Below are 72,089 nucleotides of genomic sequence, written 5' to 3'. Positions count from 1 at the left end.
TAGGCACTAGAAAACGACCCCGAGAGCGCAGTCAGGCAGCCAGCCAAGTAGGAGTTAAGAGAGTGCTCGGCCCCAAAATGCCAACGGGGCTACATTCCATCACGACCTGACCGCGGCGCGCAGTTCGAACTGAAACAAACCGCGATGGACTTAACTCTCCGAACGGACGGACGAAACAAACTGAACCGGACCCTCCTCGGTTGATGATGCAGAGAAAGAGCACCTCGCCATCGACGACGGACGTCGGATCAATGAATGAATTTGCTCTGGCTGGCTGTGTTGTTTGTTGTGGATGAATGGAGCAGCAGCAGAGCGCGGCCCCGAGGCGGGGGATTCCGTTGGGGTTTCTAGAAACTACAAATTCCAGGCCTATACCTGCTTGCCTGCCACCGACGCGACGACCGCGCGCTCTCATTAGTATGCCATCGGGTACCATCGATGAAATTTTTCGACTGTTATTCGTTTGAACCTTAGCTGCTAGCTTAGCTTAGCTTAGTGGTTCGCTTTTGTAGGTTCAGAGTTTTCGGGGAACTTTTCATTTCGGAGCATACAATTTCATCTGGCCAGGCCCAGAGGACGGCAACCTGCGACTCTTTTTATGTAAAGTTTAACATTTTTAGCTCATGTCGTTTTGAGCTTAAGTTTAAGCTTGATTTTATTTAAGGCCTCGGCCATAGTGGTTTTAAATGTCTGTCGTGCATTTACATAAGTGTAATAACACAATTTATCCCTCAAACCTCTGACCCAGAAATTTTTACCCGTTACAGTCCCTGGCATGTCAAACCAATAAATCTCTCTTGTTTCCAAACCGATTTTTACAAAATATATAGTATTGGAAACCTTTTGATGTAACTCGAATAATTTTCTAAGATAATATTCAGCTACAACAGCTGTTTTAGAAGAATCGCAAATTTATATCTTGACACAACTAATTGTATAATACCTCAAATATCACTACTTCGACGATCTATGGACAGGGAATGTAATTTTAAAAGACCTGATGTAGACGAAAGAATCAAAACATGTGTGAAAGTAGGATCAGAAAGAAACAAAATAGTTCCAACCTTCAAGGAATTCATAACGGCAAAATACGATGGTTACAATTGAAGAATCGTCGTTCCAGACATCCGTGGATTAGGATTGTTCGATCTTTTATATTCGATTCCCTAAATCGATTCACCTTAAAAAATCGAAGCAAAAGGATCGATCTTTGCAAGATCGATATTTTAAATGCTTGTAAGGAGTGCTGCATGAGGGCTGCTTTAGGCTGAAGTAAATAGCGAAAAACGATAGGAAAGCTCAAACATTTCAACAGCAAATGTATGAACAATAAAATAAATATGTTTTCGAAATAAACATCAGAATGTTTAACTTTTCGTGACTTTTGAGCTTGCAGGATTGCCCGGATATTTCATTAAAAAAATCAGGTAAACTCTGGTCCAGCCCGGTTGCCTGATTTCATTGAAAAAGCTCGGATTTATTCACTATATTTGCCAAATAAAAAAAACATTTTTTGGAAAATTTTTTTTTATTTATGCGACTAAGACGAATTTTTTTTCAGCAAGTTTTATAAAAATATTCATGAAAGGTTTTTTTGGAAATCTAAGACGCGATTTGAAATCTGCTGTTAAGTTTTGATGAACCAAATTGTTTTTTTTAAGTTCTTTTTCTTGATATTTGTTGAGTTATTCCTGGCCCTGGGATTTGACCAGATTTGCCCGGGTATTGCCAGGATTTTTGATTGACAATTTTGAAATCAAACCCTTGGAATTTTCCAGGTTTTTAGCTAAAATATCCCGGATTTGTCTAGCCCGGATACGAGCTGAAAAAGTTCTGCAACCTTAGTGTAAATATATGACAAAAACAGAATAAATATTCGTATTTTTCCTTACAACATACTTTCAAGTTGAAATTGTTAGCAAGTTAGATAGGAATAAGTCTTAATATCGTAATTTTAATGATTAAAGCAATTCAACCATTTTAAGTTAGTTCACTTGGTGATATATTTTGAAAAGGCTACGGATTTTGATTAACGCTGGTGTTTTTAATACCATCAATTCTGCAACAGGTCATGGCACAAAGGTAATGTGTTCATCATTCATCTGGAAGGCTTCTTCAAGCATTCAATTTTTTTCTAGAATAATTATCATTATGAGTAGAAGCAAGAAATTATAATTTTAGAAATGTAATAATTCAAATAAAAATATAAAATGAATGCTTACTTTTTCTAGAAATACCTTTTTAATTGGGCCCTCATGAAAATGCTGAAGAGCCTTCTACCAAGTTTCGACTATGAGACAAGGTTGTCGACATTTTTTTTGTGTTATTTACAAATGAAAAAGTAGATTTAACCTCAAAATTCTGTGACTGTTCTCTGTGATGCTGTTGTCATGATTTTTTTAGAAAAGTCAAGTCAAATATTCACAAATTTAATCGTATTTTTAAAATTCCATTGGAAAAAGTAAATTTACATAACAAATACAATAATATTTCATGAATTAGATCAAAAACATGAGGTTAGTAGTGATAAAATTTTTAATTTGCAAAGTATTTACAAAATGCAGAAATTCTATTTGTTCTGTGAAAATTTTCAATATTCTGTGATCTCTGATACAAATTCTGTGACGAAAATTTACAAAAATTCTGTGAAATTGTACATTATTCTAGCTATGAGACTTGAAAGTATCGATGAGAAGTTAAATCTTGAGCATTTTACTCAGCTCAAGATTATTGAAGCTTCATTTGAGGCTGAATTAGCTTTCAAGTTACCTTGCTATGGAACTTTCAATTACTTGAGTATTTGATAAAAGTTCAAGTTTTCCTCAAGAATATAGAGGTAAAACGCTACCCGTTAGGTCGGTCACGATTTAATTGGCATGGAAGCACCAATAATGAAAAACAGTCTTTAGTATGGTACAGGAATCAAAATTCTGCACGAAACTGAATTTCAAAATCTCAGGAATAGAAAGAAAAAAACTTCAAAGGATCGAAAGATCGGATCGAAACCAAACGGAATCGGATTCGATTTAATCGAATTTTCCAAGGCTAAAGAATCGATTCAAAAAATCGGAAATTTGAGTTCCAAAGATCGATTTCACAAAGATCGATCCAAGATCGACCAATCCTACCGTGGATCCAAGAAATCGAAAATTTTATTTTAACTCGAAATGTGACGTTTGTATGGATACCGGGGCATTCAGGAATATTTGGAAACGATAAGACCGACTTTCATGCAAATGAATCTCGTATAACTACTCCACTAGATATTCCAATACCAGTTCAAGATGCAGCCAATGAGGTGAAGCGACACATTTGGGAGAAGTTTTGACCAGACTGCGCATTGGACATACCATGGACTTACTCATTCATACCTGTTTGAACGTAACAACCCGTCAACATGCTTTTATTGTGGTGTCTCTTTGAATGTTCAAAATATTCTCATCGACTGTAAAGGTTACCAGGAAATTCGAGGAAAAAAATCAACTTAACAGGATCTATTTACGAAGTTTTGATCAACGATACGGAGAAAGAAAAAAATGTGATAAAATTTGTAAAAGAGGCAAAATTGTTTAAACTTTTTTAGGTTGTAAGTACCTACATCTTTGTTAACCAATTTTAAAAGACACGAATATCCCAGGAGTGGTATTGTGTTTCTAATAAACTAAGTAATAATAATTCAGCTACAACGAGTTTTTAATAATTCAAAGTCTAAAAAAAAAAACCGAAAAAACATGCTTCGGAAAAAAGACTGCAGATAAACTACGGAGTGCTGTGTCGAAGAACGCGTAAGTTAGAAGCTATATTTTGCATAGTTTTTTGTTTTGAAATTTTTTAAGATCATGACCACAAAAAATGAAAAAAAACGGTGTAAAAGCCGTACTTTTCAATCAATGAACCGTCAACATTGTTTATGTCACAACAGATAAATTTTGAAAATAGGATTGGAAAGATGACGTAATTTGAAACATTTTTGAATTTTGAGTATACAAAACATATTATTTGAGTTTCATTACGAGGTTTCCAAAACTTTTTTTTGTAAAAAACTTGGTTGAGAAATAAAAGAGATATAGCGATATTAAGCGAGGAGTGTCAAATTAACACTCAAGGTCTAATTAGGGTGTTTTTTTTCCTGGGCTTTCAGGGTGCGTTCATAAAAAAGTAATGATGCAACATTAAAGATTACAAGAATTAATTGAGGGTCCCGAAGATTTTTTTTCGTTTCGATGCATCCCAATAAAGTAACAAGCCACCAAACTCCCAATAGTGTCATATCGACACTTAAGAGCGGATAAGGGTTAAAAAATGGAATAATATATTGCCTAGATAGTTGTTCTTATTTCAGAGATACAATAATGTAAAAAGTTTAATTCTACAGATTTAAAAAAATTTGAAACGATATCATTACAAGTATCCCTGACATAACTAAATATAACATTTGAGAAAGGTTTTTTCTCCGTTAACACCTTTGTTGTTGCCACAATTTTTGAAGTTCGTTAAAATTCTCGTATTTTACAGAAAGAGGAATAGTAAACAAAAATAAACCTTCTATAACTTTTTTCGCAAAAAATCATAATAACTTGGGTGAAGTTTGCAATTGGTTTGAAACCCTTTTGAATGTGGACTCGAATATTTCGAATAAGTTAAGCAGATTGCCCGGTATTACTCGGACTTGTCCGGATATTTGAAAAAAATCAGGAAAAGGTTTGGTCCGGCCCGGTTGCCTGGATTTCGCCTGGATGTATTCCCTTGATTTTCAAAATCATACGAAAAAAAAAACCAGATTAAGTCATTATATTTGAAAACATTGGCGACCAAAAAAAGTTTTATTAAAATAAACTTTTTTGCTTCATGGTAATTTAAAACACGAATGAAAAATAATGTTTGAAGTGTTTTTAGTCTTGATTTTAGTCGAATAATTCCTGTATTTGACTAAGTTTGCTCAGATATTGTCAGGATTTTTGGTTGACATAAGTTTATATACGACTGCGCCTTTTCGAAAACCTCAAAATTTGATTTGTAACTTTTGAACGGCCTAATGTATGGCACTGTTTCAAGTCAATTTTCAACGTATTTATTTGGATGTCAGCATTTGAAATTTTACACACTTTTTTGAAGATTTTTGTTCGAGCTTGTACGTCTGTTCTTTGTGCTTTTTCTGCACTTCAAGCTAGTAAGCTAATCATATTTATCAGAACACATTCAAAGGTACGCGTGAAAAAAAGACTGCAACCTTGAAAAACTATTCAACAATGCCTTAGGGGCCAAGATCGGGTAAATTTACCCTATACGACAAAAACCTTTATCAAGTCGATTGTGTTGAATGTTGGGCGACTTTTTAATAAAAAGCCGTGAGCATTTTTTTTTCGTTTTCATCGGAAATAACAAAAATCACTGAATAGTTGAAAAACCTCAGAAAACTGATCGCTCTCAATGTACTCGTAACCCTATGTTATTTTTGTAAAAGCTAAAAAATTTTATTAAAATCTATTGTTCTGAACATTATAGACTATCGTTTATTTTCTTTTTATTATCTTATCAAAAGCACTCCATCATCGCAAATTCAAAACGAAACTGAGACTCAGGACTCACACAGTAAACGAAAAACCGAAATCCTAACATGTGTAAATCGTTAAACTGTTCGGTAATTTTTTACCGAAAAAATTCCCGAACAGTTTAACGATTTACACAAGTTAGGATTTCGGTAAAAAAATTACCGAACTCGGTAATTTTCGTTTACTGTGCAGTTCACGTCAAAATATTCTATGCTGCGTTTGAGGGGTCCGCTACAATTTTTTCTGGAGGCCCGGAAATTTTTCATTGATTCTCTTTCCAAAGTTTAAATTTTATCATAGGTTTTTTGTCAGCCCGATGTTTTCCTGTAAATCAGATTTCGAAAACTGAATCGAAATCTGATTTTAAAATTGTATACTGAGATCCGAAAACTGGATCGAAATGAATATCAAAACATCAAATGGAAATTGACTTACGTTTTACCTTTGTGAGTAGAACCAAACTATTGATTTTTAAAATTTCAATGTTGATTCCAGAACTTCAATAAATGAATCATTATTTATATTCAAAATTCAAATTAAGCCAAGAATTGGAATCAGAATTGACATCCACAGAAACTTTGAAAGATTCAACAGCTCGAAGAGTAGTGACTTGAAATCAGAACGAAAAGTTTGAAGATTATCATAATCAAAACTCGGAATTAAAAACGCAGGGTAATTTCAGATCGATCAACTAATGTGTACGAAAGTTATTCAATCTTGTATTCAAATAGCATTTTTTTATGATAGTGGGATTATTGTAATCCATATAACTTCTGTAGCATTTCATTTAACGTTCACATCACATGAATTGTTTCCCAAAAACATTTTTTATGACAAACTCATATTAACAAAGTTTTGACTGTTCTTCCTGGATAATAGGGCTTAGCAAAACTTCATGTTTCTGGTCAAATCTGCCGACAGCGTTTTATTTCCTGAGAAAATTTCACGTAAGATCAATATTATTTCAGATCCACAACCATGTGGCTTCGATTTTTATGGAGCTATGGTCCCAAATTTTCATACTATGCGATAGATTGTATGTGTTTCTTGCACTAACTACTATTTGTAGTCATGACAAAATAAAGTGTGGCTCTTTCAAATTTAGAAATTTGTAATTTTTGGCTCTTCTAAACTCAAATGCTTGCCGACCCCTGGACCGGGCCGTACAAATAGCTGCACATTCGCACAAGTTATGTCTTGTGGATTTTTTTTTCGTTTTATGACGGCATGCGCTGCGCTATGCATATTTGGACATGTTATTACCGTACAAAACAATCATCTTTGAAGTCACACGCGACGAACGCGAGGGAATATCTCAGGTGGATTTCGTTCCCAGGCATGGTCTTTTTGCGGTCTCGCTGATCACTAAATTCGAACCCGGTTGCTCATGCGATCGAAAATAAATCTTGGTTTATTCATTGTCCGGTTATTCCGGATCGGCTGCTGGTCGGGTCGCCTCTAGAATACCTAATTGCGCCGGTGTGCATACCTATTAGTGCGAAGGAAATATTAACACTACAACTTGATTGATGAATTTGACATCAATCGTCGTCGTTGTCGGTGACTCATGGCTTGGGAATCTGTGCCATACTAAGACTTGATCTTATCAATCGGGAGGGTTGCTCCAGAAGCACTTATCTCCATAGCATCGGATAACTACTTTCACCGCAAACACTCAACAAGTCCAGAACTGGTTGTCGGATGAACGAGGGCGATCATTTTTCACAGTTTGAGCCCATACAAGGAGCCCACCACGAAGCGGATTCGATCGATGACGACTAATCGACGACGCTCGATCGGTTCATTATTGATTCATTCACACTCCGCCGTTATTCCGACGCTTTGCCTAGAAAAAGTCCACACAGGTGATGGTGACGGAAGATCACTTTTTATGGCCGCGCAAACACCCCCTCGTCCACGTAGGACTACTTCTAGGGGCAACCGGTAAGCCAGGAATGTGGATTGCCTTTACCATTTAAAGATATCCTCGATGGATCGCTCGCTGCCTACATACGTACGCGGGGTGGCCCAACAAATAAGGTTACATAAGCTGGGCGCGATTCAAACGCAACGCAGCACCAAAGCCAGTCAGTATCGCCCTCTCATTTTCCAAGCCGGGCCGGCGGATGTAAACGTTTTTTTTCTCCTCTAGTTCGTTTAGTTTCGTTTCAGTTCAAAACCTGGGTGTAGTTAAGTGGTTTCCGTCGTGGTGCGTTTGCGCGACGAGTGACTAAGCTCCTCGTGGCTAGTAGCACCTTAGGTCCGTCGTTGTCATCGTCTTAGGTACAGATCTGTCAACTTTGGAGATTTGTGTCAGCAACGGCAGTAGGTTGAAATGATTGAGCCGTTTCCGCAGTTTAAGGCTGAGAATGCTAAAATTAATGTCGACTTAAAGACCGGGGTACCGTTTCGGGTGGATATGAATTAAAGCATGTGTGGTGGTCGTTTGAAGCATCAAAATTAAGTCGACTCGAGTACGGAGCCAGGTGTTTTCGTTGAAGGTTTCGATGACGAAGGTATTCACAGGTTTAAACATCGTGGGCAATGAAGACTGTCACGAGTTCTTGTTAAATCCAATAATGTTTTGATAATCGAAGCTGCCGTTGTCTGGTAGACTTGAGAAACTTCTAAAATTCACCACAACACAACGCCACGAATGACAAAACAACGAATTCCATGACGCTCTCCTATGTATCGATGTTCGATGATGAGAAAGAGTCTATCTTATCTATCACAAATTACAGTACAACCAAATTTGGCCTTTACTCTAATCATGAGTCCTCAATATATCAACGTCATTGGCATAAGATGTGAACGCCAGCGGCGATGGTTCGATTTGAGACCGCCGGCATTAACCTCCTAGCGCAACCGTATTGGATATGGCTGAAGGAAACAAAATAAAAGCATATTCGTGTCCCCCCCTATCCCATCACAAGATAAAGGAGGATGGAAACAAACTGCAGAGAAAAAACATTTCTTTGTTTCAAACTACGGCCAAACTGCCCGGCTGTAAGTAGTTGTGCGTTTCTGGATTCGAATTCTTCTTTTTACCATAAAACAATACTGACAAACCCCCGGCCAAACGCCAGACAATGTGCGTTTTTTTGGTGATGGGTCATAGCACAAACACTGTGACAATTGACCCAATTCTCCATCTGGTTTAGGTGGTACACTGGTCAAGCTGTCGGTTGAGCAAGATGGTTGTAGAAAACTACTGGGTGCTCGATTCTCACCGACGGATTTTTTTACTTTCTGGTTTCTGGGATGCGTTATCCAATTGATGAAAATCCCACGATATGTTTGCTGAAATGTCGCTTGAATGTAGTACACATGCATCATTTTGCACGGAAGCTCGATTCTTCATTAGACTGAGTCGATTTGGGGTCATTTTTGAATTTCTCAAACCCTGGGGTCTTAAAAGCTTCGTTTTGGTCCAAAACTCATCCATGATTTTTTGCAAAATTTTTAAGTAACGTTTACATGAGTACATTTGAACTTTTAGGTTTGTATGGGAAAATTGAATATTTTGTACTGAAAAATCAACATCATTATTGTTTCTTCTGTGAAACCGAGTCTGCTAGTGGTTTTTGTGCCAATTTATAAATTTCTTGCAGGAAATTTTCCGCTGAACAACTTTGTTGAATATCATAACTTCGTATATTTTTAGACAAAAAAGTTATTAGCTTATTAACAGGTGTATGTCTTTTGGCATTGACAAACAAGAAATTCAATTGACACCACTGCTTGTGCCTACGAAGTATGGCATGCAAAGTGGTCTTGCAATACTTCGCTAGGCACTCAGCAGTAGGGTCAATTGAATTTCTTGTTTATCAATGCCAAAAGACATACACCTGTTAATGAACTAATAACTTTTTTGTCTAAACAGACACGAAGTTATGATGTTCGACAAAGTTGTTCAGCGGAAAATTTTCCGTAAAAAATTTATAAATTGGCAAAAAAAACCATTAGCAGGCTCGGTCCCAAAGAAGAAACAAAAATGATGTTGATTTTTCAGTACAAAATATTCAATTTTTCCCATACAAACCTGAAAGTTCAAATTTACTCATGTAAACGTTACTTAAAAATTCTGCAAAAAATCATGGATGAGTTTTGGACCAAATCGAAGCTTTTAAGACCCCAGGGTTTGAGAAATTCAAAAATGACCTTAAATCGACTCAGTCTATTCTTCATGTCAGTTTAATCATTATTGGTAGTATAATGCATGTTACAACGCATTTTTGGTATAGAGTTAGCAACGAAATGAATTTGGCCGGCATTGAAATTTTCAAACCTTTCTGCGAGTGTAGGTTCTTTTCATGCGAGGTTTTCGTTTTCCGTTTACTGTTACAGTGGGGCAAGGGTCACCGCTACTTTTTCTCATAGTAATGGATGCGATCTTGATTGGATTGCCCGACATACCCAACCAAGGATTGTCGTTGAAGGCAGTACCTACAGATGTGCTTTTCAAAGTCAACTTCGGAAAACAAAATCGGTGGAAATCATTGTCAAAAATCCTCCCTGTCTCATGGAAGCTATGAAGAAACTTGGGAAGTTGAATGCTTTCAACATCCAACGGAAATCAAATCTTTCAACTCAAACGTAAAATCCGTGATGTTCTATGAGTGCGATACTAAGTGCACACATAACTTGACGACGCGATAATTGCAAAACCATTGGGGAGTCGGCTTCTAATGGAATATGCGTCCATTTCAATAAAGGTATCCAGATTTTTTTCCCACACGCATCCGGGCCGGACAAATCCAGATTAACATCGAAGAAAAAAAAGGCTCAGAAGATCGTAGAGATGACACCTGATCAAAGAAATACGAACTATCGACGAGAATCTTGACTGGCATCAAGTGTGACCAATTGTGCCGATTTTGTCTTAACCTTTAGTAAGTACATAAGTAATTTCTAGCACTGTAAAACCAAGGGCCTTGGCTTAGAGGTTAAATCGTAAGTCAGAGGTCATGAGATCGAATCTCGGTCAAGGCATACATAGTACTTTTTCTGGAGGTTGGCGGTTTTAGCGTTTGAAACATGCCACTCCTCGAAGTTTGTACGCTTGAGTACACAGATATGGATGGATCTTTCAAGGGAACATAACGTTACCCCTAGGATCTCTTATATGTGAACTGTAAATTGTAATACATAAATGAGAAACTAAAAATGAGCGTGCAAGCAATCAGCTGTTGTATACCAACATTAAAGATTGTAAATAGAAATCACAAGAGTATGATATCGAAGGTTTCCTTAGAGATCGAAATAAATAATCCGGTCACTTTCGATTCGGATCTCATAGTTGAAACAAGTGTTTTTGATAAACATGAGAAATCCCAGCAATTTACAGTGGCGAACGAGAAAAAGTTGGTAAAATCTTAAGTGATACGAGTTGGATTGAATAGCTGGGGTGAGAACTAAATTTTTAAGAAGTGTTGATGGTTCGATTGTAAGTTCGAGTGAAAACGATATTTTTGCTATTCGTTGGGTGCATAAGTTAACAAATTAAAATTTGATCAAAAAGGTTTGACTAGTGACTAAAAAGTTTATTTTATTTTGTTGATTCTTTGGCAGAGAAGTCGGTCGAATTTAGACACCACCAGGAACCTTTGATATTCTAAGTTGCCATTATCGACGCCACCCATAGCCATTGGAGACGCCGCACAGTGGGCCAGGAACCGCACATTTGCGGTCAAAATTGACTGCAGGCCATAAGCTCCGTTGTAGCTCATCAGTGTCTTTGATGGATTTGGATTAGTTCTATTTTTCTCCGCAAGGTGGCGCCAAAATCTAACTTCAAAAGAGAAACAAGGTACAGACATTATGGTTTCTTCTACAAAGATGTTCATTTTATCTTCCACATTAACTTTGTAAAACATTGTTAAGCTCTATGTTGTGTAATTACCTTGCAAAAAAAAGTGATTTAAGAAAAACTTGAAAAAAAATGTTTTTCCCCCCTTTTTTGACTTTGAAACTTATTCGTTTCGCAATTTTTTTCTGTCGCAATCGCAAAAATAGGTCAAAATTATACATTTTTCAAATTGCAATAACTTGATTGGGCGCAATTTGGCGCACCCCATTTTTTTTAGGAATGACAGTTGTGGTTATGATCTAAATGCATGTGAAAAGTGTCGGCGGGCTCTCGTGGATTCCTTGCCAAATGGTTGAATAAAGTTGGTTAATTTGCAATACAAATTCACACATTTAAAGACCCTTTTAAAAGAAAACATCCGCATTTATCGTAAAAAAGTCGCATTTTCGTCGTTAAATGATTGCCTTAGTTCATTGCGATGCTTAATTAAGTGATGAGGCATATTTGATCGCATTTATTGAAAATAAATATTTAAAACTGTTTTTATTTTTATTTTTGAATTTTTACAAATTTGATTAAAAGTGCGAAAAATGTGTTGATTTTTTTATTCAAGCATCACAACAGACTCATCTGATAACTTAACGATGAAAATTCGACTTTTCTACGGGAAATGCCCAGGATTTCTTTGAAAAAGGTCTTTCAATATGTAAATTTGTATTGAAAATTAACCAACTTTATTAACCCATTTGTCAAGGAACCCACGAAAACCCACCGACATTTTTCACATGCATTTAGATTATAATCACAACAGCCATTCCTCGAAAAATGAGATGCGCCTACGCCCCCCTACCATATCGCTTATTGAACTTATACATGGCGAAGAAATCGCTGTAATCGAAAATGTATCAGCCATCATAGAATGGGGAATCATAATTGGGAATCATAATTGGGATTCATCACAATCTTCCCATTTTTAATCACATGAAACTGAACGTCTATGCTATGTTTATTAACTTTTGTTGAATTGATGTAAGTCGCCCTCGGATAACATCCAATGAGATTTAGCCGCAGCCCGTGGCGTAGAGGATAGCCTTCAAGTCTTCTAAGCCAACGGTCATGAGATCGAATCTCGGACACGGCATACATAGCATACATAGTACACTTTCTGTGGATTGGTGGTTTTAGCATTTGTAAGATGCTAGTGTTGTGATGCGAAAGTTGCACGCTTAGAGTAAAGCAAAAAGCAATCTCTTTGAGGAAACATCAAGTTTCATTGAGATCCTGTGTATGTTTGTGTTCGTTTATATAGTTCTGGAAGACGCTGGAACTGCATTGTGCTACATCTCATGCTTAACATTGTTGTCATATTCCACAGAACGACTAGGAATATCACTAAGCATCAGCCTATAACAAGATTTGATCATCTGGATAATGTTCTGATCCGTTGGCTGAAGTAATGCATTGGTATTTGGAGCCAACGAAGACGCTGAATTTCCACCGACGGTTACAAGATCTTCAGCTTAAAATGGGCTGAAGAAATGTCCAATACTTTAACGACTTCTACTGGAAGCCTGTAGCGTTTTCTAGAAAATCGGTTGCCTTGAGAACAAACAACTTAAAAAACCACTGTTTAAAAAGTTAACGAGTCATTCACGCGGTTTTTGAAGCCATGTAGCACACGGGCCAGAAAAGCGAAAATAGCTGTACTTCCGAAATAAAGTCCTCTCTTGTCTGTTTTCAAAATATGACTTGCAGACATAACATTTTTCCACAGATTTCTATCAAAAACAATCTTTTACCCTTTTTACATTCAGAAATGATATACAAAAAATTTTCATAGTAAAATTTTTTAAATCGATAATCCGGATTATTTGGATATTTATCCCTTGTTGCAGTACAGCATGCTCATGTGAATGGTACAGCAAGAGAGTAAATTCTGCGGGCACTTTTTCAGAAAGGTTATTCAAGAGTTCGTCATTGTTGAGAAATCAAATTTCTAAGAAAATCTCGTGAACAGCATTAGTTCGAATTGGCCTTTAAAAGTCTAGAATCATAATTTGGACACTATAGGAGGAATAACAGAAATATCCATGTGTGTGAACGGAGAATTACGACTTGACTTTTACCGACCTTGAGGCGTCGTTCAGGAATTTTTCTCAACATTTTGGTCAGTTAACCATCCTGTTTGTTAAAGATATCAAATCAGGATTTATTTGATTTTTTTTATTTTTAAACAATAATGAATAATGAAATAATTTCTAGAGAATAGGTAGACCATTATTTGTCATAAGGGATCGTTCTTCCTCAGCCACAAAATTCTTCAACTAAATTGTGCAAACCGAATGATTTAAAAAATTGTTAAATATATCTCTGGATAATTACAGCCATTCAGTAATCAGCTTTTTCGGTTAGTAAACCCGCTTCCAAGATCGACTCCCCGGACAGAACGATTTCATTCATTCGCGCGATTGCGCATGCCAATCGCCAGTCAGTGCAGTTAATCACAGCATTGAGAATAACTCATCTGTTAGCTAATTTTAGAATCAATCTTCTTTGGGTCGACCACATTGGGTATGGGACGGTGATGGAGAAATGCGCTTTACAGCCAGTCAGCCAGCCACGTAGCGTGACTTTGGCTCCGAGATTATGCCCGTTTTTGCCTTTTTTTTTCGTTACTGCCTCTGATGATTGCTGCTGATCCAGGAGGTTATAAGTTGGTGTGATTCACACGCCAGTCAACTTCCAAAGTTGTAGCTTCTATCAAACGATTCTTGAAATTCAGGTTTCCGCGCTGCTTGCGATCTCCCGGGGAGAGCAAGGTTGCCAAACGACATTCCATTCGGTATGACTTCAATGAGCTGGAAATTACAGTACCCAGTCCGGAGGGCACATACATACGCGAGTGAGCCATTACCGGTTGCCGATGCCTTTTGCAAGTCAGATCGTATAATCGTACAAGGTACATATTTGAGATGTGCGATCAGCGGATTTGAAAACTTTGACATGGAAAAGTGAAGAAACATAAACCGCGCATTTATGAGCAGAAACAATTATGAAGATGGTTTGCGGAAAGGTTAAGGCTTTGAATGTGATCGTCAAGCGGTTTTGAGCCTCAATGGCAAGCTTTAATTTTCAGCATATTTTTTGAGAGGTACTACAATAAATTTAAATTTACCAGTAGATATTCAGAATCATTGAGAGGATTCACGATTTCAAATCATCCCGAAGTTTAAAAATAAATTAATACCTAGGAAGAAAATTTAAGTAACATTTTAGAAAGTTTATTGAGGATGAAATATTGTAAAAGAAAAGATAAACTCACCACGCAGTTGCTCGAAAATTTCGGTCAGCTGATTACAACAACTTGAGCGATTCCTCAGCAGCATGTTAGTCGATCTCAAGCAATCAAATCGGAAACACCGAACAGAAAAAAACCCCAACTGTCAGCATCGCCTGTAAAGAAACGAGAAGATAGAGTGCAAAAAATAAAATCACCATTAGTTTACTTTCAACCGAATGTGTGTGCTTCCTGTTGTATTGTGTTAAAAATAGTTCGGAACGAAGAAATTGAACGCTAAATTTACACCCAGCCGTTCATAATACAATGTCTGAAAACGTCCGAGGCCAATTACACATATTTTGGGGAGGGAAGTGTGAATCACGAATTTATCTTCGGAACAGATTTGCCAGTATAGCCGTTCTCTCTACACACAATGGAGCAATGTTTACGTTCGAGTTATGCTTGTTTTGTAATGTCGATAAACAGTCAGAAACGTTTGACCAGAAGCTGAATACGATCTTTACCGTCATTAAAACGTCAACATAGCTACGATTAAAACTTGCTTAGGGGAGATGAGGGCATAACGAGCACCCGAGGCATAATGAGAACTACGCTTTTCTACGAAAGTGCGTATTTTCTTAAATAAATTTTCATGAGGATTTGTTTCGTACTTCCTATAGTATTAATTTTTCACAAAAAAAGGAATCTCCTTATCATCTTTACAGAGATATTTAAAAAAACTAGCTTGGTTCTCAAGTTACGAAAATATTATAATTTTTGAGCACCACGAAATAAGCTCTTATGATCTTAAAATAACCTTGATCTATAATGTACGCACTGCAACATGATGTACACATTGTTTCTCAATTTTTACCATCATAAAATTTTGGATTTTTCACTTTTATCAATTTTAAAACACGTTTTTACTTAAATTTGTTCACTAGGGGCATATAGAGCACCATATTATCGAGGCATAATGAGCATTTTCTGCCGTAGAATCTAGCAGCGAATTAAAATTGATTTATAGCGCCACACCTTGACTAGTTTTCATCCGACAATTTAGCCTATTGGTAAGGTGTCGGAGAGGTAATCAATAGACTAGAGTTAGATTTCTGTTCGAGGTGATTTTTTTCCATTCACAATTCATGATCGATTTTTTAATTGTTACATTGTACGGCTAGTAGCATCATCCTCCGAACAAAGCACTTAATGTATGAGCGTGCGTGAATTGTTTGTATTCTACAAACAGACCTAGATTATTTTGTTATTGCTTTGTTTGATGAATCTACGACTCACCTGACTTCATCGAATTGAATTCGCTGCTAGATTCCCCGGCAAAAACGCACATCTTGCTCTGATTAATGGTGCTCATACTGCCTCAGGGGGGGTTCTCATTATGCCTCCACAGTGGCTGGTTTTCAGCTTTTGACAAAATTTTTTAAAATGCTTTTTTTAACGTTTTCATCTAGTTTTTCACGTTTCAGCCCGTTAGGGAATAGGCTTTTCAAGTGTCTGAACACGAAACAATAATGTAACCTCCATATTATAGCTATTTTCTATGGTTAAATAACCGTTTTCCTTAAGGTGGCCATTATGCCCCCATCTCCCCTAAATGTTACTTAATAAAATTTAAATCGACTTCTAAACGAATTATTTGATGAGTGACCCACTTTTTAAGGAAACATTTGTGAACTTTTTGGTTCCATATGTCATCTATTTGGAACTCCTATACAACCTGATTGCCTTTTATTCAAAATCACGCCAACCCAAAACATTATTCTTAGGTATTTGGCTATTATGTAGTCCCTTCTTTATGATTTCTTCTCAAGCTAAATTGTTTCACACAGCTTTGCGAACAACTAAGTACCATACGATCTTCCCAGCGAACCTCTTATCTAAGCCATTTCGCAAACTTTCCGAACACTCTGTCATGAGTGCTCCATAATTTCCCGGCAGCAGCAGGTACTTAGTCAGCCACACACGAAAAAATTCACTCAAATCAGCACTTTAGGCTATGGCACTGTGGGAATATTTAGACGTAAAGTTTTGTTTTTTCTTCGCATTTTAGGTTTTCAAACCACGACTGCACCTGTTTCTCTTCGAGCTACCACCTTGATACGGTTTGCTGATGGAAGCCGCGTGACCGGATGATCCACTGCTGACTTTCCAAGCCGCGCAAGTCTTGTTATTAGCTTGCAGTTTTAGTATATGGCTGAGTAGGTGAGCACCCAAGGGCCTCAAGTACGGTGAGAGTTCAAAAGTCTACCTAAGTATTGCCGGGCGCGCGTGTGATAATTTTGACGAGACCTTCCTTGCGCCCGTCAAAAGGCGGTTTTCCCCACTCTGGGAAAGAACTTGGGCAACTTGTCTAGCCGTTAAATGACAGGTGTGGGACGATGAGAAAAGTTACATTCGGCAGGGGACTTTGGATATAAGTGATAAACTTCAGATACCTTTGACTCATATAAAAAATAGGGAAAATAAAGTTTCTAAAACTTAACACGAACGCTTAAATATGTCTACCTCCTTCTCTAAGAACTTCTAGCTATTGGATAAGTGAGAATAAATTCAGTAAGCCCTTCTCGCATAACAGACCCACATGCATTTCCGTCATTTTTATTTAGCTTGTCAGTTCGTCATTTTAATCAATATAAATTCAAAAAAAAAAAAAGTTTTTTTTTCTAGATCTTTCAAAAAAATATCAAATGGGACTGTTCCATATGTGAAATACTTTAGTTACTTTTGTATGTTTCATTCGGCGAAATATTCTTTGATTAATTGCTTTCATTTGTTTAAACAATACTCAACTCACATGATGTCGAATTATGCACACGAGTTTTCGGAGGGCATTCTAAGAATAAGGAAGGAACACACTGAGATTGCAATTATTTCGCTCGGGATAACAACTTCACGAATCACAGGAGAAATACTTCAAATTCACGAAAATAAACTGAAAACCCGACCGAATCTCGTGACAACTCGCTTTTCCTGAAATCTCAGAGAAAACGTTAACGAATGCGCAGGTACTCGATCAATCGTCCTGAATTCAGGACAGTTCTCGCCTGTATCACCTCAAACTCGATCTGATTTCACGCATTTTTTGTCGATGTGTGAGTATCTAACTATCCTCTATTGTGTGACAATGCTACGTTCACTTTAGTCAAAGTTAGTTTCTAAACGGAACTAGGGTAAGTGAGTCCAATTTCGCTATATCTTGTCAGAGGTTTTTAGATTTGATATTAGTAGGCCAAATTTTTAATTCTTAGATATATAATTTTTTGGTAACTATGTTCCAATTTTTTTCTGAACTCTGTTATGGTTTGAAATAATCATTTCAAGCTTTAATTCACGAAAAATATCATTTTTTTTTCAAAGTGTGTCGATGTTCCTCATTTGGCACTAATTGTTCCTAATATTAACATATTGGTGTTCCTAATGTTAGCATATGAGGAAAAATGTATCCACGTACCCAAATTTACCTATAGGGGAGAGTGGGGATATTCGATCCCCCTTTCTAATTTTTACCATATCTTTTTGGAAAAAATTAGCAACTCGCCGTCTCTTACATTTTCTGACAGCTTATAACTTCAAGTTTCTATGCTCCAAAAATTAGAACGATACTTGAACCCGTAGATGAACTAGAAGCATTTTCGTGAGAGTAAAAAAAAAACGCGATTTTTCTGAAGTTAGGGGAGACTTGATCCCCTATTGAAGGAGACTTGATCTTTTATTCAGGAAGCCCTAATCCTTGTATAGAAATCAAACAAAACCCCAAGATAGAATGTTAATTGACTATTTTGGTCATATTTGTTCTCATTTAGAAGAAGAAAATTCTATAACTTTGTCTCAACGCTAATAACATTGCATACTCAAAGGCCCTAAAGCGAAAAAAATAATTATTTTTGCCCTTTTCCTCAAACAATTGTTCGATAAATATTAGTTTTTGGATAAATATTAGTAATTTCGTAATCCGCAATCATATTCAAATTAATTCTGCGTTAAAACATCAACAGATGACATATTCCTGCTAAGGCCCCTTGTTTTTGAGATATGAACTTTTTATGATAATAAAATAAATTATCAGCTCTGTTTAAAACAAATAAGTGAAATGAATAGCACATTCTGGAAAAAATTCAGAACATTGCACAGGGGTCCAGGACGGAACTTTATCGTGACAAAGTTAATTATATTGATACTAAGGAGTGTATTAAAAAAAATGCAACACTTTGTTTTATTAATAGCTTTCGAATGCATGGATGGAAATTGATGAGATTTTCAATGACGCTACCTAGTAATAAAAGGTTCACATCTGAAAATTTGCGTGACATCCTTTTCAGTGGTTTTCGAAATAGCATCCAATGAAGAAGTCCATGGACTTTAATTTTTAGCGCCACGTGCATCATCTATAATGCATACTATGAACTACCCTTTTTCCATATCAAAGTTATTTTTGATTATTTTTTCGGTTTCCTGGAGCTCAATTCAAAATTTTTAATCTTATCGAAGTTATGTCAAATTTAGCAGATTGCCCCCTTCGGCAGAAAAACAACATATTTGACTTGTTATCACTCCATCTCTGTTTTGGAGTTGTTGCACCTTTCCAAAACCAACCAAAACAGAGTATCAACTTTGTAGGACCTTTGTTTATTTAGCCATTCATTGTGTCAATAGTTATGTAATACTCACTGATTTGCAGCTTTCACAGATAGTCAGCCACCTCAAGTGCTAGACATCAAATTTTTCAATTTTTTCTCCTGATTTATCTCCGGAACAGCCAGGCGAGACTTGTCAACGAAAAGTTTTTGCTGGAAGCCTCTCAGGTGACCGATAAAGAGTTCCTTTTGCTGTCCATTAGGAAATTTTTCAAAATATCTCCTCGTTAGCGGTTTCAATATTTTACGCACGATTTGACCACGGTATTTTATTCGTTTTAACGGGGAGTAGCTTTTTTACCTTGCAAAAATAAAGTCAGGCCTGTTTATGAGTCAGCTAGACGAGCCCGTAAACAATTTATTTGGCACTTCCCTAATCGAAATTTTTGGTTTGGGCTTGATAAAATCTCTAACACTCCCTACCTTCATGGAATCATTCTTATTCACTTCATAAAAAGTGGAATTTGGAATGAATTGGAATAGTTGATTTCCAGCTGTTTTGGGTCTCCCACAAGGACTCTCCTAAATTTTTCGCGATCCTGCCCAAACATTTTAGTCAATAACCCTCTGTATTGGGCAATATCTCGAAAACCACTTAACAGAACGTCACAATTTGCACATGTACACAATACACTAGTAGGTAGCTTCTCTGAAAATTTCATAAAAATCCATTCATGCAGGCGCAAGTTATTCACAAAAAAAGTGTTGCATTTTTTTCGAATACACTCCTTATAAGAGATGGTGTCTTCAACAAAAATACTCATCAAATCAAGCGCTTTAACAATCTTAAATCAAATATTAAGACGCCTTATTTGTGTATGATTTACACATAAAACTTTTTCTGTGAACAGATAGAGCCAAACTGCCTTTTTCAAAGTTATACCGTTGGCTATAACTAAGCGAGTTATGATATTTTTAAGTTGAAATGTTAGGGTTCGTCGATAATAAAAGTATTCTGGCTCTAACTTTTATGAATGTATTTATACAGAAAAGGTGGTAACTTGGTAGTGAGTTGAATATCCGAATCGACCGATGAAAAACTATAAGGAATAACTGAGAATCTTTTGTGTCCGTTTAACCCGACCTAGCAATTTTTTTTAACGGTTTGTTGCTCAAGCCCACCAACAAAAATTCGCTGGTTTTCCTCCAGGTTAAAAAACTTCTGCCAGAAACGGGTAAGCCTCCATCCATCCATCGGCGTACCGGCCGATCTGTCTACTGGACACAGAAGGTAAGGTCCAAGAGAAGGTGACTCAGAGCCGGCTCCAGAGGTACACCGAAAGCGAGGGCGGACTCTCAGCGAGGGCGGACAACAGTTTGGTCTTTCATTGAGATAGCGAACAGAGCCAGGCTCACGAAGGAGATTGGGCTCCACTTTTGCGCGATTGCCACACTGGACGTGAAGAACGCCTTCAACAGCATCAGTTGGACAGCAATTGCGTTGTCGCTCATCCAAATGCGGGTCCCGGCATATCTGCATAGGCTTGTGAAATTTTTTTTTACAATCTTCAACTACAGTATATGACCGGTGAGGGCATACGGACACAAGAGGTTTCGGCAGGTGTGCCACAGGGGTCAATACTTGGCCCCTTCCTGTGGAACATCACATACGACGAGCCCTACGAATGAGCTTCCCATCGGGAGCTGAACTTGAAGGATTTTCGGATGATGTAGTCTTCTTGGCGAGAGGCTTCTCGACAGCAGGGGGTACAACTACTTGCCGCAGTAGTTATCCAGGCAGTGAAAAGCTGTATGCACACCAAGTACTTGCTTTTAGCCCACTACAAAACCGAGATGGTGCTGATCACCAACCTGATTTCACCTCAAACAGGTTCCATTGCAATTGAACCGTGTGATATCGTGTTCAAACGCACAATTAAGTACCTAAGGGTGGTGATCAACGACACATTAAGCTTCACGAGTCATATCGACTGCGTATGTAAGAGTCCTTATAACCCACATGGATTTAAATTTAAAGTTTTTGAAAACTATGAAATCATAAATGCTGTTATTTCAATACAATCCAATGCATTGGGAATGGATGAAATCCCAATCAAACTTATTAGAATTGCTTTACCACACATACTACCTGCTCTCAAACATATTTTTAATACCATTATAAGAACCTCTAAATTTCCTTTTCAATGGAAAGTATCAAAAGTTATTCCAATTCCAAAAAAATCCAAATCACATGACTTATCAAACTTGAGACCAATAAGCATTTTAAGTACAGTTTCAAAAATTTTTGAAAAAATTGTCAAATGCCAAATAACAGAATATTTGAACCAAAATAACATTTTATATGAATTTCAATCGGGTTTTCGTTCTTCTCACAGTACTGAAACTGCGTTGATGAAGGTTCATAACGATATTGCCTATGCCTTAGATAGAAAAGGAATTGCTGTACTTCTTATGATAGACTTTGCCAAATCTTTCGATCGTGTATCACATGCTAAATTCATAAACAAGTTAATATCTAAATACAATTTTTCAAGTTCAGCAGTTAATTTGGTGCGTTCATATCTACTGGGTCGCCAACAAACTGTTTTATTTGATGGCTGCTATTCTGAGTTTGCTTCAATCGAATCAGGAGTTCCTCAGGGATCCATTCTAGGACCTTTGTTCTTTTCGCTTTTCATTAACGACCTTCCTGCTGTTTTACAGTACTGTTCGGTGCATCTTTTCGCAGATGATGTTCAACTATATCTCTGTGAAAAACACACCTCAAACATAAGTGACTTTTTTAACAAAATAAATCATGATCTTACTCAGCTTGTCGAATGGTCAAACGCTAACTTTTTACCAATCAATCTTTCAAAAACAAAAGCTTTGTTTTTTGGAAGACAACAATCCTCCTATTCTTATCCTCAACTTTTAATGAATGATACTGCTATAAATTTTGTCGACTACGCTGAAAACCTTGGTGTTATTTTCGACCGCGATCTTTCATGGAATCGTCAGGTTAATGCTCAATGCTGCAAGATTTATGGCTCGATTAAAAGACTTAATTTAACAACAAGCCATCTAGATGTTGCTACAAAAATAAGATTGTTTAAGGCCTACGTTTTTCCTTTGTTCATTTATTGCGATTTCATTTACTCGAACGCATCGGAGAGATCGGTTCACAAGTTACGAGTTGCTTTGAACTCATGTGTGCGATATGTCTTCAACTTATCTCGTTTTTCTAGAGTTTCCCACTTACATAAATATCTTATTGGATGTTCTTTTGATAATTTCTATAAGTACCGATCATGCATGATAATGCATAGAATTCTCAACTCTGGAAAGCCACACTATCTGAAATCCTTGCTCATTCCGCTTAGAAATTCACGCACTAGAAATATCTTAATTCCATCACATAGTTCATCATATTATGGTAGATCATATTTCGTTCGGGGTATTGTTAATTGGAACAATCTTCCAACTAACTTAAAACTTCTTCAGAGGAAATCAGAGTTTAAGAGAGGGCTACTAGAGGAACACATGGAGTAAAACGACACAGATAGAGTTAGAAGCAAATAAGGAACGATTAGTGTTTAAGTAATTCACATCAGGAAGACAACCACATTGTAACAATTTAAAAGATACTGTAATCTTACGTTACATAAATAAAAACATAATAATAATAATAATAATAAGAGAGCGGTAATGGCCACGGACGCACTCACACGAGTGATATCGAACACCTCAGAAATCCGGAGTAGTAAGAGGAGGATACTGTCAAGCGTAAGCTCGACAATCTTGCGGTGCGAAGCGGCGGCCTGGAAGTAGGCCGTGTGAAAACAGTGTAACCTGCAGAGATTTAGCAGCGTTCAGCGGCTGATGAACCTGCGGGTTATTAGTGGATACCGGACCATCTCGTCCGGAACCGCCTGCGTAGTGGTAGGCGTCATGTCCATCTCGGTTTTGCTAGAGGAGGATTTCTATTGCTACGACAACAAAGACACACCCAACGTATGAGAACTCGCCAACGAGGACTCGATGTCCAACTGGCATCAGCAGTGGAACGGCTCAGCAAGAGGAAGGTGGACTCATCATTTGATCCCGCACATCGGGAGATGTGATGAAGTGAACTTCCATATGACGCAATTCCTGACTGATCATGGATGCTTCATGGAGTACCACTACCGGTTTGGACATGTGGCTTCGCCATATTGCCCAGATTGTAGCGATGAAGAGGTGGTGTTTGCCTGTCCAAGGTTTGCAGGATGACAGGATGATGCAGGGGAGCATTTGAGTAGTGTGCGTTCGGTCCCTTGATCGAAGCTACAAAGATAAGGCATCATATTCTGCGTAGAGGAAGTCATGAGTGCCCCACAATCGTGTTTAAGATACCCCACCGCCGGGGAGTATCCGAATACTACGGGGGAAACTGCGTAGCGGACTTCCTCGTAGCGGACCTCGTAGGAAGGGAGTGAACCACTGTCAGGAGAATACCTACGAGTAGAGAGGTTCTCGATGTCGGGCGAGCCTCTCGAATCGGTGTAGGATGTCCTCACTGTCGAGAAACATCCGAGTCGTAGCATTCAAAGCCCCGAATACGTTCCGTGACAGGCACGATCTGGCACAAGGTGGTCAGAAAAAGCCGCGGGTGAAAAATCCCAGGGTTGTAAGCCAAAGGGATACAAGAAGACCGGACAACGGTCGGGGTAGACTGACCCCATCGACGGGAGGCTTTCGAGTAGAGTGTCTCAAGCTGCGGGGATAAGACTTTACCTTCTTCGCAGTGGAAATCGTTGGGTAAGAGTTATTCCATGATCGAAAAATATACACGGACAGAGTGGCTCTCGACTCCGGGTGAGCCATTCGAGTCGGTGTAGGATAATTTCTTCGTCGGAAATCTTTCGAGTAGTTGCGTTAAGTCCCACGTGTGTTCTGTGACAGGTGCGAGTCTAGGATAAGCTGATCTCGATCGGCACACGACGGGCATAAAGGTGACAAACCTCGAATCTTGAGGATATTTAAGAGGTCGGGCTTCGAGTCGTCATAGTAGATGTCAAGCCTAGAGTCTTCAGGAGGAGCCTTGAGTCGTGCAGAGGAGAGGGATATGCACGTCCCTATGCCATAAGAAAAAAGTTATAATTGTTGTGTTTTGTATTACCTGACAATCTGTTGACGACATTTCGTTTTTATCGCGGTTTTTCTTGAGAATGGATTTTGTTTATATATCTTACCAAAATTCAATACAGCATACCACAAATGATAAATTTGATTTGAAACGAGCACACCAAATCACATACCAAGTTTTTGTTCATCACGGGCCAACTAGATACAAATAGATACAAATAGAGTTGCATCTGCATCAACCACCACACATTAGCAGGCCAAGCGTGGTTCGCCCCACAAGCGAAAATTTGCGAAACGAACTGCATTTGTTCTAACTTTCCATCCGTCTATAAATTTTTTGTAATTTTGAAATGGTAATCTTGGATAGTGGACTTGAATAGTTTTACAATGATTCAAAAACTTAAAAGATTACAAAAATACATAATTCTTCTGAACAAATCATTTAATCCTTTTTCCGCTATGAGAAAATAAACTTTAAAGGATCGTTTTGGTAGTTGCTCTTTTTTTCTCGTACTGACAAAAAAATTTTCGGGTATATTTTTTCATGAATTATACATGTTGGAATGATATCACAATTAGTAGTAGCGCAAAATATCGCTATGTTTAACTACAATTTTTCCTGTCATTTCAAGTATGTTTAACGGAAGTTCCAAATGTAGTTGAAAGTTCAGTTAAAAATAACTTTCACATACCTTAAATTCCTTGAATCGTTCAGTTGTTTTCATGAGGGTTTATTTCCAACCTGTAAATAGAAAAATGAGACAAACAATTATAAAATTTTCAAACTGAAATTTTAAAGATTTTTAGTATGAATCAACGGATGTCAAACGACTGCTCAACGAATATTGAAAAATGGTTTTGATGCTGGAAGTCTTGACACAGGGTTATTAAAATGTTTTCGGATGAGTCACAAGAACGCGTAACAAAACAAACTTTAACTTTTACTAGAACCATGACCAAACGTTCTTTTACGAGATAGAATGCCAAACCGATGATGGCGAGAGAACATGGTTGTTATTATTCATCAATTTGCATTTTCATCCGTGTCGTGAGTCAACATCTGACAGCCTGTTTGAAGTGTGAATTCTGTTCAATTCCCGGAAGGCATAACTGGTCGATTAGTCTTACTTAATTATTGGCAGTTGGAGGTATTCTGACATTCTGATATTTACTTGAGAAGGACCACAAATATGTGACTGGGTTAGGTTGGAAGATGTAATCAAACGATTAAAGACGCCCGCTTCCCGATGTTTTGCTCATAAATCAACGGGCATTTTTCTCTTTCAAAATTGGATGCATAAATGCAGGCTGTTGGCTTCTCGCAGTCGCATCGCCGCATTAATTCTGAACCGAGCGTTGTTGGACCAATATGGTTCGGAAGCAAAAGTGTCGTTCGTATGATAATTCACCCAAACCCACGGATTCCAACCTAACAGCACCGAGGGGCTTCAAAAATGAAGTCACGTGTGGGAAAATTAAAAAGCGATCTTCGTCCGCCCGTCCGGGGGAAGCAAATTTATGGGGGAAACCTTGGCTGGGAATCGACCGGGGTTCGGTTCATTCATAGTTAGTTGGACCAAATCCAAAAGCCCCAACCGGGTTCGTTTTCTCACAGCCAAGATGCCACTCGAGGTTTTTCAGCGTAGTTTAGTTAGATCGAAAGATGGCCGATGCGCGATGGGTGGAAACTCTTCCTCCGAGCATTTCTCACATGATTGCGGCCGGAAACTGGCAAGGTGGAAGTCGTCAGGTTGCACGAGAAAACCCACTTTTCCACCCCGAGATTAATATTAATAAAATAATAATTAACGATTAATTTAACGCTATGCCAGAGCTCAACGTCATAATGTGTAGCAGAGGAACCGTTCTTGGCCTGTCTAACTAATAGGTAGATAGTTGTACGGAAAAGGAGAAGGAAGGCATCAACCCAGGTTGATGAATGGAACAAACCTTGGTGGAAAAGGAAAAAAAATCGCTTAGCATGAATGAAGCTAAATCATGAATGAATGGATGGAAACGGTTGGTTTGGTCGGTTAGTTGGCTTGGCTTAGCTGGTTGGCTCAGCCGTGTGGCGCACAGGAGGCGAGCGGAAGAGAGAGAAAGAGTAGTGGCAGCCATACTATAGATTATGAATGAAATTGTAGTGTTGGTGATTTCAGTAGGTAGGTAAGTCGGACCCCGGCTAATGAAGGCTGGATTGAATTGGGTTGGATTGAGTCGGAATGACGCTTTTCTATCGCGCTGACCATATTTAGTGCCAACTGCACCGTGTGATTGATCCATAACTGGTGTTGTACCTACACAGCAAAACATTTCTAAAAGTATACGGAATCTAAAACACGAGTAGTCTAATTTTTTACAAGTGAAAATCGAAGACGATGTAATTTTCAACTCCTTTTGATGTAATTTTAGTCTTTTTTCAAAAAGTGAATAGAAATACATTGTTTTGCTATAATTTTACATTCCGTGATGTAAAAACCAAGCGGCCAATGAATTTTACATCACAAACAGTGTAAAATTGTATGTTTGATTAAAAATTAAATGAAAATGTGCAACTTGTGTGGCGCGCGTCGGATACAAATTAAACAAGTAAGAAAATTATTCGAAAACGAGTCGTAGGCGTAGCTCTAGCATTTCCATAATCCTTCAAAAGCTGGTAGGTTCAAAATAATGTCATATTGAAAAAAGATGCTGTTGGAATTAATCAATTTTCTCTCCATTGCAGCAAGATCAGATTTTTCGCACTGGCAGTGATTTTTCGGAGAAATTTCCGTCAGGCGGAGGTGACGCGGACCGGAAAATAATGGTGTTCTGGGACGAATCGAGGATCCTGGTGACGGCCATCTGTTCAACATCACCGTGCTGGGAATCATCGGATGAAACAAAAATACCAGGCTGACGCTGTGCGTGATGGTGTATATCTTTTAGGTTTTTTTTTAGAAATATATGCGAAATTAAAATTTTAAAAGCAGCGTATTCATTCATAGACAACAGCAAAACCTGAATATTTAGCAAAGATTTCTAATATTTACGAGAATAAATGTTAAAATATACATCCCCGTCTATTTTTACACGACGGCTTTCGTCGTCCGATTTCGTGCATTGTTTTCGATCTAAATTTACACGCCTCAAAAATTACATTCTTGAAAAAAATACATCGTGATAGAATTTTACATCAAAATCGATGTTCCGTTTTCGTGCATCGTTTTCGGTCTAAAATTACACGAATTTTTCTTGCTGTGTACGGCGATTTGCACGCAAAAGAAGCCATCAAAACCGGACGCCATCAGCAATAAAGATCAGAATACTAAAATGCAAGGAAATAGCCCAATTACTGTTGATTTAGTTCGTTGAACTAGAAACCTTGTTTTAATGTGCTAAGTTTGATGTTTCATTTTTCATCTGATTATGAATTTATTACAATAATCTCATCATAAACTTGTTTTTGAAAAATAGATAATGAAAAATCATGCATTCTCACCCTAAATTCCCCTTGAGTTCACCCCTAAGATTCGCTTTTCAGATTCGTGATCGCAGAAATCATCGGTATTCTTCTCTGCAGCAACTACGCTCCACCAAAATAGGTAATCGATCATATGTGTACATCCACTAATCAGACTCTACTCCAATTATGAACTTCCTTGGAGTTGGAATTATTGGTATAAGATTCTATGCTGGAACGGCATTAATAAGCTTTCTAATAACTGGTATTGTCCTCTAGTGCAACCATATTGCATATGTTTGAAAGAAACCAAACAAAACATATCCCATATCCTATCACTAGTTGAAACAGGATAGAAACAATCAGCCAGTAAGGATATTTTCGAATTATGGGATGAACGCTGTGTGTATGTAAACTAGCATTAGAAAACAATATTCTTTGTTTCCATTCGACGCACACAGGGGTAAAACATGAAAAGGCGATCAAAACTAATATTAACGCGCCAGCGGCCAGCACTATATTTTACTTCGGAAGTCGGAACTTCCGACTTCCGAAAGACTTCCGACAAAGAAAAGGGAAGTACTAGATTTACGGAAGTCTGTGTTTTGTTGCCAGTTCACCAGCGACACGGTCCTAAAATTTTTAATGAAATTCACAATATTTGGATGAACTCACCATTGAGCAACGGGAGAAGCCATGGATGGTAGTAGGTCTCATAACCTGGGAGGCAGAGTTTATTGAAGGTTTTCGTGATACTGAAGAATCTGACCAATATCTGTGAATCATGACATGGTGGTGAACTTCAGCGATAGGCAGCATCCATGTGAGCTCCGATGCATAGAGAGCGCATACTATATTCGCACTCCGTTCGTCGTGTTGAGCTTGACCCATACAGTAGTTATCGCTAAAAACATTGTTAAGAAGTGTAGAAGGTGCTGCTACAGACTATTCCGGATACATACAGAGTGCTGCTACAAAAGCATCTTTACGAAGAATCTTTCTCCAACCTATGGAAAATTGCAAATATGGTGTTATTACTCCAATTTTGGTCCATTTGTCTGCTGGATACTCTTGGCAAGACGATCTTCAGAGATGATGAAAAAGGTAGGTTTTCGGAAAGGGAGATCTACAGTAGACGTCATTCGATTAGGAACTTGGAATCTCTAGGGTAGAGGTCAACCTTAAATCCGTATAATGTTTGCTGAGAGAGAGGATTCGTCTATAATTGCCGCATGCCGCCATGGAGCGCGAGTTCGACCTCTCGCCGTTTCAATCCAATTGACCTGACTGCGGGGATTCTAATCAGGATTCTATGCTTAGTATTGTGCTTCTGAACGCCGTGTATAACGAGGAGTTAACACTGAAGCTACCAGTAGGCGTAGATTTGAAAAGCATGACCAATAGGGTGGCCCAAAATTGTACTATGTCTGGAATTTTGGGGGCTCAAGCTTCAAATGATAGCTTAATGTGTAAGAAACAATATTATAAATGGCGGCGACTCAGAAAAATTATGTTTAGAGGTCGCACTGGTTCAATTTTTTAAAAAAGGCAATTTTTTCGACATTCTGTCTTAATAACATTTTCAGATCTAGAAAAATTTTCAAACATGTGTCTCTAATATATTTTAAATTTTCTTTATAATGTAAAATTTAAACTAAAAATTTATTGGGACTGTTTTGGACTCTCAATTTGTATGTATGATTTTTTAATTACGCATTACTATGATTTTTTGTAAAAAAAATAATTAAAATTAACAAAAAAGTGTACTTTGGATTAAGATTTTTAATCAACGTTGAGTTCAGAAGATGCGCGACGTTATGATGTGCAACTTTGTAGGAGAAAGTGTATAGCTATGACTTGTCATTTCAAAGTAATTCAAGTTTCACTGGGGAAAAAAGTCGCAATTTTCAAATTTATGCTAAAAATTGCATTATATTATGCTGTGGATGAGTTTCGAGCAATCTAAGAACCAAATAAACTCCTGATATCAGATTTTTTTTAACCTTTATCCTTTTTTTATCACCAGAAAGAATCATTCCAAGTTTAGATTTTTTTATTGATTGAAGGTCGTGTTACCCATACTTGGGTGACGGTTTGAGGAATGTGTTATGGCTACAACCACTAAATAAATTTAAAATTAAAATCTAAAAACTAGTCATGCTTGTTTAGGCTGATTCAAAGATCGATAAAAGAATGAAAAAGTTTGTTAGCAGAAGTTTGGATTGCTCGAAAATCATCCACAGCATAATCTAATGCAATTCTTAATAAAAATTTGAAAATTGTGACTTTTTCTCACAGTGAAACTTGAATTACTTTGAAACTAAAAGTCATAGCTATACACTTTCTTCTGCAAAGTTGCACATCATAACGTCGCGCATCTTTTGTATTCAATTTTGATTAAAGATCTTAATCCAAAGTACACTTTTTTTTTATTAATTTTAATTATTTTTTTTTACCAGAATTCATAGTATTGCGTAGTTTAAAAAATCATACGTACCAATTGAGAGTCCAAAACAGCCCCAATAAATTTTTAGTTTAAAATTTTCATTGTAAAGTAAATTTAAAAAATATTAGAGACACATGAGACCTAATCTGGAAAGTTCAGTTTTGGTTTAATTGCCTTATCAAGTTTCTTGGAATCTAAGAATGGAACGTGTTCAGAAAAAATTTGTTCATCGAGCACTAAGACGATTACAATGGAGAGAACCTCAAGAAATGACACCGTATTCTGATCGATGCCAACTATTGCAACTAGAAATACTATCTCGTCGTCGAAGTTTACAACAGGCTACGTTTGTAGTGAAAATTTTGAATGGTGAAGTTGATTGCCCCGAGCTGCTGTCATCGCTGGATTTTCGCGCAAGTCAAAGAACGCTACGGAATAACTCCCTAATACAACCGAAATTTCGACGCACTACGTTCGCCTACTACCAACCAATAGATTCAATGAAAAGAATGTTTACTGCTTCCGAAAGTTTGCTCGAATTTGGCGAGTCCTCCGGAAAATTTACCGGGAAACTGAGAAGATCATCATTCTTGTAATATTTTTAATTTCTGTTGTTCCTATTTTATTATTCATTAAGACACCACAGTCAGATGAAATTTAAATTAATATACAAATATACAAATATACAAAGATACTTTTTCAAGACCTGAAAATGTTATTAGGACACAATGTCGAAAAAATGGAATTTTTTCATAAATCGAACCAGTGCGACCTCTAAAAACCATTTTTCTGAGTCGCTGCCTTACAAAAGTTTGTTTCTTATACCCTTAGCTATCATTTGAAGCTTGAGCCCCCAAAATCCCAGACGTAGTACAATTTTGGGCCAACCTAATGACCAACCAAAAGTTGTGCCGCTTGTACATAAATATGTAGAATTTACTATAGGAGGACATACGACAACTGATTTTGTATTGCGCGTATTGCAAGTTTTGCTCTAAGGAAATTTCTATACAGAAAAGCGACCTGAAGTCCCATCATAGAGGTAGAGCGAAACAGACATATATTTGGGTACTTGTGCCTATAGAACCATATTAGCAGATGCAGCTTTCGTCATCACGGTTGTAATTCCTGTCGACATCATTTGGAGGGCAAGAAGTGTTACATGGCACGAACAGCATCAATGTTTGAGAAACCAATAGGGAAAACGCAAACGCAGCTTCCAGCCTTAGGAAGAGTCAACTTATACTTGAGGCCGCTCCTTTAAAGCCATTAGTGGTTCAAAATTATGTAAATATTAATTCGCTTTATTGTATGAAATTCATGAACACATTAAAAAAAGTTTTGTTACATTAGGTTTTATTAATGTTTAAGTTGACTGTAATTCGATATGATTTGAGCAAAATTGGCAACATTTTTGTTAGAAAAAAACCCAACTTTTCATTAGGTTACCCTCAACGTGAATCGAAAAATGATAACATCCCAGTCCGAAAATCACGGGGCAAAATCGTCCCGATACCTGCTCGAAATGGTCAAATTTGGCAAAAAACCGGACTAAATTCTGAGCGGGAAGCGGTCAACCGATAAGCAAAAAACAAGGGAAAAGTGTGCGTCACCGGAATGTCACGAAAAAAAGGTGACGTGGAACCAGCGGAGAACGGCTCCTTCCTCTTGAGGCTCGGCTTAGGACGACATTCTTCGGGATTCAATCGTGAGATCAAGGAGTGATTTTGAATCGTTCGGTTCAGGAATCGTGGGCCTCACGCGATACATCACGCGAGTTCCGCGAGAGAATAATCCTCCAAGCTAGTTTATGTGGCTCCAACAAATATCAGTGAAGGCGTCCCGGCCTATTCGTATGGCGTCTATGCCCTGGCCGGCTCGAATCAACCATCACCGCGCAAATTGAGACAGCAGTTTGTGCGTGGAAAGGATGGACTGCCCTCGAAGTTCAACCCCACGGCCATGTGGGCCTTTTCCGGCCAGGTTGTGACCAACGAGATTGTGATGGCGTCGGAATCGGGCTGCCCAATCAAGATGCATCGGATCGAGATCGAGAAGTGCGACGAAAGGTACGATCGCGAATGTCGCGGGGTTCGGTACATTCCATTTCACCGAGCGGCGTATGACCGAAACACCAGCCCTAATGCCACCAGGGAGCAGATCAATCAAATGACGTCGTGGATCGACGCACTGTGGGGCAGAACCTATGAAAGTTGTGACAAAACCTCATTTTTCATTTCTTGGATAAAAATTTTCATATTTATATTTTTGGAAACGAGAAAAATACACGAACTCAAATCTATCCAAGATTTTGAAAAATTCGTTTTTTTAGCTACTTCTTAGTAGGGGAAGGTAGAGTAAATTTTGTTTAAAAAATGAGGAAATAAAAAGAGAGATCTTTCTCGCTCTGTAGAAAATAATCTGTTCAAGATAACCGTTAACCAAATACATCAATTTTTCTGAAATTTTATGAATTTTTATGCACTATAGAATATATTAAATTTACAAAATATATTGTCCTAATTATAGCAAAAATAGTTTGACATGAAAAATCACAGATTTTCACCAATTTCAAACATCTTAAAGTATAGTTTTTCAGCAAAATTCCGCGTCGAGTTACGTATTAAAATGAAGAACTAAGTTTCAACTTTATGGTAAAACAAAATAATACTACTCTAATACTTGCTAATGAAGAAGTTATTAAACTTTTTGTGAAGCATGTTTTTTGTGTTTATCATAAAATTTACATTTTTCTCAGTAACTCGTTCTTGGAATGAAAGCTTACTGTTTAGTGAGGGTTCTTTACAAAAAACAATTGGCTTCAATAATACCATTAGTTTTTTTCTTTAATTACTCAATAAATCAATTTCCTTACATAACTGAATTCATTTTATGCGTAAATATAGGATTTTATAGGGGACCTAATGTGAACATTTCAATTTTTTTTTCTAAACTAGTTCAAGGCAATCTACAACAACATACATTAAATTGCAAACAGGTTTATGAACAGCTTTATTCTTCATCAGTACCCATATTTAAGTATTTTTCTTAATTTTTTAACTTGTATATTTTTGCACAAATTGAGATAAACTTTTTGAAAGGCTCAGTGAGCAGAAGAGTTAGCCATATACAGTTGCGTTCAAAAAAGCATGAAATCGCGTGAAGCTGCGCTCCCATTTCCAACTTTGACAAGCTGCCATTTCTCTCTCGGTTGATATTTTTTAATGAAAATTTTACACAATCTTGTTCAACTATTCAACTAACGCTCTACAAGATTTGAAGTCTTCATAATGTCGGGAAACAAAGGTACAGCTATTCCCGTAAAAAAGGGAAATTTAGAATTGATTCACTAAATTGGCTGTATCTTTGACAATACTCATTGAAAAATTCTTGAAAATTCAAACAAAGATGTAAAAATGTGTAATACCAGGCCAAGTTTCGTCAAAATCGATGAACGTGATCAAAAATGGTGCCAAGTAGAAAATGAGGTTCATTATCGTCTAGAAGACGATTTCACTCATTTTTGGGCGTATGTTTACATGGAAAACATCGCGAGCCATGTGGTCTTGGTATTTTCTTTCACAAAATCAAAATTTATCACAAAGAATATACATATTTCCATATAAAATTGAAACACGTTGCGCTTACTCAAAAATCAGCTAGATCATCTCAAATTTTACACTGATGCTTGGTGACCCGAAAGGCATCGAAAAAAACATATGGGAGCAAAAAGTCATTTTTTGCAGTGGTCTAATAACTACTCTAGGATCGATTTATAATTTTACTTCTACTGAAAATAGTTTCGATAGCAGGAATTCACTTATATTAACTTATATGAACTTGAATTTAATGCGGAAAATATTGGAAAAGCAAAGTTACAAAAGCCAGAAAACGACTAAATTTCTTCTATTTTTAAAGCCTCATTTTTCTTTGACTCTGAATAACGGCTAATTAAAATGTCGTAGCAGAAATTGTTTATTGTATTTTGTTCCCAATTTCATATTCTTTCAAAACAGATAAAATGAAAAAAAATTCAATGATTCTCGTATTTTATTACCTATTAAAGATATTAAAGATACAAAACATTTGAAAAAAAAAACTTCGAAACTATCATCTCTGAAATCAACACTGCTTCTTATTTCAGATTCATACATACGTATAAAACACATCTTCACGACAAAACTATTTTGTTTATCGTGTTGCCGGAAGCATGTATGTATCGTTATTACGATTAGTTTTTTATTCAATTTTTATTTTTTATTCACATCCAAATTAATTTCGAATATTTAAATATTCCCTGAAAATCGATAAATCTCTCCAACTTATAAGTTTGTTTAGTTTGAAAAAAATGTTCATCATTTATTCTTGAGAAATATGAAATTTGATGCGTTTTGGATAAATTAAAACGTAAAATTGAATGAAGAAACGTGATTTTTAGCACAAAACTCAAAGATAAGAATTGTTGGAACCACCCGATGAACTATTCTCGCGAATAGTACGTAAGATTGAGCGTTTTCTAATCTTTTATTTAGAGAATTTACAAACATGTAATTTTTTTTTTCGTTGTGGAATTTTTATCATCAAGATAAGGTGAATTTTACCGACGTATATTTTCAATTTTGTGCCTTTCAAAAATGAATTCTAGTATTTAGCTAGAATATCATCAACCACACGATTAGATAGTTTTTATTATTGTGAACATTCCACTCCAAGACATCAAACCTCTACAAGCTGATTTAACACGTTCGTCGCCACGGCACCCATATTCGGGTGACGGGTGTATTTCCTGGGGGGCCCCGTCACATCAAAAAGCGTGTGACGCTCTCTTACTTGAGTTCACCGCTCATCTTCGCCACACGTTTCAAATATGGGAGTTCTCCCTCTTTGCTTTCTCTCTCTGAAAATTTCTTTGGGCCCGGCTAGTAAAACTACCAAAATGAGCGTGGCAACGAACGTGTTAAAGAAGTTACGAGGTTTTGTCCAACACAAAGCCTGTTCTGCCCCACTGTGCGACGGGAGCAGCGACAGGAGAAGCGTTTGCGGGACTCGCCGATGCAGAAGAGAGCCGTAAGTCGAAGAGATTTGTCATGTCCGAAAAATAATAGTAATGAGAGAGGTTGGGTATCTTGTTGCCAGAAAATTAAACACGATGAACTTAATTTGCAATTTTTTTATTATTATGGGCGACCGAAAGCAAAGCTTTTTTTGTTAACAGTCTCAAAGTCAAGGTTGGAAAGACCAAGTCGATGGAAATCAACACAGAAAACCGTTCCAATTTCGTGGTATCACCAAAAAGCGCTAGCAATCGTGATTCGGGAACGTATGTGGAGATGGATTGGGCACACGCTGCGAAGAGATGAAGACGAGATTTTCAGAGAGGCGTTAGACTGGAATCCAGATGGGCATCGAAGGAGAGGCAGGCCCAGAAACTCGTGGTGGCGTAGTCTAGCCGCTGAAATCCGCACACTTGACGAGAACCTTGGCTGGCAGCAAGTGAAGACGCTGGCTCTGGATCGCCAGCAGTGGAGATCTTTTATCTCAGCCCTATGCGTCTGTCAATCGGCGCCGGACCCTTAGGTAGATAGAGCCTTCTGGTTGCGACGTGTTGAGGCTTCCTGGCTGCATATTGGTGGCTTGGGACGCTGTCGTCGGCTTTGAAAGATGCATTATTTGGGGAAAACCATCACCCATCGTTTTCCCTCACTGCGATATTTGAAAACTACATTTACTCGTGACCAATCACCACAACCTAATTTGACGCATACATTCATGAACATTTATGAAAGAATCGGTAGAACAATCTTTGTCCCAGATTCAAATCGATTGATAAGTATAGAAGATCTTGAACCTCATTTGACTCGTAACCTTAATCTGGGCTTATAGCTGCAGTTAGAGTCTCATGTACGGAACTCTGATTTCACCTGAAGCATGCCTAAACTTATAAACCATATGGTATTAATGGAGTTCCCGCTTTATAGCTCTCAAATCGGCTATATCTCGATAGTTTTGTGTGCTACGGGAGTCACCTCTGAGACAGATGCGAGTAACTGCCTGAGCATATGTCTCGGGAACTTCTGTACCAGTTGGCTGGCAGTTGGGAAATTGAAAAGTTAAGGGTGCATAAGAGCATTCGGAACACAAGTGTTAACAAGTTTCATTTGGAGGAATCCCGGGTTCAGAAGACCGAGAAGGCTACTCAACGATCGACGATGTTTCGGGAGGTTATACAAAAAGGTCCAGTCAACTCATCTGCTTTGCCGATGACATTGGTATAGTCGGCAGATCATCTGCGGCGGTGGAGGAGATCTACCGCAAACTGAAACGCGAAGCAGGAAGGATTGGGTTGATGATTAATACGTCCAAGACGAAGTACATGCTGGCCTGCGGATCCGAGACCGACCGAACCCGCTTGTCCAGTAGTAACAAGGTCACGATCGACGGCGACGAGCTGGAGATAGTCGAAGACTTTGTCTATCTCGGCTCACTGGTGTCCGCAGACAATGACACCAGCCGTGAGATCCGGAGGCGAATTATCAGCGGAAGTCGTGCCTACTATGGACTTCACAGGCAACTGCGGTCGAGTAGACTTAGCCCTCGCACGAAGTGTAACCTGTACATGACGCTCATTAGACCGGTAGTTTTTTACGGGCACGAGACGTGGATATTGCTCGAGGAGGACCTGCACACACTCGGAGTATCAAGCGACGAATGCTAAGAACCATCTTTGGCGGCAGGAGAACGAAGTGTGGATGCGAAGGATGAACCACGAGCTCGCGCGACTCTACGGCGAACCCAGTATCCAGAGATGGCGCAGGCTGGCCGGATACGCTGGGCAGGACATGTTGCGAGAATGCCGGTAGACTGTCCTGCAAAACAGGAGTTCGCTACGAATCCGGTAGGAGCGAGGCGAGCAGGGGCACAACAATCGAGGTGGTTAGACCAAGTGGAGCGTGTTGGAAAACGGTTGCCATGGATCGAGTGAATTTTAGAAATAATGTTCACCAAGTTATTCCAAACTTGGGTATAAAGAAGCGTTGAGTGCCACATAAAATTACACGTGTGGCATGCCATAACTGAAGAAATTGGGTCATATGATTCTGATTTTGATGAACATCTTGTTGAAAAACAGGAATATGGTTTTCAATTCCCATTTCCCCCAGATTATATTCGGAGAAAAAACCTATCTCGTGATTTGGCAGGCAATTACTGATTTATCCAGCTGTTCCGATTAACCAGCAGCTTACACGTTGGGAACCGTTAATTTCGGATCCTACCCCATAAACCTAGAGGTGTAAAACTTGTAAAACTAGTTTACGGACCAAAAAGTTCCGATGGGAACCAAAGCTTGCAAATCTCGTTTTTGCAAGGCAGGGAATTTTCTGTGCAAGCAGCTAAGTCAGCATTATGGAAAGAGCAAAAACGAGGCAGTAAGAAAACAATAATAAAACAGTCTTTGGCAGCCTCCGATGAAAAAAAAAACTTCGCAAAAGCAAAACTCCGTCAAAGTGATGCTACCCGTTGATTAGTCGAGTATCGGATGGGCCTTTGTTCCGTCAAATAAATACCCCAGTCAGTCGCCATTCGTGAGCGGTTCTGCTTTTCTTTTTTCGCGCAAACTCGTTACCATGTTTGATTGTTCGCCGCAGCCAGCAGCAGCGGCATCATCTGATCATCATCATCATCATCTGCTTTGGCGCGGAATCTTCAAGCGTGAGAATTATGTTGTTAGGCAGTTGGGAAGAACCCTCTAATAAGATATGAGCGCCGGTTCATCTCTCACCTTTACTGCTTTCACGGTAAAAGTGCAAAAGGGCATCGTGTTTGTGAATCCATCCACGCTATCGTTTGAAGAGGCTCCGACAAATTTGACAGGAACAGCTCAACACAACCAACGGTTTTAAAGTAGATACTGAGTGTAGATTCAGAGTTCAGAATGAGAATTTTGATTCAGAATTCAACTTAAGAATGCAGATGAAAGTTGAGGACTCAGATTCAGAATTCCGATTTATCAAGTTCAGATTAAGATTAAGTGAATTCAGATTCGGAATTCAGATTCAGAATTCAGATTCAGAATTCAGATTCAGATTCAGAATTCAGATTCAGAATTCAGATTCAGAATTCAGATTCAGAATTCAGATTCAGAATTCAGATTTAGAATTCAGATTCAGAATTCAGATTCAGAGTTCAGATTCAGAATTCAGATTCAGAATTCAGATTCAGAATTCAGATTCTGAATTCAGATTCTGAATTCAGATTCAGAATTCAGATTCAGAATTCAGATTCAGAATTCAGATTCAGAATTCAGATTCAGAATTCAGATTCAGAATTCAGATTCAGAATTCAGATTCAGAATTCAGATTCAGAATTCAGATTCAGAATTCAGATTCAGAATTCAGATTCAGAATTCAGATTCAGAATTCAGATTCAGAATTCAGATTCAGAATTCAGATTCAGAATTCAGATTCAGAATTCAGATTCAGAATTCAGATTCAGAATTCAGATTCAGAATTCAGATTCAGAATTCAGATTCAGAATTCAGATTCAGAATTCAGATTCAGAATTCAGATTCAGAATTCAGATTCAGAATTCAGATTCAGAATTCAGATTCAGAATTCAGATTCAGAATTCAGATTCAGAATTCAGATTCAGAATTCAGATTCAGAATTCAGATTCAGAATTCAGATTCAGAATTCAGATTCAGAATTCAGATTCAGAATTCAGATTCAGAATTCAGATTCAGAATTCAGATTCAGAATTCAGATTCAGAATTCAGATTCAGAATTCAGATTCAGAATTCAGATTCAGAATTCAGATTCAGAATTCAGATTCAGAATTCAGATTCAGAATTCAGATTCAGAATTCAGATTCAGAATTCAGATTCAGAATTCAGATTCAGAATTCAGATTCAGAATTCAGATTCAGAATTCAGATTCAGAATTCAGATTCAGAATTCAGATTCAGAATTCAGATTCAGAATTCAGATTCAGAATTCAGATTCAGAATTCAGATTCAGAATTCAGATTCAGAATTCAGATTCAGAATTCAGATTCAGAATTCAGATTCAGAATTCAGATTCAGAATTCAGATTCAGAATTCAGATTCAGAATTCAGATTCAGAATTCAGATTCAGAATTCAGATTCAGAATTCAGATTCAGAATTCAGATTCAGAATTCAGATTCAGAATTCAGATTCAGAATTCAGATTCAGAATTCAGATTCAGAATTCAGATTCAGAATTCAGATTCAGAATTCAGATTCAGAATTCAGATTCAGAATTCAGATTCAGAATTCAGATTCAGAATTCAGATTCAAAATTCAGATTCAGAATTCAGATTCAGAATTCAGATTCAGAGTTCAGATTCAGAATTCAGATTCAGAATTCAGATTCAGAATTCAGATTCAGAATTCAGATTCAGAATTCAGATTCAGAATTCAGATTCAGAATTCAGATTCAGAATTCAGATTCAGAATTCAGATTCAGAATTCAGATTCAGAATTCAGATTCAGAATTCAGATTCAGAATTCAGATTCAGAATTCAGATTCAGAATTCAGATTCAGAATTCAGATTCAGAATTCAGATTCAGAATTCAGATTCAGAATTCAGATTCAGAATTCAGATTCAGAATTCAGAATTCAGAATTCAGATTCAGAATTTTGATCAAGAATTCAGATTCAGAATTCCGATTCAGAATTCAGATTCAGAATTCAGATTCAGAACTCAGATTCAGAATTCAGATCCAGAATTAGGATTGAGATTTTTGATAGTTAAAAGAAGATAGTGGTGCTTGAAAGATGAACTTCTAAATGTCCTCGAAAATTTAGCTCATTAGAGAGAACGATCGGAACAATATCAGGATTAAGAATCGATAATTATAGCACAGACAAAATTATAGTATGAATATCTTTTACCCTTCTTAAATTTTAAGACTGGCTTTATTCCTAAACTTGATTCATTCCCAGTAAGAAATTTCATCCCTCGGCAACATTGTAAGTAGGTTTGACGTAAGCTCTCCAAAATGCCACATCATCGTTGACGATCAACAACAGCAAAAAAAAAAACAACACAGAAATCCTCCAACAAAAAACAGCGAATAAAAAGGTTTAAGCATCCCATTTCCTAGGCCACCAAACGGGATAAAATCTTCCACTTTTCTGAATTTTATGAATGAACTATCTGCAGAGTTCAACGAACCACACCCTTCCGCGTGCCGCTTCTTCCAAAACCACCGTCAACCGCACGACACGTTACACCCAAGGAAAGAAAAATAGTGTGGCGCGTTTCTTCTCTTGGCATTTTATTTTCAGCCTCTTTTCGGTGTCGGCCTCGTCCCCAGCCAGATGATGATGATCATGCATGGTATGGTGTGGCAGCTTGCGTCCCTCGACTCCCTAACTCGCTCTTTCTCTTACAATCTCCTAACCAAGTGTCGCTCGCTCTGTGTGCTGCCGCTCTTCAGGCGGTGGTGGTGCTGCGCCATGCCACCTAATTTTTTGAGTCATACACACGACGGACTAACTCCAACGAAGAAAACTGCCGCGGGGGGGCTGCCATCGACTACGAATGAACGAATGAAGAAAGGAAGACGACCACGATTAGAGACCCTCGGTATAGTGTTTTTCGTCGGTCGCGGTTTCTTGTTCGCCGCGCACACCCTTGCGATGCCACCTCTCGTGACCAAAGAATGCAGTCAGTCCCTACACATCCAGGAACCATGTGTATGGTAAGTGCGGCGGCGGTGCTGGCGGAAGGCAACCTGCGCGTCAAAATCGGACAAGAAAGAAAGAAAGAAAGGGGAAAACGACGACTCCGCGAAACCTTCAGCATAGGCCCTAACTGCGGTATGCTCCTCATCCGCTTACCTTAAGCTCGGCGGCCGTCAAGCCATGTAGGTATCCGAAACCGAACAGAGCCGCCGCGAGTCTGGGAGTATGGTTTTGATATGGGGGAGCCGCCGCCGCCAGCCGCCTTCGTCGACTTTCTTGTCGACACCCTCGTCGTCACCCAAAAGGAACGAAACGATCATCACCCGATTTTTTTTATGATCGCTGTCGTCGTACATATGTAAGGTTCGTGTGTACGTATGTATACGTATGTTAGTATGTAGGCCAATCAGTGGCTGGCGAAGTTGTTCGCGAAGTGGTTCGAATGGATGTACACATATTGTGTGTCCCGGCCCGGTACAAGACGGGCCGCAAGAAATCGGTAGCAGGCAACCGGTGTCGGTTCAGGAATGTGCCGTGGCTAAATATCGCTAACTGTGAGATCATGCTGCTGCTGCTGCTGCCGCCGCTGATACATTGTAGTAGCGTTTAGTAATACGATATTTAGAAAACTTTTTATCACATTCGACAGCTCGCGAATTTGTTTAGGCGAGCTTTGATTGGTACCAGTCGATCGGCTGGGCACATTGCAGTTGATTTCTAAGTGGTCTCTCACCCAGGGGCGGGAAGAGTCTCGGAAAGCTTTATTGAAAGTTTAGGGACTCGTTAAAGAGGTATTCTACATACAAATTACTCAATCATAAAACATGAATGGCTTTCGCAAAACTTTAAAGAAAAAGTGTAAGTTATAATTGATTACAGCTAAGAATGGTAGAGAAATGAAGGCCGACGAATTCTATATCCAGTGCCCGTGTTAGAAGCCCAAGATCATTGGGAATCATCGTGGTAGTTGTATAAATGTGCGAAGGAAGTGCTGGCGTAGAGAGGAGGCGGACCGTATCATACATCATCGACACAACGAGCATGGAATGGCCCAGTCGACAAACGAGCACGACGGCGAGCAACAGATGGCGCTGATCTGAACAGGCGAAAAGGCAGCCATAGGCGGGCTTCACAAGTGGCGCAATGGGGCGTAATCCCAGGATGGGGCCGTGTTCCAGTTCCGGGGGCAATGTCCAGAGCAACCATATTAATACAAGAAACGTTGAGACACTATACAACATACCAGTCGCGTTATTTGACTGTGATAGTGATTCACAGAGTAGACCACCGCCCCCGGAAGCCGTACCGCTGGAAGATTCCCTAATGCCCTTGCTTTCTATACCATTGCGCCAACAGGACCCCTTTTTCGTTTTGCATGAAATTTGCTGATCGGAAGACGAGAAGCACGTGCAGTTTGAGGCCGATTATTGTAGAAAAGCACCATCATTGCTGCTCGCCGAAGCTTAGTGTCCTCAAGCGGCTGAAGACAACGATCCTTTCAATCGCTTGGACGCCGGCAGCAGGAACTGGAGGTCAGAGCAGTGCTAGAGTCCACCAGAGAAGCTGAACATAAAGAACCAAGCAGCCAGCCGCTCATCAGGAAGTATCATTCTTTAAGTCCGTGAGGTCAACAGTAACTACATAGGTAGGAGTTGAAAAGCCCATCATAAGAGTTTGTTCGAAAGTCGACCTATTTCCAATAAAGTGTAGTTCGTCTTTTCAAGACTCCTTTCGCTATCTCGCGAATTTGCCGACCCTGAGGCGTTTTGAGGGTGTTCTCAGTGGTTCTGAGCAAGCTAACTTACCCACAGGTTGTACCTGTTATGAGATACGATGACAGAGCCGACATCCACCAATCTACGAAGCGAAATCAACCTGAAATGGCCAATGTCTGTCGACCTTGAGGTATCTTTTGGTGAGACTTCCCTTAGAAGTGGAATCGGATGCCTCTCCTATTTTGTTCTGGACTGGTTCTAAGCTTTGGTCTCGTAAAGATCCCGGCTAACCTTGTGGAAAAATCTCGGAATGAATAGCCTGGAGACCATCTATGCCGACTACATCGCTGAAGTCGGACTTATCACGTTTAATTGGGCCTTATAGACATAAGAAGCACAAGCTTACGTAGTAAGAAGCGCGTGGATGCTCTGGAATGTAGTTACACCTTCCCGTAGAGTGGAAACACGTCTGTAAACTCGACAATTGCAAATGTACGGCTAACAGAACTACCACCAAACCCATTAGAGGCCGCCGATAGATCCCCGGAAAATCTTCGCTGAAAAGTGGGTGTCAGACGTAGACACAAAAGATGTTAGAGGAGCGATAGTCCGAGACGCGTTCCGGAGAGTCATAACTCCGATTCGATTGTACGACCGCAGGAAGTGAACACCAAGAGGAAAGGTGTGTAACCAGTAATTTTACTTACTGCTTGGTGGAAAAAGGATCATCAATGACGCGTGTTGGAACGGGTTTCAAAAAGTGCCTTCGTGAGTAATTCCCGTGCTCAGAGGTAGCCAAACACTTAGGTCAACTCACCGAAATATGGCAAGAGATGGTGCTAGTACTCGAGCGCATCGGAAACGCATTAGCCACGCAGTAACGAATACAATAGGGCATGGTGGGAAGAACGGAAAGACAACTACAAAGCCGCTAGCTTGCGTATGGGGTCAAAGATCTTGCTCTGAAACGGCCTCACTTTGAATGGATATCTTGAGCCGACCACGAATGGAAATATTTATCCCATCATGTCCCTACAGGACCCCAAATTCCTAGTTAAGAAAAGCTTACCGGCCCTACCGAGGAGCGGTGCCGTTACCCGGGCACTTTCAACGTCAATAGACTCACCTTCGTGTATGGTTCAGCACCCAAGGTAGGACCAGGTACGCCGGTTGCCGAGATACTTAAATAGCTAGTCAGGGGAGTAAGCCACCTGATCCAGAGCCGACCAACGTAAGTGCTGTCCCGCCGCAGCCTTCACAACGCGTAAGAACTGTAGACCGACGACCCTCTACTACGTCGATTAACGCGTCTTCGTGCCTGTTTCAGCACCCAAAGTGGGATCAGGTACGTCGGTTGCCATGATGTCGCCTGATCCGAAACAATCTCCGTTATTGCTGTCCCGCCGGGGCACGCCCTTCGGTGTTCTGGAGGCCAGTTCCGAGCTTCATCGGACGGAATTAGACCACAACCCACGAGTCACCCAGATCTGATCCTCACCTCGTGGACCAACAAACCAACTCCGGACCAAGCCTGGCTCACGCCGCCTTTGCCACTGATCAACCCGCATTACCCTAAGGTAGGACAACCAACAATTTTTGGACGGGGGGAAGAAAAGTGTTCCACAAGCCGTGTTCGGGAAACAATAAAGTGTGAATTTGACTGAGCGCATTAAGGTGTTTCCTTGACTCCGAATTTCGAGTGTTGCCGACTCGAAGAAAAGTGTTCCACAAGCCGTGTTCGGGCACAATAAAGTGGGAATTTGACTGAGCGCATTAAGGTATTTTCTTGACTCCGAATTTCGAGTGTTGCTGACCCTGAGGCTTGAGAAGGGGGGTTCTTGCTCGACTGAGCAGTTTGGGAGAACCGATGGTTACAGGTGTCAAACTCGAGAAATGTCAGACGTAGACACAAAAGGTGTCAATGGTGCCTGGGTTTAAAACAAGGAATTGAAATCAAGAGAGAATTCTGGTTTCTCTCATTTAAACTCAAACCTTCTAATTCTCTCTACCAATTTGCCAAAATTACCACAAATTCAATCATTGGCTGCATAATTTGTGTGATAATTGACGAATTTTCTCCCTTCATTTCAGTTTCTCGGCTAAAAACGCATTTAGGGGGCTTAAAATCTAGCCTCGTCGGGCGACCAGAAGTTGTGCGGTCAAAGACTCGATTTGCGTCTTGAGACTCCTGAATGACGATTACAAGTCAATACGATTAGAGGCTGGATCTTTAGTTGTTTGAGGATCTGACCTTGAATCGTGGAGAGCTAAGGTCGCTGTTGAGGGAGGTGCATTTGTCTATGAGTATGCGTTGGAGCACACTGAGCAAAAAGACCTTTAATCTCAAGTAAAGTTGAGCGACTGTTCGAACAATCAGGGTCTTTGACCTGAAATGGAGTTTAGGCAGTATAAGGTTGAGTGCTATGAGACATCATGAAATGTCTCATAGCACTCAAGGACCCAGAGTAGCAAACTAAGAAGACGTGGCCTTCGAATACAAACCGTACACAAGGATTTACCACCTGGGTTACCAATTAATAGAAAAGCGTAATTATTAAGTAGTTGTGCTTGCTAAATTTTGCGCCTGTAGTGATTAGGTTACTTCAAGCCAAAATTCAGTGTTTAGAATTAAGAGTGTGAAATGTCAAACACGCACAAACAGGAAAGTAAACAGAAACAAAACAACATCGTGGCCAGCTTGTAACATTTTGAACATCAAAGTTCAGCTTTGATGAAGCACCCTATTCAAACGACGATAAAAATTCATGCGAAACACACTCCAAAACGCACGAGCAAAACACCCGAGCGAAAACCTTGAGCGTCGACCAAAAACCATACAGCATCAACACCAAACTGCACTAGATCGGAATTGATAAAAGGGCAATGATTACTGCGATCAACGATGCCACATTTTGATCGGTATTATCAGTGTATCTTATTCTCACCCATAAAAGTCTCAATATAACAGAAAGAGATACACTGATAATACCGATCAAAATGTGGCATCGTTGGCTGCGATCGAGGTTCATTCTGTTCTTGGGCCTTCTCCCGTGTGGTCGGTGAGTGCGACCGAAAGTTTTGTGCGCTACTGTTTCGCTGGTTCGCTGTCGCTACGGCCGATATTATCGTGCCGATGCTGTCGTGTTGGACGTTTGGAGGCCGTTCGCGTCCAAGGTGCGATGTTGGCGTGGGAGAAGAGTGCGGGAGTGATCTGGGTGTCAACCCGTCACCCGTTTATAGACCGCTTTACGCGGAAACGGCAATTTTCATTACCACAAATTTGGATTAGAAAGAGGTCCAAATTTGCAACTTGATCGCTCTCGCCAGCCGGAGCAAGGATACCCGAATGGGCCACGTAAGTTGCGAAACAACCAAGATGCAGTGCAATGCTAAGTTAGAAGTGGTTTTCCCCAGGAAACCAGTGGCCTTTTTTTCGTTACTTTTTGGGAGCGGATCGTTGGAATCCGGTTGAGCCGACGGAAGCTGAGGCTGACCGTGAGATCTCACGCGAGTGTTTGTTTTTTTTTTGCCAATTAGCAAAAATTGTAATACCAATGTAATGTTGTGAAAAATTAAAGGGTGTGAAATCAGACTTGAACTTGTGAATTATCTGGCACGGAACCACGACTTCCCGCTAGCCGCCGGGCAAACTAAACGCGGGTGTTGACAAATTTTCACAGGAAAATTTGGTGCTTAAGTCAACATCTTATTAACCTTGTTTGGTTTTGATTTTCCTTGAATTTTGAAATGAACCAAAACGTTACAAGCTTCAGCTGATTGCAGGTGAGCGAGTAAAAGTCGGTTAGCACGAATCGGACGTTAATTCTTCCCAACTCCCAGGCAAAGGTAGAGTTGAAGACGAAAATATCCTACCAAGACGGGTAAGCGCCAAACCGAACAAAACGGAGGGTAGAACCAGCTTGCCAATACCGACAGTTCGCACTGGGTGAGTGAAGAATTAGCGCTTCAGAAATTCTTGAGAAACAACGAACCAACCTTTGTTTTTCTATAGGACCGTTATTTGAGATCTGGAATAGTTTTTTTTTGCGAGCCGATCAGCCGTCACATAGCCAAGCCGGAACAGATCCAGCGGGAAGCAGACGCCAGGAAGGGCTGCCAGATTGTGGCCAGTTAACCGAGCTGTGATACGAATGTTTGTACGTTTTTGATGTTGTCTTTGTAAATTACAGTATGAAACGAGCCCGTCAGTAGGTAATGTAAAGCTAGCTTAAGTTTTTTAAATGTCTTGTGGAAGTAAATTATTGTACAATAGCTACAAGTTTTGCGTTTTGGGTGTTTGTGTTTTGGGTGTTTGTGTTTGGCCCTTTTGGGTAAGAGTAAGCCGTGTAGCACACACTGAAAACCAGTGCCCAAGCTGATTCAAAATACAGAAGGTCGAAGCAATCCCAAATCCTTTTGGGGAAAGAGGGCTAAAGCGTTCGCAGGTTAGTAAACTTGTCGGAAATCTCCAGTGTCCGACTAACTGGTCAGTGCAATGACCTGTCACACTAGTTTAGAGTAAGTTCTACACCCATAATGAGATTAAGGATAAGCTATAAAATGTGATGGCACCCGAAAGAAACGTTCCCGAGATCCGTTGGTCAGGCACGAATTGTTCGGAGATGTACATGATGGTTGAGAAGCATATCACAGAGCTTTAGATCACAATAGCTGGGTAATTAACAGTACTGAATCGACCGTGATGTGAGTAACAGGACAGGACAGGTTCAAGAAGGATAGAAGGTGCCCTTATGATAGCTCACGAGATCTTTTCTGTTGCTGTTGGTGGCTGTTCAGTACGAAAAGTTTCAAGGTTAGTGCCGGAGACTTCGATACGTGGGCCAAGGAGAGTTGAAGCCAGCTCAAAAACCCATGATGACAATGTCTAGAGTTCTGACAAGGCTAAACGTTAGCCTGACAAATATATCAAGTATCATATCCATAGAGAAGAGCTTGAATCCATCATAAACATCGCATTCGGCATTCCGGGTTTTGACGGGCACTGGTGGTAAGCAATTTTTTCATGTAGTGATTTGTGACGTTTCGGAAAACTTTGCCAGGACGCCAACCACTTTCCATGAGTGTTGCTAAAAGTTTTGTCACGACCAAAACCAATGGTCGGGGTCAAAGTTGCCATATTACAAACCGCTCAAATCCGTAGGTTTGACGGTACCTACTGATTTTGGCAATGAAACTTGATGACCTTTTTTTTGGTCGTCAGGTAGACTTCTCGTTTATCTGCAGAATCCCTCTAATTTTTTCGATGATCCGTAGAAAATCCGTAGATATCGAACATCGATCCGTAGATCCGTAGAAGTGCTTAAAAGCCGTAGAACAACGGAGAAATCCGTAGATATGACAACGTTGGCGGGGTGCACTGTCTTAAATTTGCATAAACTAATTGTGAGCTGAGCCAGCTGTTAGATTGAATTGGACGTTACGTCGACCTATCATCACTTAGCCCATACGATCTAGTGTCCTATAGGGCCTGACAACCACTTCGTCTTAACGTCATTCGACCGAAGAACCTTCGAAATGACGACTTTAGGGCAAAAGAGCTAGACTCAGCTTAGTTTTAATTAAGAAAAATCTCTTAGTTTTCAGAACAAATTTGAAAACCTAAAACTTTTCATTAGAGAAGGTTTACAATATGAATTTTCGTATTTAAATCTTTTTTCATTGAAGGGAAAACTTTTCCCGAATCCTGTACTCTTCGTAATCCTTTCGTTATTTCTCTGTTTAAATTTTGTTTTTTCTTTAATTAAAAACTGATTTGGACTGCGGGAAGGCGACTGCGCCGCACCGCGTATCGGGCTTTCATCATCGATTTTATGTTTTAAACCTCATCTGATCTTCGCCATCATCCCCTTTTCTTTAATTTTTCCGGTTCGCACAGTCAATCGCTGCCTTTTACGGTACTTCAAATGTCAAAAAATCTCTGCAGTCTAATCTTCTGTTTAGTAATTTTTTAACACCACTGGACCGATTAAATTTTTTGGTTCAGTTCAATGTCCTCGAGGGTATGTTTAATTTTTTTTTAGTTTCAACACAAAGTTTTGAATGAAAAATTCATTTGAATTTTTACGATGTAAAATTGAGTTTTACCAGAGAAGTTTATTAACTCAAAATAACGATATAATCTATTTTCGATAAAATTTAAAACTTTTAAAAGCTTCCAAAAGATCGCCAGGATCGCCCATTCGATCAGCATCAAACAGGCTCTGGCCACAAGTTTATCACCACTGCACATACCTAGCCACAAACACACGCAAATTATTCGGACCGATTCCGAGAAATTTCGAGTAGAGCAAGGAACAAAAAAAAACACCATCGCCGGCGTTTCTGGTCTGAGAGACCCCACCGAAAAAGGAACCCCTCGTTCGGATTCCTCCCGGGCTCCACATTGGCATGCAGCAGCAGCCCCATCATCCGAGAACCGAACCGGACACAATCGAATGGTTTGAAAGAAAAAAAAACAAAATACCTGAAAAGATCGATCCTCGTTTCGGCTAAGGTCTTTGGTTAGCATCGCGCAGATTTCGTCGCCGCTCCGGTCTATCGTCGTCGTGGGATGCTGCTAAGCACAAGTAAGGGAGAGCCTGTGGGGGGCGTTCGGATGTTTTTTTTCCTTCACCTTCTTTCCCATTGCTATAAGGATAAAAGAAACACTTCTGGATGTTTGGTGGGCTAGTTGTGGGTCCGTTGGAGGCAAGCTGCTGAATTCTGGGGGATCAGCCGGAAGAGTATGGTGATCAGGGGACACCGCTTCCAATGAGATGAAACCGTCGGCCGCAACCGGTCGGTCGTTCCTTCTTTCGCAGGAAGATTGGTTCCAGCGAAAGCTTTATTCATATTTAGTGGTATAAAATGCGAGGTTTACCTTCTCAGAGTTTCTATCATTGGTGGCCGGCCGGTTTTTGGGGTCGCTAGCTAGCTTTAGATACTCCGCAAGTCGGCGGAGGCTGCTGGCTGACGGCGATCGGTGTGATCGAGCGATGTCGGTTTTTGGTTGAATTAAAAGTCTGTGAAAACATATGAGCCGTGAGCTCTGGAGGGCGCCGCGGCATTTCGGTTCGATGGCCGTTTTTCATAGCAGGGATGGCAACAGAGACAGAGAGAAAGAAGGGAACTGCGCCCAGAATATGACACGGGAAAATGAAGATCGAGTTGAGGAGACGTGAAACCATCCGAGTCCGAAAACGAACGAGAGTATTGAATCGATGACGAAGACATGACCTAAACGGGATACAAACCCGGCCAAAGCGAAGGGGACGACGAGGCCAAAGAAACGCCGTGGAAAAGATGCATGATGATTGTAAATATTTTTCTCGTGAGAACTTTATTTCTCGAAGTGAAGCAAGAGGAGTTTTTTTTTGTCTACCGCAAAGTGGTGTTGCTGGATGTGCTTTTATGGAGAGATCTTGCAGGCTTGGTCTTTTTTTTTATGAATTGTTCGGCGCTGATTTTATTTTGCTCGTTTCTTGGGTGGGCGCGCGATCGGAGAAGAAAAGCCGGAATTATCTCACAAGGGACTTTGATGAATGAGAGTTTGATATTTACTAGGAGCGTTGGCGTCGTTGTTTATAATCTGTTCCTCCTTCTTGCCGAATAGCAGTTTTGGAAAGGGGACAAAGTAGGACAAGCTACCTGTTTAGATCTTGTTGGAATGAATAATTTAGAAGATTATAAGAAGACTGTTTATTTTATAAAATCAGCTGAGCTGAAAACAACAAATCTGCTGAAAAAAGGCGAATCTTAAAGAAGAATTTGGACTGCAGTAGTAGCTTAGGAAACAGAGGACTGGTGGTCAAAAAATCACTCTAAAGTGTAGAATTCGAATTACAAGGGAAGGATGACCCTAGTCGTAAGATTCCCGAAAAATTTCAATGCGTGCTATTAAAGTTCCATATTGGCTGAATAAAGGTTACTACAATTATTTGTATTTGAGAAAATTCTATTTTAATTGATTTGCCAATATCAGTTTACAGATATAGAAATGTTGTACAAAGTATCATTTTATCTCTAAAGTATTCTTCATAAACTAAAATAAAACTTATTTCAAACTATTTTCTCTCAATCTCTTCCGCCATTCCGAGTAAATTGTCGAGTACCTTGACCGAAATGACACCAATGTGACAATTATAATAAAAATTCCACTTCATCGCCGTCGCCATCCGTTCAGAGCGAGTCGCAGACAAACAAATATGTTGGGAGCAACAAAAAAATAACTGTGTCTTATCACAAAACTGCGTCGCCCAATGCTAGGGACGACTATCTGTGCGCTTTTTGAGCACCATCATCATCATCAACACCATCATTTCAACATGTTGCTAACGAATTCTGTGTGCGCCTCGATTGGTTAAATAAAAATAGCGCACACTCTATGTTATCAGCGAGCTGGCGCAAGCGACTCAACCGATTCCGAAGTCAGGCTCGTTCACCCTCCTTCTATCTCTCTCTATCATGCGACCAGTTGGGCGTGAAGAAGCAAATTTAAGTACAGCAGCAACAAAAAAAGTCCTAGAGCACCGCTGCTGACTAGAGGTTTCAGAGTAAACAAGGAGATTTAAACTTTGTACACATATTACACAATCAGCTAGCGCCACGAATGACCGCCATACACCCAGACCTGACAGCGATTAGCACCATTTTAGAACGGGACAAAGTTCCCCCGGCGGCTCCGGGATTCCGGCGACAATGAGCGATTGATGATGGTGATAGAGGAAATGTGATTCGCGCTTCGCGATCGTGTGGCATTACAAAGTTCACATTGGATGGTATGTATATAGGGGAAAAATAATTAAAATGAATATTGTGCTTACATAAGCCCGTATCAGTTCGTGCACAGCTGATGGTGATAGAGCTGCTCCAGTGCTGCCAGCAACAAGACAGCGGTTGTTCGCTTCCTCACGCTCTGAAGACTTTAAAAGAACGGGAAACACGTGTTTATAGTCTTTTTCACCGTGCCCTGTCAGCAGCGACGAGTGGCCTAGATCCGTGCGAGGAATATATCTTCCCATATTGGTGTGGATGCGTGTACGCCAATGTCACCACTCGAAAGGAATGTGACTGTCTCTCGTTTGTTCGGTATTCGCTTTTTGCTCCGGTTGGAATTCTTAACTTAACAAGTGCCTGCAATCGTCTTTTTTTTCACTTACTTCCAGCTGACAGTCCCTACGGCAGCAGAATACAGAAACAACTGCCTCACACTTTGCACACAAGAATCCAAATTTACCCAATCATCATCATGGGTGCCCTCGGTTTGTTAGAACCACTTTAGTTGGGCGCTCTTCGCCACTATTCTATCTGTATCGCAATCGAATGTAGAGCGCACAAAAGTCAAACTTCCAATTAACTTCAATTAGAAGCACACACTAAAATAGAGAAGCACTTATTTCATATGTCACCCTTACTTTCCTCCAGCTCATATCATTAGCACTTTGATACTGGTGGAAAAACCAAACCGAGCCGAAAAATGAGCCTCGAACCGAAACTGATTAAATGCATTCCAAACGCCAGTAGAAAGTCTAATCAATTGAACTGAAATTCAATCGCCGTAATCCATTTAATGGCAATCAATCGCACATTCAGCAGAGTCCGTGTCCACACTATTCACTAGCACTGGCCACTCTGGGAACTTTTGGGGCATCCAAGCCGAACGAACCAATTCAGCTAAGCTCTAAGCTCAGCTAAGCTGGTGTTTGCTGCTGCTACTGATGAAGTTTGATGATGATCGTCGTCGTAGGTAGAGTATCAAGTCCGCACAGAAGTGAATTCCAACGACACACATCCGCTGGCTTTCGCATCTCGAACAGGAAAAACATCGACCTCTGAGCGCTGGTGTTGATGATCTGGATGAATTGTATGGAGATGAAGAAAAATTCCAGAACAGCACCGAGCGCTCTCACTTACACAAACCGGATTCACTTCACTTCGATGGGTCACGTCCAAACGGAACGATACGAAACACCATCCAGTCGCTGTCCGTGTCCAACAAAAACCGGGTACGCACACTTCGAAGCCAACACGGCGCGGCGGGCTTAAGGCAAACGATTCAGCTCCCTCCATCCGCTGCTGAGCGCCGAATCTCGCAAAGTGTTCATAAGTTTTTTTTTCCTGGTTTTAACCGTCACGCTTGGCATGCGATGTGAAGCGCAGCCAGTAGAGCCAACACACTCGAACTCGGACTCTGCTCTGCTCGCTGCTCAGTCAGTCATTCAACCAGTTGCTTCTCTAGAGCTCTTCTAGAGTGCTGGCTGAATCGCACGATCGCAGGCAGGTTGAACCACGATGACAAAACGACGGACGGCGGCGTTGTCATTAGCGTAAAACACTTCCCTACGCGTACGCTCTCTTGTGCTGTCTACGCGCTCTCTTTTCACGATTCCTATTCTATTCCTTATGATGGGCCATAGCGCTTCTCCACAAGCCGCATATTTCGCTCCTTCCGCTTAGAAGGAAAACTCATTCTACGAACATAGTACGACGCGGATCGCCCGGTGTGTGACGCACTACTTCCGTCGTCACCACACACTTTTACGCGAACACTACACACCACACAACAGTGGCAGCAGTGAGAGCTCGACCGGTGGTGGTCGTCACAGACAAACTTCCTTCCTGTCGTCTTGTGGTTTTCTAGCACCATTGAGAAATAAAAACCCGTATGAAACCTACACCTAGGAACGGGTACAACTGTACCTATGTACATTAAACGGATCCGCGTGCGCGTTTACCAAGCCGCACCTCTCCCCCCTCCTCCCCCCTTCGATATATGTTCTGGATAGTTTTGCAAGTCGGACAGATTTCCACCCTATTCTTCAACTTCGGATGCAAAAGACAGCGGTTATTCTTTTCCTTCAATTTTTATCCGCGTCTTCTCCAATAACTATGCATTTGGCCGGAAGGAAATGCGAGCAAACGGTGACTGGTCTGGTGCCAGAACTCGTTGCGATAATAACTATTGCTAGTGAGCGCCACACCGAAGGGAAGGGGAGAAAATTGACAGCGCTTTCCTTTTTGAGGTGTTGTCCCGGAGAATCTGAACTGTAGGGCAGCATCCTGGATCAGCATTTTCTCTCGAGGAATGTTTTTTTTCGAACGAACTTCTCCAAAAACTTGATAAAATGTGTATATCATTCTCTTAACATAAAGTGTCATAAATAAACTTTAAAAAAAATTCTCTTAACAGCTCTTCTCTATCAATAAGATTTAATAATTGATTTAGTAGTTGCATGATTAGAGGGCTTCAATGTATTCTCATCAACAACCTAAAAAAAGTTTAGGAGCAGAATAACGCAATTTTTTTCTTGTCAATGTATAGTTTGTATTGAATTGTATAGAATAAATGAACTTATGGTGTTTTCTCGTAATGATCAACATGTGACAGCGTCAAAATAACAATATTTGACTTTGTCATATAGTCATTGCAACCTTATTTATAACAGAATTTAACCATGTGACATAATCTCATCATGAGACATGATCCGAGCATGCTATATAATCAGTCCATGTGACATAATCCGACCATGCAACATAATGAGACCATGTAACATAATCTGACCATGTGACATAATTCGACCATGCGACATAATCAGATCGTGTGACATAATCGGACAATATTACATATTCCAACATTCAACATAATCAGACCATGTGACAAAATCTGACCATGCAACATAGTTCGATCATGCAACATAATACTACCATGAGACATGTGACATAAACCGATCATGCAATATAATCAAATCTTGTGACTTAGTTTGACCATGCAACATAATTGATCATGTGACATAATCTGAACATGCAACATAATCGGACCATGTGATATAATCCGATCATGCAACATACTCGACCAAGTGACATAATCTGACATTGCAACATGATCGGACCATGTGACATAATCCGATCATGCAACTTAATAGACCATGTGACATAATCTGACTATGTCACATTATCGACCATGTGACATAATCTGACCATGCAACATAATCGACCATGAGACATAATCTGACCATGCAACATAATCAGACCATTCAACATAATCGACCATGTGACATAATCTGACCATGAAACATATTCGGACCATGTGACATAATCAATCATGCAACATAATCGACCATGTGACATAATCCGAACATGCAACATAATCCGACCATGCAACATAATCGACCATGTGACATAATCCGACCATGCAACATAATCGGATCATGTGACATAATCGACCAAGTAACATAGTCCGACCATGCAACATAATTGAACCATGTGAAATAATCCGATCATGCAACATGATCGACCATGTGACATAATCCGACCATGTGACGTAATCTGCCTATGCAACATAATACGATATTGCAACATAATCGACCATGTGACATAATACGACCATGCAACATTATCGGACCATGTGGCATAATCGACCATGTGTCATAATCCGACCAAGCAACATAATTGGACCATGTGACATAATACGATCATGCAACATAATCTACCATGTGACATAATCAGACCATGCAACATAATCGAACCATGAGACATAATCCGATCATGCAACATTATCGATCGTGTGACGTAATTCGATCAAAATCGAATTGCAACAAAATCGATCATGTGACATGATCCCCCCATGACATGTAGGATACGGATCCCTGCCACTGGGGCCCATCGACTCAGAAGTAATCCGCCACTGGACGCCTCCGCCGCTGGCTGTCTACGCTGAAGGCCGTCATCGCTGCTCGCTGGTCCATGTTGCTCCACGGTCGCCACTGAACTACTGCAAATCGATATTTGAGTTGGATTACCTCTGGAACTGGTGGGGTCCAAACTCAGATCGAAGCGCAGCCAATGTCTGTTCAGTTCGACGGCAAACAGGGAAAGAAACCGAGTCGACCGACGAGCCCTTTCTTTTATACCTTCAGTAGACTGGGAAAATCAAAATCCATCAAGAGGCGAGGCTTCCATGTTTCTTTCTTTTTCTCTTTATTTTTTTATTTTGGCTTAGTGATAACGACATAATCCTTTAGATATGATGTCCGTTAATGAGACTATTTTTGTGACGCAATATTCGTACAAAAATTTCAAATTGTCCCCCTATAGTGTTGCCGTAAGACGTAATGCTACGTATGACTCTAACATGACGGTATGACTCTAACATCTCAGAATAACCCAGAAGTATCGGGAAGTTCTAAGAGCTTCAACCCCAAAATAGCATTACCGGAATCAACTTCCCACTCGGGACTATTTAAGTTGTCGGATATTTTTGGATGGAGTTTACATGGTTTTCAACATATCGGAAACTGAAGACATTTTTGAAGCAATTGATGCAAACATGGCCCCTTCTTCCAGTGTTTATCTCTCTTGATGGATAACTTAAGCAGAGAGGTCGGATATATCACTGTTTTACAGTGCAATTGTCGTAGTATTATCCCTAAACTGGATCCGTTCAAATTTCTTCTTCACGAAACAATTGGCGATATTTTTGCGTTGTCCGAAACTTGTCAGTTAGTACTGGCCTTAAAGAGTTGCAGTGAATCGAAATCACCTAGAGGACCTATGCTCAGTTCTGCCTGAGCCAAGGTTGATCCTAGGTGACTTCAATTCACATGGAACTGTTCGAAGAGAACAAACTGTCGATTGTCGTTTTTGTGACATTTGTGATAGTTTCAATTTAACAGTTTTGAACACGGGTGAGAAAAACGGGGACCTAAACCTCCTGCAAGACCAAGTGCAATAGACCTTCTCACTCTGCTAAAATTCACTATCATTGGATGGCCAGTGGAAGGTGATCCCGATATGGTAGTGACCACTTGCCAATCAAAATAACAATCTCCAATGGGGCCAGCTCTTCAAATTTAACAAATATAGTACATATATGACCTTACAAGACATATTGACTGGAAAAGTACTCGGACGAAATAACAAAAGCCACCGATTCTATGAATGTTTTACCTCCTTTAGAGGAGTGTCACTTCCTTCCACGTATTACACATGAAAGTACACTTTGCGCTCAAACAAAACCCATCTCAAATTCATCTGTTCCTCAAAGGCCCCCTAATCCATGGTGGGACCAGCAGTGTTCCAAGCTTTATAAGGACAAATCGAAAGCATTCAAAGATTTTTGAAAACATGCAACTCTCGTCCTTTTTTAAGCCTATGTTTCCCTTGAAAATGAGAAGCGCCGATGTGGTCTAGCGGATAGGCTGGCGCGAGTCTGGTTTTGGTATGCCAGGCATACTGGGTTCGATTCCCGGTATCGGCAAGAAAACTTTTGGGTTCGAATCCCATAAGTTGCCGACAGGTAAGATGTATAATAACTGACTATATAATAAGAATGTTCAATCAGCCAGCTGGCCAGGTATATACACGGATGCCGGAATACCTGTAAGTAAACTAGCCCACCTGATTGACTCGTTCTTCCAAAATAAACCTACATCAACACAATACATTCATCCATAACAGCTCACACGAAGCCACGGGGTCCGGGTATGGTGTACGCGTTGCATGGGAGATTTGTCGAACCTAATAATAATCTAAAGTATGCATGTGAGCACATACTTAGGCAGAAACTGCGGTGAATCCGTGCACACATGGTGGATAACCAACATACATACATACAACATACTATGTTTCCCTTGAAAATGAGTTTAAAAAATTGATCAAAGGGAAAAAGAAGGCGTATTGGCGGAATTTTGTAGGCGGTTTATCACGGGAAACATCCTTGGGTACCTTGTGGAAAGTTTCACGAAGCATGCGTAATCGATCATCTACAAGTGAAAGTGAGGAACATATTCACATAGATCCATATTCAACTTCGCACGGAAAGTCTGTCCAGATCCCAAACCTGTGCAAAAAATGATTCGGAATGTGCCTCCAGACAGGTGCAATCTGGATTCCAGCTTTTCGATGGTCGAGTTCTCACTTGCTCTCATCTCTTGCAACAATTCAGCTTTGGGAATTGATCAAATTAAATTTAACTTTGTTACTGCAAGATCCAGAAGGGATCCCGCCTAAGCCCTCGAATCCCTGGTCGTTCCTCTGGGGATTCAGTGGAGGGTGGGCACACAAGGCCTTCTTTTGTTGGCTGAGCTCGAGCGTGCGATAACGGAGATCTCAAGGTCGGCTCCTGGATCTAGTTAGCGAATCGGAGTTCCTTTCGAAATGAGTGGGCAAAGCTAAATTACATTTTTATCAATTTTATTACCTAACCTTATAATTTCGTGTATGTGTGTCAGTGTTTCTTGTGTAATACGAATTACAGGTACCTGTTTCGTTTTCTGGATCTGTAGGTAGCGACTCAAGTATTCCGATCGGGAAGGTACTCCTAACCTTCGGGACGTTCCTGAACTTCCTTCGATTGGAACAGGCGGCAGGTTCACAATCAGATGGGATGAGAAAAAGGGGGAGTAGGGGGGTTCCCACTAGGTTTTGAGGGCCCTCGGCTCAACTTGGTCACGAATCGCGTCGGATCGTGACGATTGCGACTCGTCACGTGGTTGATTCGAGGATGGATGCTGGAGTATAATTCGGGCGGCTAAAGACAGGCCGTACCACTCTTGACGACACGTGGAAATCGGAAACTATCACAATGGTGGGATAATTTAGGCGGTGTGGCGATCTTGGCTGATATTTCGTTCGTGATTCCTTGGTAACCCGAACGCTCGTTGAATTGACGGGCCAATGGCTCACCTTTTGGCTTATGACGGACGTTAATACCGAATTAGCTTCCGGTTCCGCTAAGATAACAATTTCGGGTCCTGAGGGATTGCAATAGTTAAGCCCGGATTGTTTTAATGCCGCAACTTTCTATTTCTCACCTGATCCTATGTCATTAGATAAACATTAATGATATATATATATATATATCTGATTTTAGCTTCGTCACAACTTTTGCACATGACTGTAACGGTCCCAGAAATTTCGCTCTCGCTAAACGCCTTAAACTCGACTTATCCACGGTTCGAATGCAATAGACCGATTCGGCGGAAACGATATCTCTCTGATCCCCCAATTTTCCCGCCAACCACCCAGCTCTCATTTTGCTCTCGCTCTCATTTTATTTTTATGAGATGTTTATACCAGATCCTCGAGTGGTCGAAACTTTGCGTTTAAGTGTCTGTTGTGAGGGGTTTTAGTGTACTAAGTGTATTTCAAAATATATCGAAAATTTGATCGACCTAAATATAAGAGAAAACATGCACAATCTCTGGACTCCACAAATACGAACGGTAACAACTTATCGAAAAATCTTCCGGATGTCGGAAAATTTCGCTTGTTAAATTTGTTCAATGGATTTTGGAGTACAATATAATATCCCCAAGATTGGAGACAAGTGAGAGTCATTGTTATCCAAAAGCCCGTAAAACCAGCGTCCGATCCGAATTCGTACCGTCCAATAGCGATGCTGTCTTCTATACGCAAATTGATGGAATATACCCATCATTCCCATTTGGGTTTCGAAGGTGCAAAGGGGCGAACGATCTTGCATTGCTGTCTTCAGAGATACAAATGGCGTACGCAAAACGTCAGCAAATGGCTTCAGTGTTCCTAGACATAAAAGGAGCTTTTGATGCAGTCTCAATAGAGGTTTTGTCCCGGGATCTGCCTCCACAATTGAACAACATTTATACAGCTTGCTTTGTGAGAAACATCTGAACTTTGCTCATGGAGATATTGCAATTAGAAGGACTTCTTACATGGGCCTACCGCAGGGTTCACGTTTGAGTTCACTTTTGTACAACTTTTACGTAACTGATATCGACAGTTGTATCTCTTAAGGCTGCACACAAAGACAACATGCAGATGACGTCGTAGTATCTGCAAAGAATCCAAAAATCGTTATCCTCCGATAGAAAAAACTGGGATGTTTTCTCCAAAAATAAGACCTGTGTTCTGTGTCGGCATCATTGTTCGACCATTTCATTGAAAAAACATCACTTAATTATGCTAACTATAGCCAGGAATAAAATGTTTGGTTTTTGGTTTCCGGTCAAATTGTTGAATTCGACGCCTGTTAGCGAACTAAGCATTACTGTCCTTCTAGGGCAAAGAGGATTTTTATTTACTAGATAGTACCTATTTGACCTAAAATCGACTTGATAGTTTTATTTTCGTAGAATAGATTTGCATCGGAAAATTTTCGATTCTTTCAATAGTTGTTGTTTCTTGAAGCGTTTAGTGATGGGCGGTAATTGGTGTATAAAAAAAGTGTGGGTTCCTAATGACCGGTCACGCACAATTTTTTTTTAACGCAAGTATTGTGTCAAATGTGTAAATTGTAAGAAGCATTTAGTTGGATTATGTTAGAAAATGATGTTTTATCGCTGAAAGCAACCGGTTACTTGAGGCTGTTTGCCGGGAATCATAATTTTGTCAGTCAATGCACTTTGTTAAAATTTGTACAAAATTTGCGGGAAAAATTTCTCAAAATGTGTTCTCTCAAGTTCCAAAATATGGTTTTGACAGCTCGCTACATGGAAAACACTAAAAAGAACAGTTTCCGTGTTGTTAGATAGTTTTTCCTTGAGAAAACATTATCGATACCCGAAAAAGTTAAGTGGGCGGTAATAGGGCCAGTGAAACACCCCTAAGTTTAGTTAATTATTATGAAAAGCGTACATTTTTCGTATTCCACTAAATTTTTTAATGAAACTAGAGCAGTTTTGAGATGTATTGCAAAAGAAAGCGAATTAAAAATCTGCCGTCGTTTTTTTGTTATACATGTTTGAAGTTGAAAAATCGCTTAACTGGGCGGTAGATGGTGACATGATGGTATCTATCACAGGATCTACTGAGACTCATCTGCACAGACCTTTGCGAGATACTTTAGACAGATTGTCAACCTGGGCTTCGGGGCTTGGTATTGAGTTTTCTCCACAGAAAACGGAGATGGTTGTTTTCTCAAAGAAACATAGACCTGCTCAACCTAAGCTTCAACTTCTAGGCAGAAAGATCACTCAATAGAGGTGTTTTGAGTATTTTGAGGTTTGGTTTGATTCCAAGTTTACCAGGAGAGCCCACATTGAGTATCTGAAAGGAAAATACCAACAAAGAATAACTTTTCTCCGATCAATCACTGGCACCTGGTGAGGAGCCCATTCAGAAAATCTTATAAAACTATACCGAACAAATATTCTCTCAGTGATCGAGTATGGCAGTTTCTGTTTCCAATCGACCGTAAAAACACACCTCATTTAACTCTAACGTATTCAATATCGTTGCCCCGCATTGCTTTGGGTTGCCCTCAACGCACAACATGAGTCTTGAAGTTTTGGCAGGCATACTCCCACTGAGAGACCGATTCAGTTTACTATCTCTTCGGTTCTTCATCAGGTATGAGATCATGAACCAATTGGTGATTGTAAATTTTGAAAGGTTCTTGAGAAAAATCTTCAAACCAGGGTTATGTCTATATACCATGTCTTCTTGTCCATGCAGGTAAACCCTTCTTCGTACTCTCCAACTATTTTTTTCGATTAAGGACACATTACTACCTTCTATATAAAACTTACAGAACTCGAGAGGGGTTTTTTTGTTTTTTTTTTTTTTTTTAAATATATCTTTATTAGTACCAATTCATCATAACATTTATATTACATTAATACATTAAATTAGGTGTTCAGTTCAATAATGAACTTTCAGAGCCCTATAGTTTAATAATCACTAAAATTTATTTATTCGACTTAAATTTGCTGAGCACAATCAAGCATTTTAATAAAGGAGAACATCCTGTAGTGAAAAAAAAAATATTTTAAACTAAAAACTAAAGCTATCCTAAAATTAAACTAATTGTAGAGAGAGCGAATCTCTGCGATGGAAGACTGCATCGATTTGCCTCTGAAGTTGGAGATGATTTTGTTGGCCATCTCTTCGATAGATTCAATGCCTGCAATCCGATGAAGATCTTCGGTGCTGTGCAGGCGCGGTCCTATGGGGGGGGTGATCGGGGTGATCACCCCCCCAAGCGGCAAAAAACCGTTACAAAATACTCGCAAACGCTGGACTTTCTATGAAAATTTCGAACATTTCCTAGTGGGTGTTCTTTGGAATTTTCAAAATTTTCCACTCCGTGGGGGTGATTGTTAAATAAAAGAATTTATTAATTTCTTAAATTCTTAAAATTGGAAAAAATTCGGTCCGCCAAACTAAAACAATTTTCATCAAATTACATTTGTTAAGGCACTTACAGTGTTTAGTTCGAAATTGGTGAAGGGGAGGTGATGAACAAAACCTGATAAGAATTTAGTTCAGGAATATACCTCCAAGAACAGATTTAAAAAAAATTCTCCAAAAAATTATCTATGTATTAAGATGAGATAAAACCATGTGATGATAATATGCCGTCATAACTCGCCTATTTTTTCGGGATCAAGGACTTTCCATTTTAAAATATTATTAGCTATAAGAAATAAATCCTTTATTAATTTTTTTAATTTTAAATTATACATTATGTTTGAAAATATTGAATGCATGAAGCAAAAATACAATTTTTCACTTTTTTATTAAATCATTCATTTCAAATTTGTAACTATATCTTTCGATTCAGTTCCAAAAAATTTTAAAATCTACGAGAGCTTAAATTTAAGAGAAAACAAATAAAAATAATGTTCCAAAAGCTGCATACCTAAGAATTTGATTTAAATGATGTTTTTTCAGAATTAAATTTATATTTAGAAATTGAAGAATCGAAACAAGAATTTATATTAATTAGCTTTTCGAATCACGATTTAGCAATATACTTTAGAAAAATAATAAAACATTCAGTTTTAAATTCATAGCAATAGTTAACACATTCTCAAATAAATGTTTTTTTTCACAAGTGTGTATTTTTTCATTTGTAAATTACATTTATATCGGAAGATTCTTTAAAGAATTCTTAAATTGATAATTTTTGAACTGCTGAACATACAAATGACGGAAATTATCTTTTTGTCAACAATTGTTCGCAGTGAATATTAAAGATTCGCAGATTGTATTATAAAACGATGTATAAGCTGTTTAAAAGGATATCAAAATAAGTATGTAGAGAAAGTTTGTTAAACTTCTCTAATTTCAATTTTTTAAATAAACACCTCTAACCTCTAAACCTTTAATTAATTTAAATGAAATTGGAAGTAAGAGGAGAAGCAGTGTGCATCATGTTCGTGAAATTTGGTTTTTTTAGAAGTATATCTAATCAAATTCATCCATTACTTTGATGATTAATCACTTAGATAAAATAAATGTTTGAATCATTATAAATTTTATGCTGATGTTAAATATTTTTTTCCAGAACCCAAACTCATCCTCTATTTTTTATCTAAATGTTCAACTCCACATTCAAAAGGGTTTTTATAAATTCACATGGCCAAAGGATTGACACTTTTTTAGATGAAAATAATTTAAAAGCTAATTTTGATTTATAATGATGCCCTTAATTATTTTCAAAGAGGTTAAAAACTATTCTATAAAATTCTGCACTTTTCTGGCAAAACTTTTAAACATTATAATTAAAATTCGGAATAACGGTTCATATCACCTTTTTTCCGCAAGAACGTAAGTAATTTTGACTTCTGTGTAAATTTTTTTTTGTTTATTTACTGTTCCCAGTTATGTAAAATAATAGACTTTTAACGAATGATTAAAGAAGTAATGACTACATAGAATTTAAGATATTTCTCAAAGCAGAAACCAAATCGTTTTTCAGACGCTTGACACGAATGCCATAAGGATGGTAAAGTGTCGTTAATAAAACTAAAAAAAAAAAGTTTTTCAGACTTCAGCAAAATTTTTAATTGAAATAAAATCTTTGTTTTTAAAAACTTTATTTAGTAATTTAAGAATTTCTTGTCTTTCAGAATTATTAAACACTGTAGATTTTTTTTAGATCACTCATCATCATGAAAGTAGTATTCCTTAATTGAATAAAGTATAATAAACAAGTTCAGAATCAGTTTTTTTCATGTTAACTTGTAAGTACATAAGTTATCAATGATTGACTTCACTCAAAACTGATTCTTTTCAAAACTCCATATAAACTCCATATCACCAAAACGAGAGGTGATAAACAAAATCTAGTTGAAGATTCGAGTTCAGCGCATCAAAATCTACTATTATCAATCATTAAAACAAAGACGCCAAAATGCTATCTCTTGAATTGGTAAGACGTTTTTATTAGGAAAAATCATTTTCAATTGTTAAAAACTAATCTTTTTCATCTTCAAATTATATTTAAATTTATGAAGAGTTAATCACCGTGATTTTGTTTGTTAATTTTATTTATCGACCTTATCGATGAAAATTAAAAGAACATAATTAAGAACATTTCAACATTATGAAAATTCTTGTCATATAGAAAGTTAGAAATGTATGGATATTGAAAATGAGAAAGTAGAATTTTATAAGGAGCATTTTAATCACATGTCATCAATTCATTCTTCATTTATAAAAAAATAAACAAATTAATAAATAAATAAATAAAAGGGATCAGTTTCGTGTTTGATCATTCAAGAACTCTTCCATTTCCCAAATTGTACTTTGTCAGTGATGATAAATTGTTGTTGTATTTTAAATACATAAAGTTATAACGGCGAACACAATCCAAAATTATTTTTTCTTGCCTTTTATAATGATTACTGCTGAAATTTGAATATTAATTAAGGATTTTATCTTTGATAACTTAATAATTTGATAGAATTAATTATTTTCATTTTTAAATTAATCATCTGCTAATTTCGAATAAATTCTCTGAAGTTCAAAATTGATATATTTTCTTCATCGATAATTCACATTTCAAATTGTGATTGAATAGTATTTCAAATGGATGACATTACAGAGGAATTTTTCAACCAAAACTACAATTGAAATTGAAGAAAAGAAATGTAAAAATTAAAATGGTTGTTAATTTACATTATTATCAATGATTCTGACCTGATCTGATTTTTTTTATAAGAATTCGAGTTTAATTTCTTATCAAATTTGGTGTTATATTTGATCTATTCTTCTTCTGTGCACGGATTGTTATGTCCGAAGCTTCAAATTCTTGCCGTATTCCAATTTTTAATTCGCATTCCGATTGTGATGTTTTGAATATACTTGCTTGATTTTTTTTGTTCAGAATAAGTGATTTAAAATTTTGATTCTGGTGTGCAACAAATATTAAAGTCTCATTTGAAACTGCACACAACCCCCCCCCCTCCCGCCCCCTTCCACGTACTCGCACTCTCCAAATGAAGGTTTTTTTTTCGCAATATAGGTATTTACGTTATTGACTGATTTGTGAAAATTTGGAAAATCACCCCCCCCAAGAGCCAGCTCTAGGACCGCCCCTGGTGCTGTGCCAAGGTGGAAGCCGCAAAATCATTTTCAGAACCTTGTTCTGAATCCTCTGGATGGCTTTTTTCCTCGTCGCGCAGCAGCTAGACCAAATCGGAAATGCATACATTATCGCTGGTCGGAAGACTTGCTTGTAAATAAGCATCTTATTCTTCAGGCAAAGTCGGGATTTCCTGTTGATGAGAGAATAAAGAGATTTAGTGTATTTATTACATTTAGATTGAATATCTTCAATGTGATTCTTAAAAGAAAGATTCCGATCAAGTGTGAGTCCCAAGTACTTCACGTGATCAGACCATTCTAAAGAAACCCCATTAAAAGTTATGGAATGATTTTCATTAGGTTTTAAAAAATTTGCTCTTGGCTTATGGGGAAATAAAATAAGTTGAGTTTTGGAAGCGTTAGGAGAAATTTTCCACATTTTCAAGTAATTCAAAAAGGAATTTAAATTTTGTTGCAATCTACTGCGTACCACCCGTAAATTTCGACCTTTGGCTGAAAGCAAAGTATCGTCAGCAAATAATCTTCTACCTTTTCCTTCTGGGACATCAGGAAGATCAGAAGTAAAAATATTGTATAAAATAGGCCCAAGTATACTACCCTGAGGGACACCAGCTCTAATGGGTATCCTTTCAGAGCATGAATTTTGATAGCTTACTTGCAAAGTTCGGCTAGTCAAATAATTTTGAATAATTTTGGTGAGATATACAGGAAAATCAAATCGAGCTAATTTAGCTACTAAACCTTTGTGCCAAACACTGTCAAAAGCTTTTTCAATATCAAGAAGAGCAACACCAGTTGAATAACCCTCAGATTTGCTAGCGTTAATCATATTAGTTACACTCAAAAGTTGATGTGTAGTAGAATGCCCATGACGAAAACCAAATTGTTCATCAGGGAAAATAGAATTCTGATTAATGTGAATCATCATTCTATTCAAAATAACTCTCTCAAATAGTTTACTTAAAGAAGGAAGCAAACTAATTGGTCGATAACTTGAAGGCTCTGTAGCACTTTTTCCAGGTTTCAAAATTGGAGTTACTTTGGCATTTTTCCATTTATTGGAAAAATAAGCCAAGTGAAAACATTTATTGAAGATTTTAACTAAAAAATTTAAAGTGCTTTCAGGCAACTTTTTAATAAGAATATAGAAAATCCCATCTTCCCCCGGGGCTTTCATATTTTTAAGTTTTTTGAAAATTAATTTAAGTTCATCAATATTTGTCTCACAAGAACTTTCAAACACAATTTGCTTAGAAAGAATATCATCAAATTCTAGGGAAATTTGAGCATCAATTGGACTTACAACGTTTAAATTGAAATCATGAGCAGACTCAAATTGTTGGGCTAATTTTTGAGCTTTTTCTGAATTAGTCAAAAGAAGTTTATCCCCATCTTTCAAAGTAGGAATTGGCTTCTGGGGCTTTTTTAGAATTTTAGTTAATTTCCAAAATGGCTTTGAGTAGGGTTTTATGTCCTCTACTGCTTTAGCAAAATTTTCATTACGAATGAAATTTAAACGACGTTTGATCTCTTTTTGAAGGTCGCAATAAATTAATTTCAAATAAGGATCCCTAGTTCGTTGAAATTGGCGTCGACGAATGTTTTTCAGTCGTATCAAAAACTGAAGATCATCATCAATTAAAGGTTGATTAAATTTATGTTTAACTTTAGGTATTGAAGCGGCTCTAGCATTGACTATTGAAGTTGTCAAATTTTCTACAGCCAAATCAATATCTTCTATTGAATTCAATGGAACGTTTACATCTAAATTACGTTCAATAAAATTCATATATCGCTCCCAGATAGCCTTTTGAAAATTAAAAGTTGATTTTAAAGGGTTTTCAATTGGACTTTGGGATAAAGAAAATGTTACTGGAAGGTGGTCAGAATCGAGGTCCGCATGAGTAACTAATTGACTACAATGCTCGCCTAAATCCGTTAGAACCAAATCAATTGTGGAGGGATTTCTAATTGAAGAAAAACAAGTATGCCCATTAGGATATTCAACAGTATAATAACCTGCAGAGCAGTCATTAAACAAAATATTTCCATTTGAATTTGATGAAATATTATTCCAAGATCGGTGTTTTGCATTAAAGTCACCAATAATAAAAAAATTAGATTTATTTCTGGTGAGTTTTTGTAAATCTCCTTCAAAAAATTTTTCTGTTCACCGCTACATTGAAAAGGCAAATATGCGGCAACAATTATAATTTTCCCCATAGAAGTTTCTAATTCAATTCCAGTTGTTTCTAAGACTTTTGTATTGAAAGAAGGAAGAAGTCTCAATTTGAGACGACTATGGATGACAATAGCTACACCCCCACCTTGTCGATCAAGTCGATCATTTCGTAAAATTTTAAAGAAAGCATTGCTTTTCAAGTTATTGTCTGGCTTTAAAAAAGTTTCAGTGATGGCAGCAATATGTATGTTTTGAGTTTTCAAAAATAAAAAGAACTCGTCTTGGTTAGCCAGCAAAGATCTAGCGTTCCAATTCATAATATTTAAACATCTATTTGGATCCATGAGGGAATCTTAAAGTCATAATAATTTTGTTAGCATAATTAAAAGAAGTTTGGAAAGCTTCAAACATTGAATTTGCTTTCAGCATAAGTTGCATCATTTCCATTAAATTTTGATGCAAAAATTTTAATTTTTCCTCAGTAATCTCACCCAAATCAACAAAATTGTTAGAATCAGAAGAGGAAGGAGAAGAAAAAGTATTTGAATTTCGGGGATTTTCCCAAGCCTTCGCATGAACGTTGAGACTTGGTTTTTTCCCATTTTTATTAGTTAAACCTGAAGAGGGCAACCCATTTTCAACCACCTCTGAGAACGATAAACAACGAGTCTGTGGCGCAGAATCAGCCCAGGTAACATTAAAATCACTTCGGGTATTACCCAGCCGTGATTCCAATGTAGGCCGGGGCTGACTGCGAACAGGCAGGTTGTTTGCCGGTCTGACGTGTGTAGACGAAAAAGAGGAAGGAGGAGAAGAAACTTTTCTGGAAACTTTGAGGTTTTTCCTAGAAGCAACAATTTTTGCCCTAACGGGACAATCTAGAGAATTCGAGGAATGATTACCTGCGCAATTCGCACACTTAAAAAATTCTATTTTTGGCTTATCACCACCAAGAAGGCATTTAGATTTTTCATGATCGAATGAGCCGCAAAACATGCATCTGGCATTCATTCTACAATTTTAGTGCCATGACAAAAAGCTTGACAACGACTCTTATCAGAATTAAATATGAATATTTCCTCATCACCGATGTTATGAAGGACATCGAATGAATTGGAAATTTCAACTTTTTTGGCAGATGGCCCTGGATTAGGTTCAGCAATCCGTTTTCTTCCGGCCCTTGAGCCGGCCGAAGACTTCCCCATGCTGGAAAGAAAAGAGAAAATATGAATAAAAGAAAATGAAAATAATTTTAGCACTGAAAAGTGCTGATTGAAATACAGGTAAGGAAAAAATAAATAATGTAAAATGTTCCTGCAGGTACACAGCAACGATACGATGCTCCGGCGTATGTGTTGACGGCTCAACAGTACAGATGGAAGTGGGACTCGAGAGGGGTTTATTTTTAATAATGGCCGTTTGAAAAAAGTTATTTTTATAATGCATAAGTTATCTTCCACTACTTTTTCTACTAAACGACTTGTAGAAAAAAAACTTCTTCCTCTCACCAAATCCTTCATAAAATTACCAAAGACTTGTTTTATCCCAATAGGCGATGGAAGCCAAAAGCTGACTTTTCGCTCCTGATATCTGTAGTTGAATAAATATCTGCAATTAATTTTTGCTTCCAAACTTTAATTCTAATAGAAAAAATAAATTTGTTTGTTTGTCTGAATATGCAAAATGAAAAATAAACAATAGCAGTGCACTTTTAACAAATTTTCTACGCCATGTTGGTACGTTAGAAAATCACTTTGAAGTAAAAAAGCTTTGATTGACAAACCAAATCTTGAGACATTAAGTAATTCAATGGTGCAATGTTGGTAGAAATCGGTTCAGTAGTTCCAGAAAGGCTTAAGATCTGGCATTCCCACTTTTTTTTTGCTCGACGGACCTTAATGTATCCAAAACACAGGTTGGTTCTTTGAGTGTTAATCTGCAATTTTATAAGGCCAAGAAACAACTACGGCGTTTTGTAAGTATACCTATATGAAACTGTAAATTAAGCCATGTTTATGACGAACCGGATGCTCTAAGCCAACGCAACGAATGAACGGGACGCTCGGCCGGATCGCGATGTAGCCAACCATATGAGAAATTCGCGCCTCAAGACAAAATATGATGTGTGTTGTCTAACCAACGACCGTACCACGCAAAGTCAAAATTAGAATCGGAACTGCCACAAGACAGGAAGCCGACAAAGAACAGTTTTCGTACCGCGCATTTCGTACTCGCGCGATAATTACATTTAAGCAGCGGAAATCTCTTGGCACCATTTTAACACTTGTAGGTTCTACAATTATTATTCAATTTGTCTGTTTTTCCATTCATCCTGATGATAGGGAGAGAGCAGCCAACTAACCAGCACACGATATATCAACCTTATTGGCTTTATAGCCACATTTATTGCCAAGCCGCCCGTTTGCTGACTCTCTGAGATCTAAGCTGCACTAGCCCAACTTCACGTCCGTCGACCCACTCGACCAATCGCTCCTTGCCGTCTCCTCGCCAGACTATTAAATAATTATGATTGACGTTTTTTTTTTCACTCCTCCGGTGCGGAACTTGAGTCAACCACATGGGATTGTCGCCAGCGGAGGCGATGACCAACTATGGCCATGATTACAGACCGTGTCATCGGTGCTGGTACCGACTTCACTCCCCCGGTCTGTTATAGATCAAGGATAGCCAGAAAGAGAATTGCATAATTTACGCTTTGCATGTTTCTAAGCGTAAGAGAGACGATTTTCCTTGACAACAGTTCTTTTTGATTTACAGCAATTCTAGCTGAATTTTCTAATCAGCTTTTTCTTAATTGTGTGATGTTTCATCTAATTTTTATTTATGTTATTTAACTATTTGTGTTTTAAAGCATAAATTTTAGATTTTATCCGTATTTCTAAGTCTCAAAACGAGATTTAGATAAAAGCTGTAAAATTCACGAAAAAAGCCTTTAATAATTTCAACAAGCCACGAAAATGTGTTGGAAAATTCCATCCCCTCACTTTGTTTCTAATTTTAAATTCCCGTTAACTTATGGGACTGAGATCGAAATCAATTTTCCTTGGAATCCTTCAGTAAGCAAATATTGAAGCGTCTTCACTTTCGTCGACAGTTCGTATTTCGACGGGTAGGCTTCGCCGCCACGAGTCTGGGTCTCCATCTCCACTCACGTTCCCTAATCTAGCGCCCTTTGATGACACCGGCGAAGTAGCTTCTCATTTGAGATCCAGTTGCCAGGCCACCAAGCGCGAATGACATTCCGCAGGTAACGCTTTTCAAATACTTGCAAATTTCGCGTCGTTACAGCAATACGGATTTGACGTTTGAGTTGAAGATTCGAATTTTCGTTCGTAGAGATATCTGACTTGAGCGCCAGATGCTCCGGAGTCTCGCAAACGCAAATCGAGCCTTTCTGATCCGGGTTTCGATGTCTTTCCTGGTACCACCATCAGGCATTATCTGGCTACCAAGATACTGGAAGCACTCTACTTTCTCAACTTGTTGCCAAGCTACCATGAAACTGGAGGAGATTCCTCTGTTGATCTCCATCGACTTGGTCTTTCCGACATTGATTTTGAGACCTGCTGCCTTGGAGCTTTCGGTGAGGTCGTCGAGTTTGCTCTGCATGTCTTGTTGTGTTTGGGCGAGCAAAACAATATCGTCTGCCAGGTCCAGGTCGTTCAGTTGCTCCATTGTTGAAGGATTCCACGGAAAACCTCGGTTCGGTGCACAGTCGATCGATCCAGTTTGATGAGATGGGCTAGTTTCTCTGGAGCTCCTCGTCGCCTAAGAACCGCCCAGATATTTTCGTGGTTCAGTCGGTCGAATGCTTTTTCAAAGTCAACTAACACCAGCAGAAGAGAGTCCTGGAATTCGTTGATTTGTTCCAGTATGATTCGTAGCGTTGTGATGTGGTCCACACATTATCGTTTGGATCGGAATCCAGCTTGTTGCCATCGGAGTGTAGCGTCGATTTTCTGCTGGATCCTGTTTAGGATCACTTTGCAGAGTACTTTGAGAGTTGTACAGATCAAGGTTATGCCACGCCAGTTACCGCACTCGGTCATGTCTCCTTTCTTCGGGACCTTTACAAAGCAGTATCCCAAATGTCAGCGAAAAGACGGTGTAACGAAGAGTTAATCACCGTAAATTTGTTTTATGAAATTATTTTATCGGCTATATCGGTGAAATGTTATATTCTTTGAGAAAGAATATTTAAGAATTGAAAGAATACAGACGGATAGAAGATTAGAATAAGGTGAAAGATGTTGAAAATGAGCGGAAGGGTAATTTTAATTTGAAAAACTTTTCATCACATTTCACCGTTTTGTTCCTCACGGGCCTACTTCCTTGCAGGGGTTGATACTGATAGAGCTGTAGCAACCACCACACAATAGTAGGCCTAGCGTGGTTCGTCCCACAAGCGGAAACTTGCAGTACGAACGAACAAAAGATGAAATGTGATCGCTCAGAAAAGCTTCAAATACGACCGAGACACATTTATCGATAGATGCGGTTCTCAGTATTGTATCATTACGTGCGGTCTAGTCGGTTTTTTTTTAGACCGCACGTAATGATTTTCTTGTGTGGTGGTTGCTACAGAAGGTGTAACATTTGTGCTGACAAGGCAAGGTCGGCTTTGAGCATTTCAGCAGGAATGCAATCAATTCCAGGTGCTTTGTTAAATTTCATGTCGCTTCTAATTCAGCCAGCCAGGGTGCTTCCGAGTTGACGCCAATAATGCGATGCGACTTACTGTTGGCGCCTAGAGCTGCGGGTTCTATTGGCCATCGCTATTTGTGACTCGGAAAAGTTGTTCAAAATGCTCAGTCCAACGCTTGAGCTGATCTGTTCGATCTGTCAGTAGCTGACCTGCTCGGTCTTACAGCGGTATTCTAGCATTAGTCCATACACCACAAAGGCGT

The 72,089-nt window shown here is 39.0% G+C and overlaps 1 long non-coding RNA gene across 1 annotated transcript; it reads right to left on the bottom strand.

The window, feature by feature from the left end:
- Positions 1–14,691: 14,691 nt before the first annotated feature.
- On the bottom strand, positions 14,692–52,457 carry LOC129756140 (uncharacterized). Its single transcript, XR_008739405.1, has 3 exons — positions 51,494–52,457; positions 25,056–25,105; positions 14,692–14,817 (listed from the first exon to the last, which is right to left on the bottom strand). It is a non-coding gene; the product is annotated as an uncharacterized LOC129756140 (long non-coding RNA).
- Positions 52,458–72,089: the final 19,632 nt, after the last annotated feature.

This window comes from Uranotaenia lowii, chromosome 3 (genome assembly GCF_029784155.1).
Source record: "Uranotaenia lowii strain MFRU-FL chromosome 3, ASM2978415v1, whole genome shotgun sequence".
NCBI lineage: Eukaryota > Metazoa > Arthropoda > Insecta > Diptera > Culicidae > Uranotaenia > Uranotaenia lowii.
Note: the sequence above shows the minus strand (reverse complement) of the source record. Positions and strands in the feature narration are given on the sequence as shown.